At 38.6% G+C, this 72,089-nt stretch overlaps 1 protein-coding gene across 1 annotated transcript; it reads right to left on the bottom strand.

The window, feature by feature from the left end:
• Positions 1-36,052: 36,052 nt before the first annotated feature.
• OTOL1 (otolin 1) lies at positions 36,053-56,595 on the bottom strand. Its single transcript, XM_033412255.2, has 4 exons — positions 52,901-56,595; positions 49,702-49,791; positions 37,937-38,008; positions 36,053-37,280 (listed from the first exon to the last, which is right to left on the bottom strand). Exons 1-4 carry the CDS (start codon positions 53,262-53,264, stop codon positions 36,382-36,384), a joined length of 1,425 nt encoding a protein of 474 aa, XP_033268146.1. The 5' UTR covers positions 53,265-56,595; the 3' UTR covers positions 36,053-36,381.
• Between the last annotated feature and the right edge of the window lie 15,494 nt (positions 56,596-72,089).

Here is a 72,089-nt window from a genome sequence, read left to right as displayed (position 1 = left end):
CTACATTGGATAAAATTGACAAACACCAGCTCAGTGAAGTGATTAAAGTCAACATCACCAGCAAAGGAGCAAATAAAAATCATATTAACACCTGACTAGATGCAATGAAAAGAACACAGAATCATGTCTGTGATATTCTGACCAAAAACACATAAACTGAATTTTTTCAAAAAGAACCATCAGATAAATCCAAATGAGGGATATTCTCAAAAACAACCTGCCTATAATCTTGAAAAGTGTCAGGATCAGGGGGATTACTGAGGATTACAGATGAAAGTAGATTAAAGGAACATGACAATTCAGTGCAATGTATGATGCTGAACTAGATCCTTTTGTTATAAAGGACACTATTAGGACAACTGGTGAAAATTTGAAGGGGGTCAGACAATTAGATGACAGTAATATATCAATGTCCATTTCCAGATTTTGACCACTGTGTTGTGGTTATATAGAAGAGTATTTTTTTTGTTGGGATTACAAACTAAAGTATTTTAGGATTGTGAAGCATCATGTCAGCAACTTACTCTGAAAAGGGTTGAAGGAAAAAAGTTTCTTGATGATTGTTGTTTTTCTCTAAGTTTGAATTTTTTTTTTTTTTTTTTTTTTTTTGCGGTATGCGGGCCTCTCACTGTTGTGGCCTCTCCCGTTGCGGAGCATAGGCTCCGGACGCGCAGGCTCGGTGGCCATGGCTCAGGGGACCAGCCGCTCCGCGGTATGTGGGATCCTCCTAGACCGGGGCACGAACCCATGTCCCCTGCATCGGCAGGTGGACTCTCAACCACTGCGCCACCAGGGAAGCCCTTGAAATTATTTTAAAATATATTTTTAACTAAAAAAAGAGAAAAATAAGAATATATATAATTAAGAAAAATATCCTGTGCATAGGAGGAGAAAGAACTAGAATTGACCTATAGCAAGTACAAAAAAGGTAAATACTGTGAGATCCCACTTATATGTGTAATTGAAAATAGTCAGACTCATAGAGGAAAGTGGAATGGTGGATATCCAGAGCAGCAGGGAGGGGGAGTGGGAAGGTGCTGGTTAAAGGGTATAAAGTTTCAATCATATAAGATAAATAATTTTCAGAGATCTGCTATGCAGCACAGTGCCTAAAGCTAATAATACTGTATTGTATACTGAAAATTTTCTAAGAGGGTACATCTTATGTTAAGTATTCTTACCACAAATAATAAAATAATGGGGGCAGGAGGAAATTTTAGGAAGTGATGATTATGTCCGTGGCCTTGAGGGTGGCAATGGTTTCAAGGGTGTATACTTATCCCCAAACTCACTGAGCTCTATACATTAAATATGGACAGCTTTTCACTGTCAGACGTCAGTAAAGTAGTTTAAAAAAAAAAAAAAGAACTAGAACTGACCCACAGTTGCTGCCAAGCACATGAATGTGATGATTCATCTGTCCCTTTGCTCTGTCAGGATAGAAAGAGCCTCTTGGGCTTGTTGTCTGATCCAACCACATGTTAAAACAAGGGGAAAGAAAAGAATTAGACCTAGAGAATTAAGGACCGAAGAAAGTAAGTGATTAATAATACTTAGAGGATACACCACTGTATTATTTTAAATAGTTCTAATGGACTTATCCAGAATTGTGCATTAGAAATACAAAGCATGGAGATGTATCTTTAAATCTGGAATATTAAAATGTGGTCTAATAATGGCTCACGTCATTATCACTGTTAGCTCTCAACCAGAAACAAAATCAATTAAAAATGATTTTTATATCTCTCATTTCTTTAGCCAAATAAAAGCATCAAAATTAGTCATAATGGAGTTAATTACCTTTTCATCAAAGTACTGGTAGTGGCAATCTGACTTCTACTTCCTTGTAAAACCCCTGTGTCTGAAAGATTCCTTAATTACACATGTAGCTTATGCAAAGCAAAACCCAACCCAATTCTTACATCTATTACTACAGAAAGAACTTCAAATTACTTTCTATGGCTGAATAGAGAAACTGCCTGAAAAATGCTGACCCAAACTTTCTCTTTCCTCATGGTAAAGAAATTGAAACAGATCCAGTAGAGTTGTCAAGGAGACCAGAAAATAAATTAACAAAGTGTAGCGTAGTGGTTAAGAGCACAAAGACTAGAACCAGACTTCCTACCTATAAATCCTGGCTCTACGACTATAGAGCTGTGTGATCTTGGGGAAGTTACTCAACCTCTCTGTGCTCCAGGATTCTCATCTGTAAAATGAAGATGATAATAGTATCTACTGCATAAAGCTGTTGCAGAATTTAATGGATAGTTTGATGCAAAGCACTTTAAACAGTAACTGGCGCATGATAAGTAATCAGTAGGTATCAGGCATTACTTAAATTGCTATTATTTATCACTTTCTTATATGGCAGAAGCATTGATCTCAAAATAAAGTCCTCAGAGTTATTCAGATTATTTCATATTTCATGGTCAAGTATCCCAGTAGATACAATAAAACTATATGATACTCAAAGCAGGTCACTTTAAATGCCTTAACTGATTTGACTAGTGTCAAAGCAAAGAAACCAAGTTGGTCTAGCAAAAACTTACACCAGTCATTAGACTGAACTATTCAAATCATGATGTGTGTTTCCAGATAATCTGACTGATATCTGACTAGTTTGACCAATAAAGCCAGTAAAACACACTATTCCATTTGTACACAAAGAAAGATAGCAAGAGTCTAAGTTTCCCAGAGCACTTTAACACTGATCTCAGATACTGGTGGGAACAACTTTTTTTTTAATTGAAGTGTAGTTAATTTACAATATTGTGTTCATTTCAGATGTACAGCAAAGTGATTCAGTTATATTTGTTTTCAGATTATTTTCCATTTTAGGTTATTACAAGATATTGAATATAGCTCCCTGTGCTATACAGTAAATCCTTATTGATTATCCATTTTATGTGTAGTAGTTTGTATCTGTTAATCCCATACTCCTATATTTAACCCTCCCCTTTGGTAACCGTAAGTTTGTTTTCTATGTGTGTGAGTCTATTTCTATTTTATTTATAGAATCATTTGTATTATTTTTTAGATTCCACATATAAGTGATATCATATAATATTTGTCAAGTATATATAATAGTAATATATAGTAGTAGCTCTACTAGTAGCTACTAGTAGTAGTAGCTACTAGTAGCTCTATAGTAGGTCCTTGTTGTTTATCTATTTTGTATATAGTAGCATGTATCTTCTAATCCCAAACTCCTGATTTATCCCCGCCATCCCCTTTGGCAACCATAAATTTGTTTCCTATGTCTGTGAGTCTGTTTCTGTTTTGTAAATAAGTTCATTTGTATCATATTTTAGGTTCCACATGTGAGTGATATCATATTATCATATAATATTTGTCTTTCTCTGACTTACTTCACGTAGTATGATAATCTCTAGGTCCATCCATGTTGCTGAAAATGGCATTATTTCATTCTTTTTTATGGCTGAGTAGTATTCCATTGTGTATACTTACACCACATCTTCTTTATCTAGTCATCTATCAATGGACACTCAGGTTGCTTCCACGTCTTGACTATTGTAAATAGTACTGCTATGATCATTGGGGTACATGTAACTTTTCTAATTAGAATTTTCTCTGGATATATTCCCCAGCGTGGGATTGCTGGATCATATGGCAACTCTATTTTTTTTTTTTGAGGAACCTCCATACTGCTTTTCATTGTGGCTGCACCAGTTTACATTCCCACCAACACTGTAGGAAGGTTCCCTTTTCTCCACACCCTCTCCAGCATTTATTATTTGTAGACTTTTTGATGATGGCTATTCTGACCCGTGTGAGGTGATACCTCATTATAGTTTTGATTTGCATTTCTCTGATAATTAGCAATGTTGAGCATCTTTTCATGTGCCTGTTAGCCATCTGTATATCTTCTTTGGAGAAATGTTTCTTTTCACATTAGAGTTTTCGTCTTTTCTAGATATATGCTTAGCAGTGGGATTGCTAGATTATATGGTAGTTCTATTTTTAGTTTTTAAAGGAAGCTCCATACTGTTTTCCAGAACAATCATTTTAAATTCATTATCATATATGCTCTCCCAAACTACAAAACCTGAATAAGGTTTTGATAGAGACTGAAAATAATGACAGAAGCTTTCCTCTTCATATTAACACAATACTTCTCTAATAGCAAGGTTGTCATCATTTATTTAAAACTAAGAATGATCCTTAAGGTAAATGAGCCTCTTTTCTACATCAAAATAAAAATGAGAGGAAACCAAGAAATTAAAGGAAAAATAAGCATTTCTGATTATATAAGAATTTAAATAATTTTCTCGGTGAAAAACATCAAAACTAGCATTAAAAAAGGGGAAATAAACAGAAAAAATATTTACAACCCATAGAATAGGTTAAGGGTCAACTACAGAGTGCAAAGAGTTCCTACCAATTTATAGCAAAAGGATAATTTAGTCTTTAAAAAATGCACAGAAGTTGTGAATAGTCACATAGAGCAAATTCAAATGACCCATAAATATGGGAAAATGTATTCAGTTTCACTAGTGATCAAGAAATGCAAACTAAAGCTAAACTGAAACACTATTTTTCAGTTATAAGACCAAAAAAATTAAGAAAATATTAATATCTAGTGCCAACGTAATACATCTCAGTGGAAGTATGAATTGCTATACCAATTTTGGAAAGTGATTTGGAAATATTAATTAAAATTATAAATATATACCTCCTACGTTCCAGAAATCTCACCTCTATAGAAAAAATAAAAAAGTAACAATGAATAAATATATGTATATGGTATTACTATACATATATATATATATATATATATATACACACACTATATATATATATGGTATTCATTTTCTATTGCTGTTACAACTTATCAAAAACTTAGTGGCTTAGAATACAAACTTACTAGAACAACTCAGTTACAACTCTGGAGGTCAGGAATCCTAAAATCAAGGTGTCAGCCAGGCTGCATTCCTTCTGGAAGCTCCCTTTCCAGCTTCTAGAGTCCATTTCCTTGCCTTTTCCAGCTTCCGGAGGCTACCTCCATACCTTGGGTCATGGCCTGTTCCTGGCATCAATCTGACCTCTGCTTCTATCATCACAACTTTTCTGATTCTGATCCTTCTGCCTCCCTCTTATGAGGACCCTTATGATTACTGTGAGCCCACCTGGATAACCCAAGATAATCTCCCATATCAAGATCCTTAATTTAACCATGTCTGCACAGTCCCTTTTGCCTTGTAAGATAACATATTCACAAGTTCTAGGGATTAGGACTTGAATATCTTTTGGAGGTCATTATTCTGCCCACTACATTTATACACACACACACATACACAAACATACAAACACACACACATTTGCTATTCAAAAGTTATATTGTAGCAAAAATCTCCATGAGAGAGAAATTAAAGCTAGATTGCTATCATGCACCATAACCAAAAATGAATTCTGAAGAACCTGAATACAGGAATGCAGAAAATAAAATTCTAAATCTATTAGGAAAGGGATGGGGGAATAAAAATTTGTTTAGAGAAATGATCCTTAATGCAGTCACAAAATGACCCTGCATTTGCATTTCTGAGAATATATCCCAGAGGAATTCTGACACATGTGTACAAGGAGACATGTACCATTATTTTTACTGCAGCAAGATTTGTAGTAACCAAAAATTATAAATGACCTAAATATCCATTAATAGGGTGATGGATGAATCAAATGTGAAACATCACATGATGAAATATTCAGCAGTAATTAATTTTTTTAAAAGCTTCATATGACTAGTTCTTCAAAACAATGTTGAATGAAAAAAATTATTTCATTCTTCTGTTCAAAACCCAGACATACCTCCTTGTTTCCCTCAAAACAGCTAAAGACTCTACAATGGCCTATAAGGCCTTATACGACCCGGTACTCCTATAACGTCTCTGACCATACTTCCCATGCAGTTGGCTCCAGCCACACAGGCCTCCTGGTCACCCCCAGGCACATTCCCACCTTGGAGTTTTTGCACTGGATGTTCCCTCTGCCTGGAACTCTCTTCCCCTCTAATTCCGTCATCCTCAAATTTTTGGTCAAATTCCTTCTAATCAATGAGACCTGTCCTAATCACTCAAATTATAATTGTAACTCACAAATTAGAACACTCCCTAACACCATACATGAAAATAAATTCAAAATGGATTAAAGACCTAATGTAAGGCCGGATACTATAAAACTCTCAGAGGAAAACATAGGCAGAACATTCTCTGACATAAATTGCAACAAGATCTTTTTTGATCTCCTAGAGTAATGAAAATAAAAGCAAAAATAAACAAATGGGATCTAATTAAACTTAAAAGCTTTTGCACACAAAGGACACCATAAAAAAACAAAAAGACAACCCTCAGAATGGGAGAAAATATTTGCAAATGAAGCCACCAATAAGGGATTAATCTCCAAAATATACAAACAGCTCATGAAGCTCAATATCAAAAAAGCAAACAACCCAATCAAAAAATGGATGGAAGGTCTAAACAGTCATTTCTCCAAAGAAGATATACAGATGGCCAAAAAGCACGAGAAGATGCTCAACATCACTAATAATTAGAGAAGTGTAAATCAAAACTACAATGAGGTATCACCTCACACCAGTCAGAATGGCCATCATCAAAATATCTACAAACAATAAATGCTGGAGAGGGTGTGGAGAAAAGGGAACCCTCTTGCACTGTTGGTGGGAATGTAAACTGATGCAGCCACTATGGAGAAGAGTATGAGGTTCCTTTAAAAAAATAAAAATTGGGCTTCCCTGGTGGCGCAGTGGTTGAGAGTCCGCCTGCCAATGCAGGGGACACGGGTTCGTGCCCCGTTCCGGGAAGATCCCACATGCCGCGGAGCAGCTGGGCCCGTGAGCCATGGCCGCTGAGCCTGCGCGTCCGGAGCCTGTGCTCCGCAACGGGAGAGGCCACAACAGTGAGAGGCCCGCGTACCGCAAAAAAAAAAAAAAAAAAGGAAAAATTGAGCTACCATATGATCCAGCAATCCCACTCTGGGGCATATATCCAGAGAAAATCACAATTTGAAAAGATACATGCACCCCAGTGTTCATTGCAGCACTATTTACAATAGCCAGGACATGGAAGCAACCTTAATGTCCATTGACAGAGGAATGGATAAAGATGTGGTACATATATACAAGGGAACCATAAAAAAGAACAAAACAATGCCATTTGCAGCAACATGGTTGGACCTAGAGATTGTCATACTGAGTGAAGTAAGTCAGACACAGAAAGACAAATATCATATGATATCGTCTACATGTGGAATCTTAAAAAATGGTACAAATGAACTTATTTACAAAACAGAAATAGAGTTACAGATGTAGAAAACAAACTTATGGTTTCCAGGAGGGAAAAGGAGGGGAGGGATAAATTGGGAGATTGGGATTGACATACACACACTACTATACATAAAATAGATAACTAATAAGGACCTACTGTATAGCACAGGGAACTCTACCTAATACTCTGGCATGGCCTATATGGGAAAAGAATCTAAAAAAGAGTGGATATATGTATATGTATAACTCACCCCCGATACTCCCAAACCCCTTTCCCTGTTCTACTTTATCTTTTTTCCATAACACATCACTTTCTAACACACCCTATAATCCAATTTTTATTGTGTTTATTATCTACTGACTGTCTCCCTGGCTCAAACATAGCTCCATGAGGGCTGGGATATTGTTTTGTCCACAGGCATTTCCTAGGAGCTAGAACAATGCCTGACACATAGCAGATGCTCAATAAATATCTACTAAATAAATAAATACATGAATATTTATTGGAGCATTTTTGTAGGGGCAAAAAAAAAACCAAAAAAATCTTGAGAAACACTGAATGCCAACAGTAGGGAAATAATAGAATAAATTTCTTATCATGGAATGTCATGAAGCTATTCAAAAAACACGAATTAGATCCATTATCTGCTGATTTCAAAGAGGTTCATGATGGAGAAGGGATAGCATGGTATGTACCAGACTTGGTACATTGGTTACCTTGAGGAAGAGAAGAGAAAAAAATTTAAATAATAATAAAAGATTAATAAAATGGAAAAAAACCTTCTGATGTAACATTAAGTAAAAGTATAGACTACAGAGCCCTATCTATATTATTACTGCAGTGTGTAAAAATTTTAAACAGATATGATCAATGATTATGAAATAACTTGGCCACATAAAAGTGTTGACTAGGTTTCAATGGGCAATTTTTGTCTCAGATTTCTTGTTATTTTAATAACTTTCATAATGAAGTAACATTTTTAAAAGAGAATATAAAGAAATCTTGACCTATTATATTTTCATTAAAAAAAACCTGAAAAGAAGCATTTTCACTTATTTTTGAAGTAGGAAAGACTTCCTGGTTAATTAATCTTTTTCCACATGCAAACACATTCCGTCCTGGAACATATCACATTCACTTTTTCCCTAGCATTATTAAAGACATGAATATTTCCCAAAATAAACCTCTAATGTGCAATAAAAATCTGCCACTTAAACCTATTTAGCATTGGCAACAGTAAAAGTAAATTGACTGTTTTCCTCTCAATAATATTATTATGCTATTTTACACAAGCAGTATACTTTATAATTACTTTTCAAATTGCTTTCAAGTAGTTTTTTCTTATGATCCTTTTTTTAAAAAATGTTATAAGAAACTGGTAGAGAAGATATTCTTAGCCTGATCTCATAGATGAAAAGGAGAAAGTTTGAATGACTACCCAAGGTCACTCAGCTAGTTAAGTAGGAACAGTGCCCAGTTACCCTGCCTTCTACTTCACTGTTTTTCCATTTTTGTCAGTAAAAATCTGACAGTCACATTCTTACAGCAGCTTTTTAAAGTACAAATGAAATATTTTATCAAGACTCTCCTGTCTTCCACTGAGGTGATCACTTACCAATTGCTTTTCCTTTGGGATAGAAGAAAAATTGGATTTTCTAACCACCAGATCATAGTCACCTCCCAAGAGTCACCAGTGCAAATAAAGATCAGATTATTTAGAATGGCATCAACATCCCTGTTTCTAATTCATAACCACCAAACGAAAGAAAGTTTATGGAAAACTAAATAAAGTCGATAACAAAATATACATTCTGAATAACTGGGCCAAAATTAGTTCTTCTGATATTAAGTAAAAAAATTTTCACCAATGTATGTTATAGATATCCAACTGTTTTTTCATTTATTTTTCAGTTACAAGAATAAATATAAATGCAAACTTTTCCTTTCCCCCCCGCCCCCAAGAGAAAACAGAACAGATCAGGCTAGGAAAGGCTAGGAATAAAAAGAGAAGAAAACCCAAAAGGAAGGAACAAGAATTATTAGAAATAGTTTTCCCCTTTAGTGTTGTGTTGTCCTAATCCACCTAACGTAGCCCCTTTAGTTACTTTTCCCTTTAGAGGTGATTGACTTGTGCTGATTCTTTATGTTCTCATTTTCCACTGAAGAAGAGCCTGCATTTGCAGGATGGATGATCTGTCACAGAGTCACTCTCTGAGGCCAAGTAAAGAATGAGGATGCCTCCTCTTCCAGTGATAAAACCTTCATTGTCAACTGACTTCACTACTACTACATGCTCCTGTGCCCACAAACTAAGGAGAAGAGATGAAGTAAAGAAAGGAGGTAAAGAAGAGAAGAGAGGGCTTCCCTAGTGGCGCAGTGGTTGAGAGTCCGCCTGCCGATGCAGGGGACACGGGTTCGTGCCCCGGTCCGGAAAGATCCCACATGCCGCGGAGCGGCTGGGCCCGTGAGCTATGGCCACTGAGCCTGCGCGTCCGGAGCCTGTGCTCCACAACGGGAGAGGCCACAACAGTGAGAAGCCCGCGTACCGCCAAAACAGAAGAGAACCTTGGAGTACAGAAGGGTGGGTGCCAATGGTATCCAGAATTTCTCTCGCAGTCTTCTACTGAGACCAAATAGAAATGCAGGACATTTCCTAGTGGACATAGCTGACTCCTTACACTTCTGACAGCGCTGTCATTTCCATGGGTTACACAGCGCTCCACCCCACCCCACAAACCATCTGGGAAGTTAGATTAGCAGAGTTTGTGCTGAATCTATGGGGGGGGGGGGAGAAAAAGAGAAAGAGATGTGGAAACCAGAGTACTGAAGTTTCCAGCAGAATCAAGAACAATGTAGTGTCAGATTTTAGCCCCAAGAAAATGTCATAAAAAGAACTCCAACCAAACTTGGGCTTTTCAAAGTGGCTATAAAATTGCAGGGTCCTGCCCACTTATCAATTCCCCCTGCTCCTCTCCCCCCCCCCACACACACACACACACATTCTGAAGTGTGTGTAGCTGCCCAGGTGTGGTATTGGTGGAAGCGGTGATTGTTTTAGTGGGATTGGTTTATTCTGGTTTTGCTTTCATTTTATATCAAGAGTCGGAAATGTAAAACACCTTTAAGTTGCCCCTTACATTTTCACGGATAAGATATTTAGGTGGATATGTTACAAGTGTAATACAAATATATTGAGTGGCCGTGAAAAATAAAATGTATGGATTCTGGGGATATATTCTGACAGTAGTAAATGTTTTCACATCATATGATTTTATGGTATGGTCAAAAATTCCCCTAAAAGTAATTAGCTGAATAAAATGTGACATCATGTAAAGGTAGCCCCTATTAGCAATTGTTCTGACAATCAGTATGAATAAAGCCAAAATAAAAACTTTATCAGATCAAGAGGATAAGATTACATTTCTGGAAGATGGCACGCATGAAACTACATGTGCTGAGACTGGGGAGACAGAGGACACCATCCCAGCCCAGGTTCCCTCTGCCTGGCTCCCCTCCACAATGCTGTCCTGGATGAAGGCTGGTGTCTTCAATTGTACAATGACAGAGCAACCCAGTACAATTCCTGGGACTGTCATAGGTTAAAAATAAAATAGTTTGGTAAGAAAGTATATAGAAATCTAGAAAATTATGTGTCACTATTTATTATGCATTAATATAATTATCAAAGATAAAACCATTCTTAAGATATGCGGGTAATTAAATACTGGGTGAGAAACTGAAATAAAGGAGCAAAGACTTATTAGAGGCTACATTTTTGTCATATTATCATTTACAAAAAACTAGGACAATGCACTCTGTTTAGTAGAATGTTTCAGGAAAGACAGTAATAACAACAGCAACAATAATAATAATAAGCTTTGCATCTGTATGCTAAACAACTAAAACCTCACTTCACCTTCCCAATGTGGATATTATTCCTGTTTGATAATCAAGAAAAACATTTAGCCACCTGCCCAAGGTAGCTCAGCTCTAAACTGCAAAGCCAAGACTGAAATCCAGTCTCCTGACATGTCCTCATATGCTCTTTCCAAAAAGTGCTATTTAACAAGCAAATTTGTTAATGAAGCTAGATGCTGCTATTAAATGACCAAAGTCAAGTAAAAAGTTTTTAAGAACAAATAACACAGAAAATAACAAGTGTTAGTGAGGATGAGGAAACTGGAATCCTTGTGCACTGCTGGTGCAAATATAATATGGTACAGCCACTACAGAAAACAGAATGGAGTTTCCTCAAAAAATTAAACATAGAATTACCATACAATCCAGCAATTCCACTTCGGGGTTGAAAAGTCCACTTCTGAATTGAAAGCAGGGTGCAAAAAGATCATTGCAACCCATATTCATAGTAGCATTATTCACAATAGCCAAAAGGTGGAAGCAATCCAAGTGTCCATCCACAGATGAATGGATAAACAAAATGTGGCATACAATTATAATTCAGCCTTAAAAAGAAGGAAATTATGACACATACTACAACATGAGTGAACCTTGAAGACATCTGGCTCAGTGAAACAAGCCAGTCACAAAAGACGAAATGTTGTATGATTCAACTTATGAGCTGCCTAGAGTGGTCCAATTCATGAAGACAGACAGTAGGATAGTGATAACCAGAGACTGCAGGGGAGGAGAACTAGGGAGTTATTGTTCAATGAATACAATTTCAGTTTTGCAAGATGAAAAGAGTCCTGGAGACCGTTGATGGTGACAGTTGTGCAACAGTGTGAAATACTTATGTGAACATACTTATGTCACTGAACTATCCATTTAAAACTGGTTAAAATGGCAAATATATTTTCCATAATTTTTAAATAAATAAATTATACTAATAAAAAAGCATCCCTTCAATGAAAAGTATCTGTGATGGTTAATTGTATCCATCAATTTGGCTAGACTATGGTGGCTAGACTAGTTTGGTCAAATACTATCTAGATATTAATGTAAAGGTATTTTTTAGATGTGATTAACATTTACAATCAGTTGACTTTCAGTAAGGCAGATTACCCTCTGTAATGTGGGTGGGCCTCATCCAATCATTTAAAAGCCTTAAGAGCAAAACGGAGGTGTCCCAAGGAGAAAATTCTGCCTCCATACTGCAACATAGAAATTCTACCTGAGTTTCCAGGCTTCAGACTCAAGACTACAACATCAGTTCTTACCTGAATCTGCAACCTGCAGATTGTCCTATAGATTTTACACTTGCCAGCCCCACACTTGCATAGCCAATTCCTTCAAGTAAACTAAATGCCTCTCTCCCTCTCTCTCATATTCTACTGATTCTGTTCCTCTGCAAATCCTTGATTAATATAGTATCTAAAAATCTTAAAGAGAAAAAAAATCTTAAAAAAAAAAAAAGAAACTCATGTGTTTAACACTAGTAGCCAGCAGAAATGCAAATTAAAACCACAGTAAGATATCATTACAGACCTATCAGAATAGCTAACATGAAAAATGTCAAATGCTGGCAGGGATGCAGAGAAACTGGATCACTCACACATTACTGGTGAATGTAAAATGGCACAGCCACTCTGAGAAATAGTTTGGCAGTTCCTTTCCCAACTGAAAACGGAATTATTATATGATACAGTGATTGTACTATTGATCATTTATCCCAGAGAAATACACATTTATTTTCACAGAAGAACTTACATATAAATATTCATAGCAGATTCATTTATCTGAGCCAAAAACTACAAACTACCCAGATGCCTTTCAAAGGATGAATGGTTCAACAAACTGGTATATCCATGCCATGGCATACTACTCAGCCACAAAAACCAATGATCTACTACATGCAACCACCCAAATGAACCTCCGAAAATAAATGATGCTGAGTGAATAAAGTAAATCTCAAAAGGATTCGTACTGCAAGATTCTGTTTCTGTAACAATCATGAAATGACATAATTATAGAAATGGAGAACAGATTAACGGTTGCCAGAGGGTAGGAAAAGGGGAGGAGATGGGAATGCTATAAGGGGGGAACACAAAGGAGCTTTGTGGTGATGGTACAGTTGAGTATCTTTATTGTGGTGGTGGTTACCGAAGTTACACATGTGACAAAATTGCATAGAGCTACATACATACACACACACAACTTGTGCATATATAACTGATGAGGTTGGAGTAATCTGTATGGATTGTGCCAATGTCATATTCTTGGCTGTGATATTATCCTGTAGTTGTGTAGGATATTGGCATTGGATGTTTAGAAGGGATACGTGGGACTTCCCTGTACATTTCTTTGTAACCTCCTATGAATCTATAATTACTTCAAATTAAAAGTTAAATAAACTAATAAAACACCTGTTTTTTTAATATTCATGTAAACTTTCTCTCTTTAGGAAATTAGAGCTTATTCTAAATAAATTCTTCGTTCTAGAGTTTCTTTAATAAACATGCATTTTTCCTGATCCACTCTAAGACCAATTTTTTTGTCCATTTAATCAGCCAGCAATTTATTTCCCAAACAATAACTGCCTATGTAATAAAATAAAATTACCAGGAGGCAAACTTACATCTATTAGGACTGTTTACAGGTTTGTGAAATGTAACTACACAAAAGATATCAAGCGCAATGAACAAAAGAGTAATTCTACTTATGCAAATAATGTGATTCTATTATTTTAATAGTTTATGACCCCCTTTAAGACAAATAAGCTTCAAGATTAGGAATGCCACAGACCATTCCACCACTAGACATTTCTATTGACTGGGTTAGTTCCCTTTCAATACCAAATTAATGAGCAATCATGGCAAACAATCTTAGTAAGGTAGTTTGCATATTTATGAAGACCCAGTAGCTTAATAAACTGTTATAGGGCAATGAAAGTTTATGGAGATCACTAGAAATGTCAGACTAGTACTCTAAAGATACAATAAAATTTAGTAATCCTTATTTAAATCCCAACCTATCTAAAATAGAAACCAGTAGGGGATTTTTTTTTATTAGCCTTGTCTAACTCATAACAGAATCTAATTTTCTTATGTAGTGTTCTGTTTACTAATATTTAGTTGACCGTATGGAAGGGCTGCCATGAGCTAGATTGTATATAATAAATTTAAGGGATTTAGGTTTAATTTTATGAAAGATGATTTCTACTCTCTTTAGCTGTACATATAAAAGTTGATGGATAGTTAGAGAGAAGGGGTATGGTAGCTAAGATTATAAATAAAACACCGTACCAATAAAACTACAACAACACTACCCCTAAAGCTAAAATATTATGCTACCATGTCACAGTAGGGTTTGGAACTAGGTAATGAATCAGATCTTCCGGTTTTAAGCAGAGCATTTATCAGCTCAGAGTTTATCTCCACATTGATGACTGTCACTGCTCAAAGTAAAATCATTGTTAAGCTTTTATGTATTATGTAACAACTAAAAGCCACTGACAAGTGTATAATGATAATAGCCTTTAAAGGCAGGATTCTGTAAGTTACTTGTCAAGCTCTAGTTAGTGGCTGGCCCTTTTCCTCCCAGCTGCAGCATCTACCAATCTTCCCCACCCCTGAGTCTGTTAGTCTCCTCCCTCTGTGGGGGGTCAAACACTGGGACAATCTGGACCCATTTTCATGTCTGGCTGAGAAGGAAGGAAAATATTAGCATCTAAAACTATACTATATATCCCAGCCCATCACAGCATATAGGATTATTAAAGTGATCTCTGCAAAAATCAAAGAAGAAATGTTTCTGAAAACATTTCTTGTCATTTTAAGTAGCTCGCAGAGATTGCCCCTGAGAAAATCATAGTGGAATTAAAATCTCTGACTCAATAAGGATGGATACGTTTTTTTAATTAACTTGCTAAATATTTTTTCAAAGGGGTGTCTCTTTATAAATCCAGCCAAAACTGTTTGTACTTAGAACCCAAATGCCTCAACAAATGTTTTCTACATATTCTACCAGCCAATGGATAATGTTTGCAACAGCTAAGAGTAGAGGGAAAAAAATCTGGATCTAAACCAAACCAGAGGGAAAAGAGGTACTAGATTTTGCATCCTTTATTTTACAGTCAAATTAAATAATTTTTGAGAAGACTTAGAGTTTAAATATTAGAGTGGAAGCTTTTCTCCTCCACATCAAGAGTTAATACCTTTAATTTTTGAAGAGCACGTTTAAATGTATAAGAAAACAATTTCTAAAAAGAAAAAGAATATAAATGGAAAAATTTCAGAAAAAAATTATTGAATAGCACATTGTATATGTTCAACTTCATTAGTGGTCAAAGCATGTTGGCCAGGTTGTGATGAAAGTATGGTAAAGGTGCTGCCAAAGGCACTGTGAACTGGAAAATCCATTTGAAAAGGACTATAAAAATATGTAGTAAGGAAGGTAAAAAAAAATTCATGGCACCTTGACCTGATCAGCCCACTCCTGGGACTGTATGTTAGATGTGGCAGACACTGCAGAATCACCGACTCATCGTTAACCCTTTCCTCTGTGCCATCTTCTGGCCAGGTGTGGCCATATATCACAGTTCTAGTTAAGGAAAGTGAGAGCATGTCTGCTGGGTGCACCTTTCTTTCTCCTTCCTCCTACTTTAAATGGGAAAGTGGTAGTTGAAGCTGTAGCAGCCATCTTCCGGACATAAAAGAAAGATCGTAGAAACACCAGCCCTGAAATCAGTGAACCACCGAATCAATGCCAACAACCAGCACATAACCTCCAAATTTGCTGTGTAGGAGAAATAAACCTTGGTTTGTTTGAGCCACTTAATTATATACAAAGGAATAAATTCAATAAGAGAATTGCTTAACATGCTTCTGACTAATTCAAGATTTTTCTATAGGAGTGAAAAAAGGAAAGCAACCAATTGCTTCCTAATTGGGAGATGTTTAGGAATAGTGATGCAAACAAATCAGATGATCAATCTGAAGATCATGTGTTTGGTGGATTGATTGTATTAATGACCCCAATTTTTTATCCTTTCCTAGATTCACACCTTTTCCCATGAGGCTTTTCAGTTACTCTCAAAAAAGAGACAAGATGACTCTCCTGCCCTTGATTCTGAGTTCAGTCAAGGCACTTGCCTTTGAACAATGGGATGTTAGCAACCATGGCAGAAGTTGTCTTGAAAAGTACTTCTGCAGCGTACTTGTCCTCACGCTAGCACCTCGGCCATCTTCATGAAAATCATTCCAGGCGAGCCTGCTGAAGGCCAAGACATGTGAGTAGTGCCAGGTCTCCCCAGTTGTCTGAGCTGAGGCCATTCTAAGCCATCTGGCAGCCAGGCAACTCTCAGACAAATAAGAGAGCCCAGCCAAGATCAGCAGAGCTGCCCTAGATGGCCCATGGCTGCCACATAAGGAAGCCCAGATGAGATCAACTGAGCCCACCCCAGACCAGCTGAACTCTATAGACTCATGGAATATTTACTGCTGCATGTCACAAGAGGTTTTGTGGTCATTACACAGTATTTACATGGCAATAGGTAATTGATATAATGCAAAAAACAAATTTTATTTAATATCTGATGCTCATCTACAATATACCAGGCCTTATGTTCAGCAAAAAAGAAACAGGATTGTATTATTCTGTGAGGACAAAGTTGTAAACTGTATGACATATATGGGAAAGGCTAGGAAGGATGCTAATGCCATATATTGTCTTTATTTTGTTTGTTTGTTTTGTCTTTCCTTTAAAATGGCTTTCACCTGCCAAGTTTGTAGGTCGGTGGCATGCAAAGGATGAAGGAGTAAATGTGAATTGAAAAAAATGGAGAGAATGAATGACAAGAATGGTGTAGAAGTGGGTAAGGAGACATTAGGATGACCAATAAGTCCTTTTTGGGACGGAGAATACAGAAACATGTTCATAAGCTCAAATGAAAGCACTGGAAAAGATGGAGCATTAGAAGAGATGAGAGACAGGAAAATTGATGTGTAAAGTCAGTGAGGAGAGGCAGGAAGACACAGGTTGCCCAGCACAAGTGAGGGCTGAGATGGAAGGAAAAGAAGCTACCTCTGTCTCTAAAACAGTGGAAAAGGATGGAAGAGTTTTATGTGCTTTTAACTGTAGAAGGTGATAAAGCTGCTACCTCAAGGGCTGTACTTTCTTAAGCCGCAATGCAGCAAAATTATGTACCAAGGGTGAAGAGAATGAGGTGGGAAGGGAGCAAAAAGTGTTTGAAAGAAATAGTGAAGGTTTGTGAAAGGAGGCTGAGTGTAGGTAACACCAAGGATTCCTGAATTGTGTTGCAACTTATTTCCTGTCTCAAAGAAGAAGTTATGTTTCAGAAGAATTTTTAAAAGCACTTTAAAGTGACAGCAGAGAAAAATCTATATAAAAATAATGCCTTCATTAATACCTTGCTTACTGGTATTGCTGAAGTTTCATTTTTAAAACGCCTTGATAGTTTATTTAGGGGTCAGCATAGATTCAATAAGATATGGAAATTTAGGTATAAGGTATAGTGAATTAAAATATAGACCAAAAATGCACAAATGAGAAAAAATTTTAAGTTATCTTCATGCACACCACTTACAATTATAATCTTAATTAGAACATCTCAACTGCTCCATTACTTGATGAGGATTTTCTTTTCCTAATTCTATTTTTGCTGCCTTAATAGTTTCTGCCCTTAACTGCGTTAAAAGATTCTATGGTTGTAAATTCCTTAGTAGCAGTTTGGGAATAAAATAACCAAAAAAAAAATGGATATTACCAAAAATACACATGTAAGAGATAATGGTGTTTAGTGTAAAAAGTAGGATTTAATTTCCCTTCCCTACTGCCACCATGTTACTTTTGTTTTAAAGCAAGGGGAAAGAGGCTGATATTAACAATTTTAAAACTAGTTTAACTTTGACAACCAGGGAATTAAAAGTCATAAGTTTTGAGGAAAAGAATGGAGTAGGGTCCAAAGTTACTGACATCCACAACCTCCTTGACTTCACTCAGTTACAGCATAACTTGAGTAAGCAGTCCAGTTATTCCTGTACTCCTGTATGGATATATCGACCCCCCAAAAAAGTACTTTATGTGCACAAACACTACCACATTTTTTCCCAGAGCTTTCTAACCTGTTTGGGGCCATAAACCCTCTAAAAATACACATTTGCACACATACATTGAAATTTTGCACATAGTTCCGGGAGGTTTATAGATCCCACAAAGCCCACCTAAGGGTCCTCCTTGAATCTCTTCTAGATCCTGTTTTCCAAGGTTCTACTAGATTAATGAATCTATGAAACTATTTTTGTTCTGTTCAGCACTGCATCAGCCTTACCTAGAGGGACAGTTGAGTGTTACCAAATTGATGTTTCACCTGAGGCACTGAGATGCAATAAATCAAAATGAAGAATTTACAGAGAAAATTATGAAAACTAGTCCCCTGACTCTTGGACCAGTCAACCAGGTTAAAGATTCTTTTTAAAGGGGGTCGAAGGAAGGATTTTTTTTTTTGGACCCAACAACAGTCTCAGCCTCCACTACCCCTCTCCTAACTGCACCCTCACCTAAAGCTTAGTAAGCAGGGGCAGGGGTCTTCAGTGGGACAGTCGGAAAGCCCATTACATGTGATGTATGTCTCCCTTACTCTGCAGCAGAGTGGACCGGGGGCTGACTCCTAACCTGGGAGATCCAGAGGGGCAGAGAAGTGACCAACTACTACAGAGGGGAATTGCTGTGCACCACTAAGAACCAGTGTGGGGTCAGTAGGTGAGGAAAGACTCAGCAACAGAAAGCTCAGGTAAAAGTCAGAAATCCTAGGGCTTACAGATGGAAGCTCAAACATCCACTGACATCAATTTGCATCCCCCCTCCTCCTTCCAAGGCAGCTGCAGGTGAGAAGTTCCTAGAGATGGGGATCACGGAGGGAGCTTTGAAAGAACCTCACAGAGAATGAACTTCAAGTCTGCCTGAGCCAGCTCACAGCAGCACCATTTCAGGTAAGAACTTTATTATAGTTTTTACACCCTTCACCTGCGAGTTGAGAGAAGAGGTGAAGAAGAAAGAAAAGAAGGACGATGACACTCTCTCACAGAGCAAGGGACCAGCTGAGGGAAAAGAGAAGATAGTTGACAGATCAATTATGAAATTTTGATTATTGTGGAGGACTGAAGACTCTAATTTCTGAACTGAGAATGTTTATGCCTTAAATCCATTGTGGGCAGGTCTTTTACTTACCAAAAGTCCTTTGAACCTGCCTACAGTTTTCAGTGGAAAAGTCTCTTCCATTAAATGCAATTTTAGAGAAATCAGGGGAGACCGAAACAAAATTGCATTTTGATTGTGTCTCTCAAATTATTTGTTCAGTCTATAGCATGAAACAGCATTTCAGAGGTTGCAAACTCCTGGCATGCATGCTTGATGAGTCTAGGAAATAAGTGTGTCTAGCTGCTGAAGTGATTTTTAATGATTTAATTTAACGTGAATGCCTTCAGGTGCCATTGGTACCCCCCAGTTCAGCCTCACGTCCCCTACCACCGACCGTTCACAGTCACTCATTTATGTCCCTGGCTAGTCGGTGAACGCACTTGAGTTTGAGGCGGGAAGGTCTCCACCTTAGAGTAACAGAGATGGATTTTATGTAGATTCAAGCAACTCTAAGTCAAAATCTTGGCTCAAGCATGTATTGGCTTATCCTGGACAAGATATTTAATGTTTCTGAAAGGTCTTGTCTATAAAATATGTTCAATACCTATCTCATCAGTTACTTAGAAGCTAAATAAGATACTGTGTGCAGTGCAAGTCACCTATCACAGAGTGATGGCCCGATGAATATTAGCTTCCTTCCTCCCCTTAATTTTTTATTGCTAAGTACATCAGATGAGAAAATAGGGTTGTATAAATAACTGTTCATTGCATATACTGCTAGCTTTTCATTTAGCTGTTTTGAAGTCTTTATAGCAAAATTACATTAAGAGAAAATTCCACCTAATTATAAATAATAACCAAAAATTGAGTTGGCCTCAATTAAAACAATTTCATCCAAGACTCTTCAAAACATTAAAGTTAAAATATGTGGCAACAATATAATTAAAAAGTCAAAAGTCTTGTAATTGCCTTGTTTTTGCAGTGAGTAAAGGTAAATGCATGAAATTTTTTAATTCTCTCCAAAGGACTGTTTACCTTTCACATGGCCTCATCAATTTTTATTTGTTTTTTGTCATATTAAGGTCCTTTTCAATTACTATTTCAATAACTATAGCTTCAGGGTGATTAAGCTTTGTCTTTGAATGAATAGTTTTAACTGCTGGCTTTTCTGAGGAATTACACATTCTTGACTGGCATTGACAACTCACCAAGTGAAGAGTTACAGTGGCCTGTTGATAGATCAAATTCTAAATGAAGGTCATATTTATGTTGACATGACTAGGAATTAAGACATAATCAAAGCAGCTCACATAAAAGCAGTTACCTAGTCTAACCATGCATTCTGTGTGTGAATCTCTCAATTATATCGCTGATAAATGATTGTCCCCCCGCTGCTTGGAAACCTCCAATAAAACAACTCACCACGACCATGAGCATCTGATTAAATTTTAAAACATGTGTAAGTTTTAGAGACTGTTTCCTTATATCTAACTAAACCAACTGGCTCATTAGCAGAGATCCCTCCAGTCACTGCCACCTGATACCTATATACACAGCCATTCCAATTTTATCTGCCCAGAGACCTCAGCTAAAATGTCATCTAAGATGAATGCTGCCCAGATGGTGGCATGCTATAGTTAAGCCAGTTGATAATTGTTGCCAATGGCATCAAAATTGATCCCTTTTAAAGTTGCCTGTGTGCTTTAAAACTTTAAAAGTGCATGTGTGTGGGTGCGTGTGTGTGTGTGTGTGTGTGTTTAATTTCTTTATGAGTAAAACCTGGGATAAAGAACATTCTTGATCAGCATTGCTGAGAGATGGTATCTAAAAAAATGATGTCCTCAACTTATGAGAAAAAATAAAATCCCTTTTCCTGTGTCACCTCTACATTCTTCAAAATGAAGACACTGCTGGAAAAGAAGCTGGGGACGCATGTGACCAGCAGTGACTTTTGTGATGTCAGCTCTGCTTTGTAACAGACCCTGAGCTAAATACCTTATTCTCATTTAAACCTCCAGTCACCCACATGGTAGGTGCTATCATCATTGCTCTTGAGTGAAGAAACTGAGACAGAGAAAGATAAAGCAATTGTCCAAAGTCACACAACTAGTCAGTGAAGGAGGCAAAATTTTTACACCATGAGTTGGAACTCAGAGCCCAATCTCTTCACCTCTGTGCAATTAGTGTCTTAACCCATCATTGTAATCCCATCCCTCTTGCCAGTGATTGGTTCAGCAACCTAGGTTTAAGCCAATTAAAACACTCCATAGGTTCCCTTGGAGACAATTTCTGCCCCAAGGATGAGCTGGTGATCTAAAGTGATTCACAAAACCTGGAGAGTGAACTTTTCTCAGAAAACTTAAACCTAACTCACAAAAACTTGAAGTAAAACCGATAGTTTATTATTCTTTAATGTAAAATTCAAGCTGATAAGGTAGCTCTCCTCCACAAAACTGTCAGATGTCCCAGCTACTTCTACCTTACTGCTCTGCCCTTTTCCATAACAGACCATCTCAAGGACTAAGCCCACCAACAAACCCTCATTCCATCATGTATGTGTGTGTGTGTATATATATATATACACACACACACACACGGACAGAGACAAGGAGAGAGAGAGATTGGAAGAGAAATGTTATTATAGGAATTGACTCACGTGATTATGGAAGCCACGAAGTCCCACAGGCTGGAGAACAGGAAAGCCAATGGCTTAATTCAGTCCAAGTCCAAAGGCTTCAGAACCAGGGGAGTCAATGGTGTAAGTCCCGTTAGGAGTCCCAAAGCCCAAGGTAGGGATGTGGCCCAACTTTGTAAGTCCTGGTCCAAGTTTTAAAGCCCAAGAACCAGGAACACTGACGTCTGAGGGCGTTCAGCTCAACACAGTGAGCAAATTCACCCTCTCTCTCCCTTTTTGTTCTATTGAGGCCCTCAGCAGATGGAATGATGCCCACCTGCATGGGTGAGGATTATTTGCTTTGCTCAGTCTACTGATTCAAATGCTAATCCCTTCTAATGTGTGTTTCTAGAAGACACATTTTACCAGATATCTGAGCATCCCTTAGCCTTGTCAAGTTGACACATAAAATTAGCCATCACAAGGAAGAATAGATATTGGGTTATAACTAAGGTGTCTGACATATTCAAGAAGACATATTTTCTTCTGGACATGACCAAGGAAGCATGCTTCCTTGGATGTTGCTGGCAAGCATGTTAACACAATGGGAGAAGCCAGCCTGAGAATAAAGACAAGGCAGAGAAGAGGGAAGAGCCAACAGAACAACAGAGAAACAGAGCAAGCATCCTGATTTCCTCATGCCTGAGGTCCATGCTACCTGTTAACCACCTGTTAGGTGAGATAATAAATTTCTTTATTGGTTGAATTAGGTTGCCCATTAATTGCAGCTGAAAGGAATCTAACTACTACAATGGCCAAAAGACAAACAAGAGCAGGGAAGGAGAGAAGCAGCTGGATCCCAGTGACCTCATAATAATTAATGAGGGCTTTCATTTCTCTTTAGGTATAAGAACAAACTTCTCTACTGCTTTTTACTTTATCCTCTCAGTAAATTCTTAGTTTTCTACAGGAATGTTGTACATCATCTGTATTTGAAAACAGAACTAATTTGATACCCCTGACAGGATGGGCTGCCTTGTGCTGAATTGCAGGTCTCTCTAAGTGTGGTACACAGTGATACATCTTAATTAGAGAGGGTCATTGTAATCTCTAAGTCAATTAAAATTGCTCAGTGGCTTAGTTGTAAGTAGTGTTCAGTGAAGCTGCAGAATTGTGAATAACAATCTAAAATCATCATCATTGCACATTAAGAACAACACCTAATATCAGCATAAAGCATAAAAGTACAAGAAGGAATGAAAATGCAATGTTTTCATCATGCTATGTAATGCCCTGCAATTACTTAAATATCCACACAGCATACACTGCAGTTAAGCTGTTCTAAGTTTTAACCCCTAATTCTATAACCAAGTTTAACTCATAAGTTCATACCTCAGCCAGAGCCATATTTACAGTCCCATTACAAGGACTAACTTATGCTTTTGCCACACACCAGGAAAATGACTATTTCTGTCACTCGTTAAAACAGAAATCATACAATATACCACCTGGTTTTGCAGGGGAAATCAGTTGTAAGGCAAACAAAACATAAAGACTGTATCAGTAACATTGCCGTTATATGTAGCTTAGTCTACACTGTAAAATATTCACCATATCCCTCAGTCCACCCCAACCGTCCCCCTAAAAAAATGTGTTCCTATGTTTAAAGACCTGTGGATCACTCTAATCCTGGCTGGATGATTAGTATTATTACATCAGTTCTAAATTAATGAATAACTGCTCAGATATTTCTCACACATGGATACCTCCAAATTATTACAGTCTAAATTTTAACTTTTCCCCCATAGCAATCTTACCCCAAGTCAAGCATTTCAGATCATGACAATGCATATTCTTCTAATATCAACTCATCTAATATAGCATGAAAGAAAATCTTAGAACATTTCCTTTGCACTGTAGTATTTTCTAATAACTTCTGATCACAACACTTCTGAAAGCGATTTCAGTTTATCTGTAGAAGTTATTTTATTTAAAAAAGTACATAAATACATATATACTTACATCATGGTAGCTTGTATTTCAGCAAACATTCACGCTACCTACTCCCACCCTTGCTCTGTGGGAAGAGTATACTTCTCAGCCCAGTTATGGGTTTGGTCAGAAGACTTTCTTTGCAAATGGAATTTGAGTGAATATGACTTATGTCCAAGCAGAAACTTTTAGTACCAGTTTCTATCACTCATTGAGCTCCAGCCCTCCACCATGAAGAAAACTTTCCCTACATAATGGCTGCTCATTCCACTTAGGTCCCCAGAATGAAAGAATATATGAAACAGACTTGAACCCAGTCCACAGCCTGGAGCGCAGTCCAGAGCAGCCAAGCAGAGCTGAGCAAAACTACAACCAACCTGTAAACACATGAGTGAGAAATAAATATTATAAACCATGGAAATTTGGTGGTTGTTTGTTACTGCAGGAGAAGCTCACTAATATATACCCAATGCTTCTGAAGGGCATTTAAGAGGATATATAATAAATGTAACCCTAAATTAACCCCTTTGAATCAGATACTTAAAAGTTATTTGACCAGAACATAGTCAACTGGAATACCAAAGGGCCATTTTCTTCTTCTCACTTTAATAGGCTTATTTTTTGTCTGCTCTGACACCTCTCAGTAGAGACAAATAGCCCAAAACTGCTATACAAGTCTTTGAACACTTGAGGGTAAAGGATGGGAAATCCCTATGAAAGAGTTTAAAATTCTATCTTGATTAGGATAGAATGGAGCCAGGTCAAACCCTGAATCTAGCTCCTTCCATTTTCATCTACCTCTCAGCTACTCTCACCTTCATGTCACTGGGATATGACATTCCTACATTCTAAGAACTTTTAAGGATAAGATAGGGACCCTGTCATATTCATTGCTGTATGAATTCCCCCAGTGTTTATTAGTGCCATCCATAGAGTAGGCCTTACATAGATAGGATGATAAACAGAGAGACAGCTAGATGCATCTAGCTATCCCAGCCTCTGGTAGATTTAACTGCAACATTACTAGAAGCATCTACTTCACTGGATTCTCATCGCATGCATTCCACATGACGTCAGCCCACATCCCCCTGTTTGCAGTTCTGCAAATTCACCAATCTCTTTCCAAACTGTAATTCTATCCAGGAGCCCCTTACAGGAATGGCTTTCCTCCCTTTTCACCAAAAAAATACTTCAAGACACGGTTTAAAGTCATCTCCTCTGTCTTTCCCACTAAAGTGCCAGCTCCATGAAAACAGACTCATCTTTCTTATTCAAAGCTGTATCTTCAGCATCTATCTTGATGCTGGTATGAGGTAGATGCTCAATGAATACTTCTTGAATGGGGAAGTAAATTAATGCAAAAGCTCCCCTAATCCTCACAGACTGCTTTGAACCTCTCTTCTGGTCTCCTATTATAGTTAATAAATACTTTAATTAAGGAATTGACAAAACTGTATGATGACTATCTATCACAGTACCCAACTGTTAATGACCAATAAATATTTGAGGAGTGAAATATTTATGGCAGAAACAGACTAAGATTCTCAAATCTGTGCCTGTGGGGGGTTTTTTTTTAGCACACATAACTGAGAACTGGTTTTATAGTGAGAGATTAAATAATACAGTTTGCTTAGGTTGGTCATCTCCAAACCCTGTTTTCTTTTCTAGCAAACTCTCAGCTTGAGGATGACCAGAGACTGCTTTGGGTCTGGCTAGGCACACACACATACCTCTATTTTAATTTTTTTCACTATTTTTGGTCCTCTTTGTCATCACTAAAATTGCCTTCAATGATATTTCTTATTTTTTTCTGAGTTTTGCTTCCACTTTCAAATTATCTTAAATCATTTTCCTGCCTATAAGGTGTTAGACTCCACTTCCCAATGTAACACGGCTCATTAACTTAATAAGCATGCTTTGTTATCTCCTAACAAGTCATTATATATTGCAACATGAAGCCTAGTTTCTAGGACAACAAGCCTCCCTGGAACATCACACCATAAGGTTCCCAGGTTGGTGTTAACCACTGATGCCCAATCTTTGAAAATAGTCCTGAAACCAGTGATCGAGGTTTAGCCCTATATTCCTTAATCCTTTCTTTTTTTTTAATGAAGCAATCATTTGTTGATGAATAAGTGTCTTTTTCCTTTGTCCAACATTTAATTGGCCCACATTCAAAGAAAAGTTTAAGAAATGACAGCAATGTTGGATTTCAGAGATATAAAAAATACCTCTTGTTGGTCATTCTTGCCCCCCAATTTCCCTCAAAAAATTCTCCATCAGCTTCCCAGTTTCTGAAATTCCACCATCAGTATTCTGCTGATTTGTTTTGTTTCCTTTCAAAAGATAAATATCTAGGGGTTAAAGTAACAAAGAATTTTCATTAATATCTAAGCATTAATTCACTTATATCTAAGCATGAATTCACTTTGGGGAGCAATTTTAGTCCCACAAAAATAGAGAACCACTAGGGGAGCTTACATTTGAGAGTTCTGGAAATCTAAGAGGAATGAATGAAAAGGAGGAGTGGGCTCAGGAAACAAACTGACCCACTTGTAGAAAAAGTGAAGTGGATTAAAACTCAAGAGTCTTGCATGCAGACAGTCTAAAGAACTCCTATAAATCAAAATGAAAAAGACAACCCACTAAAATTTGGCCAAAAAATTGAACAGGCACTTCACAAAAGAGGATATTCAAGTGGTCAATCAGTATACGAAAAGATGTCCAACACTTTAAGTACTACTGATACACGCAACACCATAGATGATATTCCAGACAGATGTTGAGGAAAGAAGACAGATATGAAAAACTCTAAACTGCATGATTCCATTTATATGAAGTTCAATAACATGCAAAATGAATCTATGGTAATAGACATTAGAGTCATGGTCATGTTTGTGGGATGGGGTGATTTGACTGGAAGTGGGCACAAGGAAGCCTTCCAAGTACTGGAAATTTTCCATATCATGACATGGTGGTGATTTCATGGGTATCACCGTCTGTTTAAAGCCACCAAGCTATACATTCAACACAGCTAAACTTTTCTGAAGGTATATAATATACCAATATTTTTTTTTCTTTTTCAAATCAGAAGCCTTTGGTTGCAATGTGAATGCTGCAATATTTGGGTCCTTGGGTCACACATCTTGAGTTACAGAATCCCGGCTTTGGACTCTCTTCCCTCATGAGGAGTTGGTAAGGTGACTATAGAGATCCTTTCCAGGCCTGGGTGAAAGCTTCTGCCTCCTTTGGTTCTGGACTTTGCCAGGTCAACTTCTGATTTCCCCACAGAGTCTTTAGCCCTCTCCTGCTTGTCAGTCCAGGATCTTAGAAACAAGACTTAGGGTCCCAGATGGTAATACCCAAATGTGAAAATGTCGTTCTTGGATTTTTGTTTAACATGTTTTTCCTACTGAGACTGAACTTTTGAAATAAATTGCTTATCTAGTACTCCATGGGGTAGTTAAATAAGAACATCAATCAACCAACTTGCTGGATTAAGTGTTTTCTCCAGTTCTCTTATAATAGCTATGGCATTTAGGTTCTTGGTCATCCCTGAGACAAAAGGATGGAACAACCCTTGTCTTTACTTAGTCACCTCTTCCATTCGACTGTGACTTCCTTGAAGACAAGAAATTATCTCATTCTTCTTTGTATCCCTGGCATCAAGCCCAGTGCCTGGTACATAGTAGGTGCTTATTAATTTTTCTTGAATTAAAATGAATGAGTAAGACCTTCACAAAACCTTTTGTCAGAGGCAATTTTAACTTGCATTCAACATCCAAGGAGAGTGGGCGTGCTGCTTTGGCTCTGACATTGAATAATCTGGATGTTCCAAATTTCTTCTTGCTCATTTATCCTCAGGAAAAAAAGGGAAGCAGGGGAAGATCATGTTTGTGGGCCTGGCAGACACATCTCAGACTCATCACCCTGTGTGACAGATCAGATGAAGCAGGAGCAAGACCAAGGCCACCTGCCCTGCTGTCTTCTGACTGCTGGTGTTGCCTTAATCACCGAGCCAATGCAATTTCCTGCTGCTAACCCTCGCTATGGTCCACTGGGAGGTCCCATTTGTCACTGTCATTACCTTTCAGATCAGCAAAACATCCGTCTTTAGTTGGGCCTTCCTTCAATGCCTTGTTCAGGTATATAGGAAGCTCATGGTCAGCAATGGCAATCCAGGACAGTGGTCCTCAGTGCCTCAATATGAAGGTGGATTCATGCACTTTGATATACTAACTCTATCAACAGTAAGTTTGAGGAGAGGGTGAACCTCAGTCTCATTTAAAAGGAGTAACACTTTATTTTTATATATCCTTTATAGAACATATTTTTTGTATTTTTTTAATAACTCACATATTCTATGGAAAGACCTTGATTTAATGTATAGCTCCAGGACTTCCCTGGTGGCGCAGTGGTTGAGAGTCCGCCTGCTGATGCAAGGGACACGGGTTCGTGCCCCGGTCTGGGAAGATCCCATATGACGCGGAGCAGCTGCGCCTGTGAGCCATGGCCGCTGGGCCTACGCGTCCAGAGCCTGTGCTCCGCAACGGGAGAAGCCGCGACAGTGAGAGGCCCGCGTACCACAAAAAAAAAAAAAAAAAAAAAAAAAAATGTATAGCTCCAATTCCACCAACGCTCTCACCTCTGTTACTACCCTGAACCCAAATCAGTCCTCTTCCCCCTCCACTCAGCTGAAAACCTGAAACATACCTGACCCCAAAAAGGAATCTGAACCATATGCAAAATGCACCTTCTCACATTTGACTTGAATAGAACTGGCTTTCTTATCTGACAAACATCTGTCTAGCATTCACTATGTGCCAGACACAGTTCTAAGAGTTTTGCAAACATAAACTCATTTATAACACCAGAATCTCATTTTATGGATGAGGAAATGGAGGCACAGATAGACTAAGCATCTTGCCCAAGGTCACATGGCTAGTAAATGAAACTCTAACCCAGTGCATCCCATTCCTGAGTCCATGCACTTAATCAATCACTACAGTCAGACAATAGGAGGTCTTTGGACCTAAAGGCCAGGCCCAAAGCTTCCAGTAGTGTTCTGACAACATTACTTAATTACCTAATCAATTCTTTCAGCCCTGGCTCAGAACAAAGGAGAGGGGTATGTGTAGGTGTGGGTGTGGGTATGTGGGGGTGTGTGCACATGTGTGAGTGCACAGTGAACAAATAGTCCACAAAACTGTACCTCTACCACTGTCTCTCACATTTTCCATCTCATGGTCACCAGTTGGGTCTCCAGAAGCAAATGTTCAGAGAGAATCTGAGGCACAAGATGTTTATCAACCCCTGTGAAGGGAAGGGAAAGGAGGCAGAACTGAGCAGGGAAGAGCCCAACTGTAAGGAAGGCCCAGCAAAGCCTCAGTCAGGCAGCAGAGAGTCTGGAGCATATATGGGTCATCCAGGTAACCACCAAGGGCTGAGGCAGCTGGGCCTTTGTTCACCCACCTTGCTCGGTTATCAGTCTGGGGCTGCCCCACGAAGGGCAGCCTCAAAAGAGGCAGCTCTGCGGCCAAGGCAGACCTTGAAGGAGCACAGTCCCTCAGGAGGGCATCTAGACTTTCCTTGAAGGAGGTCTGGGTGGCGCAACTCCACATGTACCAAACCAAAATCCTACACAATCTGTGACCCTATTGCCTCTCTGACCTCATCCCCCGCTTCCTGCAGTCTCACTGGTCTTCTTGCCAAGCAAGCCCCTACCTGAGGGATTTTGTCCTTGTGTTCCCGCTGCTTGCTCTCATGTCCACATGATTCGCTCTTTTGGCTTCTTCATATCTTAGCTCAAATATTACATCTCAGTGAAGCGTTTTCTGAACACTATTTTAAATCTCTCTCACCACCCCCCAACCCTACTCTGATACTCCCAATCCTTCTTCCGGCCATATTTCTCTCCATACCATTTATCATCTTCTGACATAATATATAGTTGGTGGCTTACATATTTTTAATTCTTTCTCTTCATAAGCACTATGAAGACAGAGGATGTTTTCCCCTGTTGTGCTCACTGATTTATCCTCAGTACCAAGAACAGTGCCTGGCACACAGTAACACTAAGGCAATGAATGACTACACAGAGAGTAAAAGAAGGAAGCTTCTGTCTCCTCGGCGCCCTCCACAAGCTCAGGACAAGAGAGATGCCTTCCATGCATTTCCTACCTTAGAGGCAAGGAACCCTGAACATGCAAATCTCTCATGTCATCTCTATTAGACACAAGGTAATTCTTATACTTCAAGCAACAATAAATATGCTTTAATTCTAGTTCCTAGAACAATCAAGCACTACTAAATTTTCCCACCAAACTCACATGGATTATTCACTAGGCTGATCAGAGCGCCCAACTACACACTCCATTATCAGTAAACCCCATCGGTTCCAACTGCAGTTTTGCATGAAACCCATTCTTGTATCCCCTGCTGAAATATCAGTGGATTCTTGTCCCCTTCTCATTCCCTTTCCCACTTGGGGTGATAGCATTGAGAAACTGAGCTACTACCATTCTTTTTCCCATTATATCAATACCAGGTCTTACCAGTTAAGCTTTTTAGTAAACACTGCTTTGCTCCATTGGTTAAGAGGGCGGGTTCATGATATCTACAAAACAGAAACACACACACAGACATAGAGAACAGATTTGTGGTTGCCAAGGGGGAGGGAGTGGGGGAGGGAAGGAGTGGGAGTTTGGCATTAGCAGATGCAAACTGTTATATATAGGGTGGATAAACAACAAGGTCCTACTGTATAGCACTGGGAACTATATTCGGTATCCTGTGATAAACCCTAATGGAAAAGAATATGTATATGTGTAAGTGAATCACTTTGCTGTACAGAAGAAATTAACACAACATTGTAAATCAACTCTACTTCAATAAAATTTTTTAAAAAGAGTGTGGGTTCCTGGCTCCCCCACCTACCAGAAGGGTGTCCTTTGGCACATTGCCTAATAACCCCATGCCTCATTCTCCTCACGTGATCTATCACTTAAGGCACTTTAGACACATAAAGCTCAGGGCCTGGCACATTGTTGGGACCTAGGAAATAGCAGTTTCTATGACTCCATAATTCTCTCTCTCCTGCCTGCCCCACCCCCATCTTTGTCACTGGTAACTGCGTTGCTCTCAATTCTTCCTTCTCCCTAAGTCCTTCTTCCAAGTTTTACAGCAGCCTTAAACCTTAAAGTCTTACAGTCTTCTTGCCTCATTTTAAAATCTTTTTGTAAGTGGCTTCACAGATATAGAATATAGTCATTCCCAGGACTCAGGATGACCCATCTGGGGCTGGGTTAAGTGATAAAAATGGATTAGACGCCCACTCAAAAGGAGCATCATCGCCAGCAACAGGAGACACGTTCCCCTTCCATACTTGTAAGTTCCTCATTGCAACCCCGTGGAACCGCCCAGTAGTCCCCTGTCCCCACAGGAAAAAAAAATTCTGTAGCTCTTTGAAACACATTGAAACATAAAACATGGCATTTCATGAAGCCAGTTTCTTAATTATGAAATCTAAGAAGTCACAGTTTTAGTTACTTTGCAACTAGACTAGTAGTTTGTCATTGTTGTTCTACATTAAGATGGAAACCAAAAGCAAGATAATCTGTGAGCATCACCTTGTAGAGAGATTTACAACCACCACAGCAGCTTGGACCCCATCAATCTTCATTCACTGAATTAATGTGCTGGTGCTGGGGCAAGGGCAATAAACAGATAAAAATCCTTGGAGTCCTGGAACTTACTTCCTAGTGGGAAGACAGAAAATAAAGATCAGTAAGGGAAATATATATTAGATGTGGTGAGTGCTGTGGAGAAAAAAGCAAGGATGAGAGGATGAGAGGCAGGACATGGGAATGCAATTTAAAATTTAAAATCAAGTAGTCAAAGACCTTACTGAAAAGGTGATATTTAAATAAAGGCTCTAGAGAGAGGAAGGGGCCAGTCATGCAGTTACCTGGGATAAGAGCCATTTAGGTAGAATGGCACGTGCAAAGCCCTAGCCCTAAGTGGAAATATGTGAGTGAATTTGAGAAATAGCATTGAGGGCAATGCCCAGAGTGAGCGTGGAGGAGATGGCAGAGTCAGAGGGAAAGCAGGGGCCCGATCACACAGGGGCCTTTCCGGTCATAGTAAGGATTCAGCTTCTACTCCCGATGAGATAGGAGCTTCAAGAGGCTTTGAGCAGAGGAGTAAGGTGATCTAACTTCCTTTTTAACAGGATTGCTTTGATTAAAGGAGTTGGAGACAGAAACAGGAGATACTGCCTTTAGACCCAAGCAAGAGGGGCCCCTGCCCTGGGCCCCACGTTGTATGGGGTCCTGCATAAAACAAACACACAACATGTACATTTATGATAGTACCCAGGGCATCCTTCTTAGTGATCAGGCTCAATTCCGGCACAGAACAGCCTGCAGTCGTAAATATGTATTCCCATGACTACCACATTTTAGACCCTTTTAGACTCTTCTCCACACCTCTTGCCACGTGTGCATCAAACAAAAGGTGACTGCCTCCAAATGCCATCAAAGCTGCAAACATGGGAGCTGGACACTGCTTAGGAACGTGGGGAGGATTTGAGAAATGGATGTGCCTAATTAAGAGAAGTACGACTTCACTTACTTACTTCCTCTTGGAGAGCAAAAGTGCCGTAGATAACAACATATTATGTCTCAGTTGTGCTGAGAGTCCATTTCCTTGCTTCTCTTTGTGTTCCAATCCAGCATTCTTGAGATATTCACGAATGGCCCAGGGTTTGCAATGGTTGCATACTTAATGGCTAGAAATATTAAACAATTCATCTCTCTCTAAATTTGTATTTATGCAGGTCCAAACAAAATTCATGCTGGAGCTAAATTCTAGAATATTGTTTCAAGAGATGATGCAAATGGCAATATAAGTGATCATAGTTTATAGGATGAAATTTAAATATTTTGAAATATTGTTTACAATAGTGGTAATGTATCATCTGCAACCCCAATTACAATACTTGAACATGATATGTAGAAGTTGTGGTTCTTATTGCTAGTTCAGATGAGCAAAGTTTCTCCAAACTGAATTGAAATTAATATGTTTAATTAATTTTTAAAATACAAGGACTCAACAAGAGTGGTCTAATTTGATAAAACTATCAATAGAACATCAATTACATGGAAATCTTGGTTATGTGGCATATATTTTACTGAAATTAAGTTTTAAAAATAACATCTACAGGATAGACATATAGTAATTCATAACTTAAACTCTTTCTATACTCATCCAAATATCACCTACTCATTAAGAGAACACCCAGACACACACAATAGTAATTCAGTCATCTGTTATGTTTTGCTTACTGTTGGTCATATAAAAATCGTTAATTGTTTCTTACTTTTTCAACATAAGAGTATACGTTAAAGTAGGAGGATAGAACATATTTTAAATAACTTTGTTAGATTGACTCATAAAGTTCGAATATTTAGATATTTATTATGTTGGGTCCCATTTGTATTTTGGCCCCTTGTATCTTAGGGAAATCCAATCTGGAGGTTACTGTAATAAAAAAATCCTGGCAATAAATGATGGTGGTCTCATCAGGGTATGGCAATGGAGATGTGAGAAGTCATCAAATTCTGAATACTTTCTGAAAGAAGCACCAGAAAGATTCCTGACAGACTGGATTTAAGTGTGAAAGGGAAGAATCAAATGACACAAGGTTTTCAGCCTGAGCATCTCCATAAAAAGTTGCCATTATATGAGCTAGGGCAGGATGTAGGAAGAGCAGCTTGGGGAGACTTTCAGAAGCTTGTTTTGTCATGTTAAGCCTGAGATGTATTTTAACTCTTAGCAGTGGTTTTTTTTTTAATACATTTATTTATTTACTTACTTACTTTTGGCTGCATTGGGTCTTCATTGCTGTGCACAGGCTTTCTCTAGTTGCGGCAAGCGGGGGCTACTCTTCGTTGCGGTGCGTGGACTTCTCTTGCAGTAGCTTCTCTTGTTGCAGAGCATGGGCTCTAGGTGCACGGGCTTCAGTAGTTGTGGCACGCGGGCTGAGTAGTTGTGGCTCACGGGCTCTAGAGCGCAGGCTCAGTAGTTGTGGCGCACAAGTTTAGTTGCTCCGCGGCATGTGGGATCTTCCCGGACCAGGGATCGAACCCATGTCCCCTGTTTTGGCAGGCGGATTCTTAACTACTGTACCACCAGGGAAGTCCTCTCACAGTTTAATACTCTGGGGAGGCATTCAGGGGAGAGGTCAGGATATGCAACAGTCATTAGGGTAGGAGCAGGATATGGGTTGCATTCAAATCCTTGGGATGCAAGACATCCACTCTTTTTTTTCGGGCTTTCAACGAGATGGAAGACATGGTATAGTTGAAAGAAGGGACATTGTTGTGCCACTTCACCCTTGTAGCAGAGAGTGGCGTACAGAACCCAGAAGTCACCTCCCAAAGCCATCCCAAAGGCTAAGAACTTCCTTAGTCGGGATGCCCTGAGGAAAATTCATAACTAACCACCAACACTGGATCCTAACCCTAAACTCTTAAGTTCAGACTTCCTATAAAATGTTTACCACAAACACACATGTAAGACACCGCTGGATATCATAAATCCTCCATGTGAATTGTTCCTCTCTTACTGGCCCTCTGCCCAGCTGCCTTTTGCATCACATCCTTTGATGTGGTTTCTCTTCCATCTTCCTAGGTTAGTTGGTCTCAGCCTCCCAAATCCCTCCAACCCAAAGATGGAGAAGGCATAAAGAAAGAAATATATCTATAAGAAAATACAGAGAGACAAAACTCTAAGTTCCTGGAATCTCTTCACTATCCCGTCCTCAAACTGGAAAAGAAAAGTCTAAGTGCAAATATCGCTGTCTTAATCATTTGTGAATTCTTACTCTCCCTGTGACAAATACAAGCAAAGCCACAATTAAAGCAATATTGCAATCTAAATAGAGAAGAGTTGCTGAAGCAAGGGCTAAATGTCAAGAGTAAACTTTATCCCAGCCTGCTGGGTAATCTTTGGATGAGAAACTAATGCAACATTTCCAAAATTGGCATCTTACAGAACGCTGTTCCATGGGATGCTGCTTGATGAGTTCTATACTCAAAATAAATATAGTATCACTGGACAAAACAAAATTAAACAAATTTCTTTTCTGTGGGAATATCAGGTACTACACTAACATGCTCTATGAATCTTTAAAAGGGAGATAGAATATAGCATTTCCAACATTTGTTTGACACAGAACCCACTCTTTGCAGTAGCTCATAATAACAACTTCCAGTAATGGTTTTCCTCTGAACACAGTTTGAGAAGTACTATTCTAATATATATATACATATATATGAAGATCAAAAATAAATTATGTTTTTCAGGGTTTGTTTATCTGGCAGAGCAAGGCCAAAATGTTTCCCATCACTCACTCCCTGATTTGACTCACCAAGATTTGCAAATCTGCATAACTATATGCCTTCATTAAACCAAATTCAATTTAGAGTCAACAAATTCACTTCTTAATAAATGAGGCTGTTGAGTTATTATATATTCACAGCTTTAAATATTCACATTGCAAGTGAATTCCCAAATACCCACCTGTTACAGCAATGTTATCACTGAATAACTAGAATTAATTATTTTAGAGATGATGATAATGAAGCCAAAGAATTTATCCAAATTAAGTGTTCTTCCATGAAGAAAGGGCTGAAACTTTAGATCAATAATGATTTAATTTTACTATGAAATCTTTGGGGGACATTCAGTTCTTCTAAGCACAATAATTAGATGAATCGCTGGATCTTTGCTATGATGAAGCAATATCTATATCAACTTTCTTTTTACCTTTTACCCAACACACAAGTCCATATAATACAGGTTTTTTATGAGCAAACCCTTACACACTGATTGATCTTAAAAATACTTTAGCTAGTCTTTACTATTCTTTCTGTGTATTCTCCCTGAATTAAACTAACATGGGAATAGTTCTATTTTGTGGGAATTAGAAACTTTTGAGAAATACCTACCCATCATATGTCAGCTGTTAGCCTCACATTCACACTGAAAAGAGTTACACACATTTTTATGAGACAGAAAATATTTAGTAAGAATATATTTATTTATTACAAATTTCATTCATATTTTTGTATACAAATATTATTTAAAGGGCTTGAGAAATGCCATTATAATGCTAAATGAAAAAAGCTAGCTACAAAATTAATAGACACATGCTCTCAAATACATATAAATATTTTTTAAAGGTGATGTTCTAAAATAGGAATTATTGACTCTAGGTGATATAATTTTTTCTTAATTTTTCTGTATTATTTTTATAATCATGAAAAAAAATGAAGCTTACTTTTTTCAATAGCACTACCCAATGTTACCTGACTTATTCCACTAAACCCAAACTACAGTGTTGAAGATACAAGTTTATGGTGAAATGCCAGGGTTTTCCTCTGGGTACAAAAGGAACCCAGTAAAAATGCTATCATCCTCAGCACTGACATACACCCCATTCCAATCTTTTGAAACTTCCAGCCAGACTTGGTCCCCTGCTTTTAATTTCAAGATGATGAGGAGAGAGGCCTGGTCTATTTCATGACCATAGAGCGTTTCTCTGGACTTGAACTGCTTCCTATTCCAGGCCACCAGGCTGATCTGAGCAGGTCGGCCCCTCACGGTGACGTGGTAGGAAAAAACATATGCCCCAGGAATACTACAGTTAAATTTCCCAGTGACAGGGCTGTAGTTCCCTTGGTCGTTATAGAGAACCTTGTCAAACTTGATAGGGGCATTTGGAGGGGGGAAAGGCTTGGATAAAGCAGCACTGAAAGCTGACTGTGGGACTCTGGCCACCTCCCCCTTGGAGCCCTTGAGGCCCCGAGAGCCCTTCTTCCCAATAGACCCTCGGACCCCTTTGCTCCCAAGTTCACCCTTTGGCCCTGCAGGTCCCACAAGACCAGGAGGACCCAACTCTCCCTTTTCTCCTTTAACTCCTGGATCACCTTGGGGCCCAGGCAGCCCGTCTGAACCACTTTTCCCTTCCATTCCAATATCTCCTTTGCTACCTTTTTCTCCTTTCATGCCCTCCTCGCCTTTTTCTCCTTTTCCCCCCCTCTCCCCAGAATCTCCACAGTAGCCCTTATCCCCCATCTCCCCCTTGTCTCCCTTGGCCCCAGGCTCTCCATTCAAGCCTGGTGCACCCACAGCCCCTCGGTCTCCTTTATCTCCTTTGGTACCATTGGCACACGTGTCCCCCTTCGAGCCTTTTTGTCCTTTCACTCCTGCCAGGCCAATATTTCCTCTATCCCCCTTAGGACCAAGTCCACCTGAAATGGAAAAATTAAAATAATGGTTAAGGCTCCCATATGGTATGACCATTATGCTATTATCAGAGAGCTCACAAAATGAAACAAAACCTCTTAACTGGAGCTGGAAACCTGCTTCTTGCCTGAGCAATGGCCATGCAGAGGAGATTCTTACACTGAGCCATTCAAATCAAGCGACTCCCTCATAAAGGAAAGATTTAATGCTACTGAGAAGCAACAGCTTATATTTAGATCTTATATATCTAGTTTGTCTGTTTGTTTGACTTTTAAGATGATGAAGAATATTAGAACTATAGTTGCCCGTTGTGTTCCATTATACTTTGCATTTTGGCCCAACCCAGCTATTCTCCTAAATCTCCATATTGTCCATCCAAACCCAAAATCTTACAGGCAAAACACCTGCAACCCAGAAAGATTTAGAGATCTTTTTCCCAAGGACAGCGAGAAAGAGGTGCAGAGTTCAGATACTTTTACCACTTCCAGACTCCTACACTAGTGCTGATAACACTCCATCCAATCAGTACACTAAATTATTAGAAGATTATTACTAATTGATATTTCCATCTTACCTCCCTGATAACTTTAAATACAAACAGGAAGAAAAAGGGCCATACTGCACACGTGACTACACACAGTAGATATACTTTATACACTACCTGGTACTCCAGGTTTTCCTGGGTATCCTGGAACTCCATTTGTTCCTTGCTCCCCACGTTCTCCCTTAAGTCCTAAAATGATACCAAGATTAACTTTTTTCTAACTATATTAGCTATGATATAACAAACACCCATTTCACAACTGTGTCACATTCTAATGCTTCCTTTACCAAAATGTGTAAAGGTAAAACAATATGGAAAAAGAATTTATTGAGCAACATTAGGAATATTTTATTCCAATTGATGGTGAACCATTTAAAGTATATTTGGAGGTAGTGCCAAATCTCTTCAAACAGATTTCAGCTTTTCCCTCAGCATTCTTGTAGCTCTTCAAATCTCTTACAAAACCTATGACATTCTGCCTTACATTATGTATATCTGTGTTTGTGCTCTTCTTATACCGAATTCTGAACGACAGTTAAAAGGTCCTCTTTTTTTATATCCCTCACAATGTGTGAGAGATCGTACCGTGCACCATATAAGCTAAAACACAGAGCACAACACTCTGCAGTCAGCTAAAACTATTCATGATAAAAACCCACACAGGGGGCTTCCCTGGTGGCGCAGTGGTTGAGAGTCCGCCTGCCGATGCAGGGGACACGGGTTCGTGCCCCGGTCCAGGAGGATCCCACATGCCGCGGAGCAGCTGGGCCCATGAGCCATGGCTGCTGAGCCTGCGCTCCACAACAGGAGAGGCCGCAGCAGTGGAAGGCCCGTGTACCGCAAAAAAAAAAAAAAAAAAAAACTCACACAGGATAAAAAATATTGTCCTTGATATACATAAAGCACCAAGGAAAAGCTAATTTTCATTTTGTTTGGAAATTTTTTCATATACTCTTTGGGCAATTATAAAGCTGTGAAAATTCATGTTTGAAAAAATAAAAATATCTGGGCTTTTAGATATTTGCCATATTACCACAAAATGGACTTTTATACTGGGCCTGGCCAAAGGCCCATCCTGTTACAGTACAGCCACTCTAGATTTATTTTAATTGTAACTAATAATAGCAAAAATAACAGGAACAATAATACCTAACTCTCATTGAGCACTTACTTTGCACCAGGTAATGTTCCAAGCTCTTAACATGAATTTTTAAATTTCAAGCTTTTAGTTTAATATTAATTTTTATTTGATAATAAAACAGCCTCTCATATAACAGGGAGGCTCACATAACAGAGCACATTTCATCAATTGGAATATTTTTCATTTACAAAAGTTTGTAGCATCTCCCATCAAGAAAGGTAGAGCACATATTTTTGTCACCACTTTCATCACAAAAGAAACTGAGGTATGAAAAAGTTTAGCAATCTGTACAGAGTCAAACATAACTGTATATAATATTGGTTGGCATCAACTTACCAGCCATATTATTTATGATATAACCAACATATTTTGTTTCACTTTTTCCAGGGAAAAGGAAACCCTAAGTCAACTTAAAAGTCATGAGAGGAGGGGGCTTTTCAAGATGGCGGAGGAGTAGGAGGACATGGAGTTCATCTCTCTCCACAAATGCATCAAGAATACATCCACAGGGCTTCCCTGATGGCGCAGTGGTTGAGAGTCCGCCTGCCGATGCAGGGGACGCGGGTTCATGCCCCGGTCCGGGAAGATCCCACATGCTGCAGAGCAGCTGGGCCCATGAGCCATGGCCGCTGAGCCTGCACGTCCGGAGCCTGTGCTCCACAGCGGGAGAGGCCACAACAGTGAGAGGCCTGCGTACCGTGAAAAAAAAAAAAAAAGAATACATCTACAGATGCAACAATTCTCACAGAATACGGGCTGAACACTAGTAGAAGACCTTGGACACCAGAAAGGACAATAAAGATGCCTGCATAACCAGGCAGGATGAAAGAAAGGGAGAAAGAAGAGGAGAGGAAATGGGATGGAACCTGCTCCCCAGTTGGGGAGCTGAAGCAGAAGAGAGGTTCCCACATCTGGGGAAGCCCCCTCACCAACAGAGAAATTGGTTGGGACAGAAGGGAAGCACCTGAGGCTGTCAGAGGAGGGTGGAACGGCCAGTCTGTGGCAGAGAGCACAGAGTGAGACCTACACAGACAGTCCATGCAACAGCACTGCATGCCCCACACTGGGACATGCGTCCACTGGTGCGCACGGCAGTGGGAGCTGGAGCATGGGGATTGGAGTACAAACCCAGGAGGAGTACTATTGTTGGCTGCAAGGAGACAGCCGATGGGGATGGGAGGGAGGAAATATGCAACTGGGAATGCCTGTAGAGGAAACCTGGACTGCCATGGAAGCAAGGCACCACTGTTGAGTGACATGCAGGGGATGCAGCCACCGCTGCAGCCTCTCTCCCCACGCACCAGCCCCTGCCCATCCCCGCAGGTGCTAGGAGAGGGCCCTGACAGGGCTGGCCCTCGCGCACCTGCCACTGGGCACTAGAAAACGCTCACACTAGGCCAGATATCTTGTGCCTGTGGCTGCCACTTCCCTGCACATCTGTCGCCACTGGAGCTCCTGCGACCCAGGCAGCCATGCCACCTCCACGCCCTGTCCTCACTGGGGCAGGCCCAAGTGCTCCAGGGCAGCCTAGGGAGCAGAATCCTGTGGGTGGCCCACATGCAGAAGTGGGGCTAAAATCACAGTTGAGCCCCAGGGGCAGGGTGACTAAGGAAGAGGAACAAAAATCTTTCCATCAGTTGCACAAGCTACACATTAAGGCCCTGTGATCAGCTTCGTAGACCCTGCATCTATGGATCTGAATGGACAATGAGTGTTCCCACAAATGAAACTGGTCTAGCTCTGGTAGCTGTGGACTTTGGGGGCAAGCACACGCATAAGCTGGGCCAGATCAGAGTCTGACCTGTCCTCACAGTGCCCACAGCAGGTCGAGAGACCAACCTAGAGGCACTGGAGGGCCTACTGGGGAGGTGGAGGTGGGCTGTGGCTCAGAGCAGGGGCTAGCACAATGACAGCTGAGACCCCAGGAAAATATTATTATTACTATTATTATTATTATGTTTTGATTTGTTCTGTTGCTGGCTTTGTTTTTTGTAATTATTATTTTTATTTAGTATTTTGGGGGGTTTTAGGTTTGTTTGGTTTTTCTCTGGTTTTTTTTCTTCCTTTTTATAATTTTGTTAATTTTTTTGTTTTTATTTTTAATTGTTCTGTTTTTTTCCTTTTCTTTGTTCTATTTTGTTTTTATCTTTTTTCCCTCTTTCTGTTTTTTCTTTTAATCCTTTTTTAATTGTTTTTGTGTGTCTGTTTTTGTTTGCTTTATTCTTCAGTTTGCATTCTGTTTTAGTTTTGTTTTTTGTTTTCTGTTTGTGTTAGTTTTGTTTTTAATTGTTTGATTTCATGTTGGGGTTCTGTTTGTCTGGTTGTTCTCTTGGATTTTGTTTTCTTTGGTTTTGTTTTTGTTTCTTTTTGTGTGTGCATGAGTTTGTTTTCATTTTTGTTTGGTTGGTTTTGCTTTTACCATTTGGAGTTTTGTTTGTTTTTTGGTTTTATTGCTGTTTTTGCTATTTGTTTCTGTATTTGCTATTTCTCTTGGGTTTTGTTTCTCTTTTTGTTTTCCTTTGTTTTCTCCCCCCACCACTTTTTTTCCCTTTATTGCTGTGATGTGTGGCTTGTGGGGTCTTGGTTCCCCAGCCGGGGGTCAGGCCGGAGCCTTGGGGAAGGGAGCACTGAGTCCAGGATGCTGGACTGCCAGAGAATTCCTGACCCCAAGGAATGTTAATTGATGAGACCTCTCCCAGAGGTCTGCATCTTGAATACAAGACATGGCTCTACCCAACTGCCTGCAGGCTCTAGTGCTGGATGCCTCACAGCAAACAACAAGCAAGACAGGAACACAAAACCACCTATCAGCAGACAGGCTGCCTAAAGTTGTGCTAAGCTCACAGACACCCCAAGACACACCACCTGACATGGCCCTGCTCATCAGAAGGAAAAGATCCAGCTCCACCCAGTAGAACACAGGCACCAGTCCCTCCCACCAGGAAGCCTACACAAGCCACTGGACCAACCTCACCCACCAAGGGCAGACACAAGAAGCAAGAGGAACTATGACACTTCAGCCTGTGGAAAGAAGACCTCAAACACAGTATGTTAGACAAAATGAGAAGACTGAGAAATATGTTGCAGAAGAAGGAGCAAGGTAAAAACCCACAAGACCAAATAAATGAAGAGGAAATAGGCAGTCTACCTGGAAAAGAATTCAGAGTAATAACAGTAAAGATGATCCAATTCTGTTAAACAGAAATGTTTAACAAGGGCCTAGAAGAACTAAAGAACAAACAAACTGTGATGAACAACACAATAACTGAAATTAAAAATAAACTCGAAGGAATCAATAGCAGAATTACTGAGGAAGAAGAACAGATAAGTGACCTGGAAGATACGATGGTGGAAATAACTGCCATGGAGCAAAATAAAGAAAAAAGAATGAAAAGAAATGAGGACAGTCTCAGAGACCTCTGGGACAACATTAAAGGCACCAATGTTCAAATTATAGGGATCCCAGAAGAAGTAGAGAAAGTGTCTGAGAAAAATATTTGAAGAGATTATAGTAAAAAACTTCTCTAACATGGGAAAGGAAATAGTCAATCAAGTCCAGGAAGCACAGACAGTCCCATACAGGATAAATCCAAGGAGAAACAGGCTGAGACACATATCAATCAAACTAACAAAAATTAAACACAAAGAAAAAATACTAAAAGCAGCAAGGGAAAAGCAACAAATAACATACAAGGGAATTCCCATAAGGTTATCAGCTGCTTTTTCAGCAGAAACTCTGCAGGCCCTAAGGGAGTGACAGGATATATTTAAAGTGATAAAAGGGTAAAATCTACAACCAAGATTACTCTACCTGGCAAGGATCTCATTCAGATTTGATGGAGAAATCAAAAGCTCTACAGAAAAGCAAAGCTAAGAGAATTCAGCACCACAAAACCAGCTTTACAACAAATGCTAAATGAACTTTTCTAGGCAGGAAGCACAAGAGAAGAAAAAGACTACAAAAACAAACCCCCAAAAATTAAGAAAATGGTAATAGGAACATACATACTGATAATTACCTTAAATGTAAATGGATTAAATGCTCCAACCAAAAGACACAGATTGGCTGAATGCATACAAAAATAAGACCCATGTATATGCTGTCTACAAGAGACCAACTTCAGACCTAGGGACACATACAGACTGAAAGTGAGAGGATGGAGAAAGATATTCCATGCAAATGGAAATCAAAAGAAAGCTGCAGTAGAAATATTCATATCAGAAAATATAGACTTTAAAATAAAGATTATTACAAGAGACAAAGAAGGACACTACATAATGATCAAGGGGTCAATCCAAGAAGAAGATATAACAAGAGTAAATATTTATGCACCCAACATAGAAGCACCTCTATACATAAGGCAAATGCTAACAGCCATAAAAGAGGAAATTGACAGTAACACAATAATAGTGGGGACTTTAACACTCCACTTATATCAATGGATAGATATCCAGACAAAAAATTAATAAGGTAACACAAGCTTTAAATGACACATTAGACCAGGTAGACTTAGTTGATATTTATAGGACATTCCATCCAAAAGCAGCAGAATACACTTTATTCTCAAGTGTACGTGGAACATTCTCCAGGATAGATCACATCTTGGATCACAAATCAAGCCTCGGTAAATTTAAGAAAATTGAAATCATATCAAGCATCTTTTCTGACCACAAGGCTATGAGATTAGAAATCAATTACAGGGAAAAAAACAGTAAAAAAACACAAACACTTGGAGGGAAAACAATATGCTACTAAACAACGAAGAGATCACAGAAGAAATCAAAGAAGAAATCAAAAAACACCAAGAGGGGGCTCCTGGTGGCACAGTGGTTAAGTATCCACCTGCCAATGCAGGGGACACAGGTTCAAGCCCTGGTCTGGGAAGATCTCACATGCCACAGAGCAACTAAGCCTGTGCACCACAACTACTGAGCCTGCACGCTACAGCCCACGAGCCACAACTACTGAGCCTGTGTGCCACAACAACTGAAGCCCATGCGCCTAGAGCCACAACAAGAGGAGCCACCACAATGAGAAGCCCGTGCACTGCAATGAAGAGTAGCCCCTGCTCGCCACAACTAGACAAAGCCTGCATGCAGCAGTGAAGACCCAACACAGCCAAAAATAAATAAATAAAAATTTAAAATACCTAGAAACAAATGACAATAAAAACACGATGAACCAAAACCTATGAGAGGCAGCAAAAGCAGTTCTAAGAGGGAAGTTTAAAGTAATAGAATCCTACCTCAAGAAACAAGAAAAATCTCAAATAAACAACCTAACCTTACACTTAAAGCAACTAGAGAAAGAAGAACAAAAAAAAAAAAGTTAGTAGAAGGAAACAAATGAAATAGAAACAAAGAAAACAACAGCAAAGATCAATGAAACTAAAAGATGGTTCTTTGAGAAGATAAACCAAATTGATAAAACTTTAGGCAGACTCATCAAGAAAAAAAGGGAGAGGACTCAAATCAATAAAATTAGAAATTGAAAAGGACGAGTTACAACTGACATTGCAGAAACACAAAGGATCATAAGAGATCCTTTGTAAGCAACTCTATGCCAATAAAATGGACAACTTGGAAGAAACGGACAAATTCTTAGAAAGGCATAACCTTCCAAGACTGAACCAGGAAGAAATAGAAAATATAAACAGACCAATCACAAGTAATGAAATTGAAACTGTGATTAAAAATCTTCCAACAAACAAAAGTCCAAGACCAGATGACTTCACAGGTGAATTCTATCAAATTTTAGAGAAGAGCTAACACCTATCCTTCTCAAACTCTTCCCAAAAATTGCAGAGGGAGGAACACTCCCAAACTCATTCTATGAGGCCACCACCACCATGATATCAAAACCAGACAAAGATATCCCACAAAAAAAGAAAATTACAGGCCAATATCACTGATGAACATAAACGCAAAAATCCTGAACAAAATACTAGCAAACCGAATCCAACAACACATTAAAAGGACCACATGCCATGATCAAGTAGGATTTATCCCAGGGATGCAAGGACTCTTAAATACATGCAAATCAATCAATGTGATACACCATATTAACAAATTGAAGGACAAAAACCACATGATCATCTCAAGAGATGTGCAAAGAGCTTTTGACAAAATTCAACACCCATTTAAGATAAAAAAAAACTCTCCAGAATGTGGGCATAGAGGGAACTTACCTCAACACAATAAAGGCCATATATGAAAAACCCACATCAAGCATTATTCTCAATGGTGAAAAACTGAAAGCATTTCCTCCAAGATCAGGAACAAGACAAGGGTGCCCACTCTCATCACTATTAGACAACATAGTTTTGGAAGTCCTAGCCACAGCAATCAGAGAAGAAAAAGAAATAAAAGGAATACAAACTGGAAAAGAATATGTAAAACTGTAACTCTTTGCAGATTACATGATAATATACATAGAGAATCCTAAAGATGCCACTAGAAAACTACTAGAGCTAATCAATGAATTTAGTAAAGTTGCACGATACAAAATTAATACACAGAAATCTCTTGCATTCCTATACACTAACAATGAAAGATCAGAAAGAGAAATTAAGGAAACAATTTCATTCACCATTGCAAAAAAAAGAATAAAATATCTAGGAATAAACCTACCTAAGGAGGCAAAAGACCTGTACTCAGAAAACTATAAGATACTGATGAAAGAAATAAAAAAAGACACAAACAGATGGAGAGATATACCATGTTCTTGAATTGGAAGAATGAATATTGTGAAAATGACTATAATACCCAAAGCAATCTACAGATTCAATGCAATCCCTATCAAATTACCAATGGCATTTTTCACAGAACTAGAACAAAAATTTTTTACAATTTGTATGGAAACACAAAAGACCCCAAAGCCAAAGCTATCTTGAGAAAGAAAAAAGGAGTTGGAGGAATCAGGCTCCCTGACTTCAGACTATACTACAAAGCTACAGTAATCAAGACAGTATGGTACTGGCACAAAAACAGAAATATAGATCAATGGAACAGGATAGAAAGCCCAAAGATAAACCCATGCACCTACAGTCACCTTATTTTTGATAAAGGAGGCAAGAATATACAGTGGAGAAAAGAGAGTCTCTTCAATAAGTGGTGCTGGGAAAACTGGACAACTACATGTAAAAGAATGAAATTAGAACACTCCCTAACACCATACACAAAAATAAACTCAAAATGGATCAAATATCTAAATGTAAGGCCAGACACTATAAAACTCTTAGATGAAAACATAGGCAAAACATTCAATGACATAAATCACAGAAAGATCCTTTTTGACCCACCTCTTAGAGAAATGGAGATAAAAACAAAAATAAACAAATGGGAAGGACCTAATGAAACTTCAAAGCTTTTACACAGCAAAGGAAACCATTAACAAGACCAAAAGACAACCCTCAGAATGGGAGAAAATATTTGCAAATGAAGCAACTGACAGAGGATTAACCTCCAAAATATACAAGCAACCCATGCAGCTCAATATGAAAAAAACAAACAACCCAATCCAAAAATGGGCAGAAGACCTAAACAGACATTTCTCCAAAGAAGACATACAGATTGCCAACAAACATATGAAAGGATGCTCAACATCAGTAATTATTAGAGAAATGCAAATCAAAACTACAATAAGGTATCACCTCACACCAGTCAGAATGGCCATCATCAAAAAATCTACAAACAATAAATGCTGGAGAGGATGTGGAGAAAAGGGAACCCTCTTGCACTGTTGATGGGAATGTAAATTGATAAAACCACTATGGAGAACAGTATGGAGGTTCCTTAAAAAACTAAAAATAGAACTGCCATATGACCCAGCAATCCCACTACTGGGCATATACTGAGAGAAACCATAATGCAAAAAGACACATGACATGCACCCCAATGTTCATTGCAGCACTATTTACAATAGGCAGGACATAGAAGCAACCTAAATGTCCATCAACAGAGGAATGGATAAAGAAGATGTGGTACATATATATAATGGAATATTACTCAGCCATAAAAAGGAATGAAACTGGGTCATTTGTAGAGACGTGGATGGACCTAGAGACTGTCATACAGAGTGAAGTAAGGCAGAAAGAGAAAAACAAATATCATATATTATCCCATATATGTGGATTCTTAAAAAATGGTATAGATTATCTTTGCAAAGCAGAAATAGAGACACAGACGTAGAGAACAAACGTATGGATACCAAAGGGGAAAAGGGTGTGGGTAGGATGAATTGTGAGATAGGGATTGACATATATACACTATTGATACTATATATAAAATAGATAACTAAGGAGAACGTACTGTAAAGCACAGGGAACTCTACTCAATGCTCTGCGGTGACCTAAATGGGAAGGAAATCCAAAAATGAGGGCATATATGTATATGTATAGCTGATTCACTTTACAGCAACTATACCCCAATAAAAATTTTTCAAAGAAGAAACCAAAATAATTTTTTTTAGTTTCTTAATCTCTTTTATTTTATTTTTTAATTGAAGTATAGTTGATTTACAATGTTGTGTAAGAAACCAGAATATTATCAGTGTCCCAGAAGACTCTATTGTGTCCCCTTTTTGTCACAGCCTAACCTTTGAGAGTAACTACAGTTGACTTTTAGCATCATAGACTTTGGGGGGTTTGTACTGACCACTATATAATTGAAATTGTATAGTATGTAATCTTTTGTGTCTGAATTCTTTTGCTCAACATTATATTTGTAAAATTGATTTATACTGTTGCATATAGTTGTTTGTTGGTTCTCATTACCATTGTATAAATATGCCAGTATTTAATAATCTACTATAAAGAATTTATTAATTTTACAATAAAAGCACAATGGCTGTAAATAAATAAATACATAAATAAAAGTCATGAAAAGCAATTCAGCCAAATTTCATAAGACTAGCTAGAGAAATCCCACCATAAGCTGCTCAACAGAGTTTTCTAAGTAGCTTGCTCCTCTTTATCATTCCATTTAAAATTTGGAAATTAGGGCTTCCCTGGTGGTGCGGCACAGTGGTTAAGAGTCCACCTGCCGATGGAGGAGACACGGGTTCGTGCCCTGGTCCGGGAAGATCCCACATGCCGCGGAGTGGCTAGGCCCGTGAGCCATGGCCGCTGAGCCTGCGCGTCCGGAGCCTGTGCTCCGCAACGGGAGAGGCCACAACAGTTAGAGGCCCGCGTACCGCAAAAAAAAAAAAAAATTGGAAATTTACCCATAGACCATCAGGAGAACATCTGTATACCTTTGAAGAGAAAGAACATAACTATGAATGGAAGTGAAGGAATAATTCTATTACCAGTCCTTGTCAATATTCATATCCTGACCTTCACTGCAGTTATTCTGGTTCTCGAGTTCATTTAAAGAGTTTAACTGCTTATAATGAATTTACTCAATCAGATAATGATTGAGTAAAAAATACAGTCATTCTACTCATTTATTTTTTTAACTTTAAGTCTTAACTAAGAGTCCAAGTTAAGTGGAAGTAAAAGGAAAATACAGTTGTCACTTTATAGAGACTGGCTAAATGATTTTATACTTTTGGTCCTTCATCAAAGCATATTCTTAAGAACCTCATTTTATAATACTTCCCTGTTGTTTCCTTCTACTTCCAGAAGTCTAACTTTCAAAATGTATGAATCACTGAGGAGGTTCATCACTCATCTTTATTTCACAGGGCTTTCTGCTAACATAATTCAGCCACAAAAGGATTAAATGCTTCCAAGAATGAAAATTGCATAACTGACAAGTGCGAAGTGGCTCTCTCTTACCTTAGCATCTTTTTTGAGTAATTACTTCACTGAATGTTCTACCAGAAATGAGTTAGGCGGTTCCTGAGCCAAGCAGAGGGTGATGTATAGATGATATTATGTCTTTTGACACGTGACACTAAGGCTAAAACATTTAACTTGATGGATATATAGTATTTCTACAGGCTGGTGGTATTCCCTGAGGAATTTCTAAATGTCCCAGTGAATCTATAACCTTCCCTCAATACCTTGAAGCACTTATAGAACCAGGGATTTCCCAGAGCAGAGCAGCCTCTTTGCTGATACATCTATGGAATTACAGAATTTCTGAGCTGGAAAAGATCTAGGAAAGCCCCCATAATGACAAATCTTCTTTAAACAGGGTACAAATAAATATCTAGTCTAGTCCTCTCAATTTCCAGATGAGGTAAAGTGACGGGTCCAAGGTCACTGCAAATAGCTTGACTTCTTCCATTTTAATTCAGTTCTCTTCCCACCGTTGACACTGCCCCTGATTTGAGAGCAAGCCAAAGGATATGTCACACCCTCCTTAGTAGGTAGGCTATCCATCTATATGGAATATTCTAGAGGATTGCCTGCTCTGATTAGTTTTATGTAGTATGAAATTAATTTGCATCATAAAGAAGAACTCAAACAGGAGTATATAGGAAAGGACCCTTCCCCAGAGTCTATGCCCTGTGGCTCCCAGTCACTGAGTCAGCCAGGTGGACTACAAGGAACAGAAAAGGTATGTGTGTGGGTGGGGAGTATATTATCAGGCAAGTTTAAAATTTCTCAATTGGCTATTTATAAAGTTCACATTTTTATATCAAATATAACTCACAATATGCTTTACCAAGTTTTTACATTTTAAAAAATAGATCCACCTGCAAGAATCTGGTATTTACTTAACAAGCTGCTCTTCTTAAAAATGATGCAGAACATCTCTTGAGTTTTGACATGAAATGGATATAATTACCTACCCTTCTCTCCTTTCTGGCCTTTTGGACCTTGGGGTCCAGTGACTCCTGGTGGCCCTAGGATCCCCATACCACCAGCTTCTCCCTTAAAACCTGGAAATGAGATTTAAAAACCATCAGGGTAGAAATATTCTCTTTTGAAATTCATAACTTCCAAAAAAATCAGTCATTTTATTGAGGCCAATGACTGTCAGTATCCTAATGATAAAATCTGGGTGAGAATAAACTATTACAGAGTTCTAAGGACAATATTTTTGTCCGATTTGCAATTTTGCACTACCTGAATAGATAAATTGAGCCCATTAGTACTTGTCACTGAATTCATGGCAGTGATCAAATGATTCAGAGAAGCAGTACTATATCAAACAACAAGAAAAGATGATTATCTGACTCTTAACCTCATGTGGACCACACTTTCAAATTGGAAGTAAAACCACAATACCTAGCACTTTTGGTTTTCCCATTCCTTCACTTATATACTCATTCAGGAAAAATTGCTGAGTCCCCCTACACACCAAGCATCCTGATAAGTGTCAGGAATCAGCCATCAACATTCCAGCAGTCCCTTCCCTCATGGAGCTGAGAGTCCATGAAAGATAAACATGAACAAATAACCACACAAATAAATAGAAATGGCCACACTGTTGTTAGTTATGTAAAGAAAAGAGAAAGTTCCTATTGTAGATGGTGGTTTAAAAAAAAACTCATTTATGGGATCAGAGGATACCTCCTGGAAAAAAATGTCATTAAGCTAAGACCCAATGAACAAATTAGAAATTTTCAGACAAAGAAAAAAAAAAAAACATGGATGAGTATTTCAGGAAAAACAAGAGTAGAAAAGACCATGGTGTTTTTAAGAAACTGAAAGAAGAGCACCATGGGTGGAGCTAGCGATCAGGGTAAAAGAGGCTGAGGGGCAGGGGAGGGGCAGATGGTGCAGGACTCAGACCTCACTGGTGTCCTCACTCATCCCAGCAGCCCAGGTCCCTTCCACTTGCCTGGGCCACACAGACACCCAAGCCTAGGACAGTTATCGTTCCTGCAACCCCAGCCCTGTTCAAGCTTGATTGGAATAATTTATGGCCAGGTTCTTTGAAAGTTAACCATATAAATAAGTACACTCAATTAAATTGTAATCTTTCATCTTAATTATTATAATTAAGTTGATGGGATGGAGAAAATTATTTTCAATCTGTTGAATTTCCTCTTTGAAAGAACGCTGTATTTGTTTAGATGAAAAGCTTTAATAAATTGCATGCAATGGAGGTTAAGGCTGAAGGCAAGCTTAAGAAGCCAAAGTGGTGGTTAAGCTCTTCTGTCTAAAAAAGAAGGAAGAGCAGAGAGGAAAGGAATGGAGAACAAAGAGCAGGGGAGGCAGAAGCAAGCAAAATGATCAATTACAGTTCACTGTGCAGTGACCCCCCTTCCTCACGACCCCCAAATGCCCAATGTGGTTATGAGGGAAACGCACAGGGAGCACACAGCAACTGCCTGCAAGGGCACAAGGGGCAGGCAGGCTGCCCCTTCCATCTAGGCAGGGTGTACATCTTGGTTAGTTTAGTGTAAATATCGGAAGCCTGGACCTAATGGAAGAGCTGGGGCTGGAGGGTGCACACACCGAGTTTGACACCAGGTTCTATACTCTCAGGTGCTATAACCTCTAGAATTACCTGAAACTCTCTGAAACGCAATTAAATTATGCACTGAAATGTAATAATATTTTAATCATTTTCTACAAAGATGAGAAACAACATAAAGTGCTTAACAGTTATTGGCACATAGTAGGTAGCTATTATATAACTGAATTAATGAGAGAAGCTGGAGATAAAATTTCAAATGGAATTTTACCTTTACGAGCTATTAGATAGAGCTGAGCTGTATACTTCAAAACACTTTCATTCAGAAACTCTGTAAAATTAGGCTCATAACTTTTAAAGTCTACATTTATTATTCACATTACAGTAGATAACACAAATGTGATGTATGTACTATGTGTGTTAATTAATGTATGTAATAAGCTGAGCTCTAAGAACAGCGCAGCTAAATCCACCACTGGGTAAGACAAAAGCCCTGATGCTATGACTTATAAGACAGTTTAGCAACCAGCTGTGTTTACATGACCCCCTCCCGCTCCCCGCTAGCAGCTTGCCAGACATGATACTAAGAGAAATCCTGGTAAATATAAATTTCTTAGTCTAATTAGATCTCCAGTAATGTTTTGGCAAGCCTGAAATCTTGGTTCCCCAGACCCCTGCCCAGCTTCTTTCCCATTCAATACCACCTCCACATAAACACTGATCACATTTCCCAAAAGCTTCCTGAAATGGGATGAAATAAATGAAAAGCTTAATGAGGATGCAGAATTCCTGATTTTATAACTTTAAATTCTTCAGGCAAGACACAACAAATATTTATATGTAATTCTTTCAGGAAAGAGTGGATTTGAAATTGACATTCTGATCTCACTTTTTCCTTGAATTCTCTGCTGTAGGATATGTGAAAGCTGAACTGTATTACAATAAAAGTGAGAGTATATTCATACTGTATACATGAAAGACATCTGAAATTTTGAAATATTTAACCATGACGTTCAATGGAGAAAACTGCTGGGCAAGGAGACTGTGTTGCCTCAGAATTTCAATGAGAAGTGAACTGAATCCTGCCTTTATTCTCCACCTCACAGGCATTCCATTTCTAATCCTAACTACAAGTAGAACTCCAAAACCCCATCAGTCAGTATACATTCTTACCAGACCACAGAATTTTCACTTACCCTATTTACATCAGCCATTAATGAAAAGATTGTGTAACTGGAAGGACTACACACCAGTGCTAGGGTTGGTAGGCCAGTCTCTGCTCTAACCAGCACCATCCAGTAGAACTTTCTGCAATTATGGAAATGCTCTATATCTGTGCTGCCCACTGGCCACTCGTGGCTACTGAGCACTTCAAATGGAACCCGTGTGACTGAGGAATTGAATTTTTAATCTCATTTAATTTTAATATGAATAGCCATACATGGGACTCTGGCTACCCCACTGGGCAACAGAACCCATTGCATGTGTCACAGTGTTACACCTAGGCTTGTCCCATTCACATGACAATGTAGAAACCCTTGGGGCAATTCCACCACCAAACCACCACCTCTCAACTCTAAGGATGTACAAGTAAGAAATATAGGGCCTCGTATATTTTCAAATACCTGGTTTTCCAGTCTCTCCAGGTTCTCCTTTTTGCCCTGGTCCAGATGAACAACAATCACAGCAATTCAAGAAGAAATCAGCCGTGTCAAGAGTGAGGTTTTCAGAGGGGAAGAGGGTGGCAGCACCAAAGACAGAATTGAAAGCTGAGGGGTCAGGGGTTGGTTCTGCCATTTCAGCTGCTTCTGTGAAGGGAGTTTCTTCTTCTTCTGGAGGTTGGCCACTGGATGGCTTTGGACCCTTTGGCATCTCTTTTCCCTCAGACTTCTTCGTGAATTTGGTATATGGTGTGGTCTTTACTATTGTGTCCACACCAGCAACAGCCAAGATAATTAAAATGGCACAAAACCAAGAAAATATCCACATATTTGAGGCTGGAAGAAAGATATAATGGGAATATATACATATATTACAAACAAAAAGACAAAGTGATATAGATATATTCTTATATGAGAGGAATATATATACATATATGAACCATAAGAATGAACAGTATGCATAATACTAAATGATTTTTATACATTTCATATGTAAATGTATGCTTGATTCACAATGGAATATTTTATTTACTTAAAGTATTTATTGTAAGGAACATTTTGCTTCAATTCTCCTTTCTGGTTGTTTTCCCAGTGTTACATGTACTAAAATATTGTTCTCAATCGTTAAAATTATCTTGCCAAAAAGCAAACATGATCTATAATAAATGCAACATGACTTAATAGCTCATAAACCCTGTGGAAAACAAATATGAATAAAATCATGACTGACTTCACCCAGATTTATAGGAATCAAATACATCTGTATTAGAGGGAGATGAAAAATATTGAGCTGAATTGTTTATTTCAGCAAACTCAATTATTTCAAGAAAAAATACTGGTAAAAAAGTCCTTAAATCTACTCAGGATAATGGTCTTGTTATGAGAACAATCTTTTAGAATCTGTTGTAATAAATAGAGAGAGAGAATAAAAAATCATAAATTTAAATATGTGTTATGTCTTCAGATTCTTCACATGCCATTTAACTCTCCAATTCTTTGCTTTATACTTTAAGGGTTTTTTTGCAAACTCACATTTATCTTTGTATTATTTTAATGGGCCAAATAGTGGTTATTCTTATTAAGGCTTTTATCACTGTTCAAAGGGATATAAGGTTCCTGATGAAATGAAATTTTGAGAGTTCATAATATTCCATTCCCCAGAAACTCCCAGTAGTCCAGTGGCTGCTAACAGATAGCCAGGGTTGGAAATGCATGATTTCTGATTGGAAAAGGAAGGAGTGTTTAAGATAAACAGTAAGAGAGAAAAGAGAATGGAAATAAGGATAGTAACAACATCTACTATTTATAGAATCCCTACAAAGAGTAGGTGCCTTATATTCATCAATCCAATCTGTTCTCAAAACAGCTCTGCCAGGTAGACAACACTCTCACTCACCTTCACTGATGAGGAAAGAGGCACCAGGTGGTTACATACCTTGTTCAAGACCACACAACCCACAAGTTATTAAGTCAGAACTTAAATCCATGTCTGAATAATATCAAAGCCTCAACCATAGGACCTTCAAGATGGCAGGGAAGTAAGATGTGGAGATCAACTTCCTCCCCACAAATACATCAAAAATACATCTACATGTGGAACAACTCCTACAGAACACCTACTGAATGCTGTCAGAAGCCCTCAGACTTCCCAAAAGGCAAGAAAATCCCCATGTATCTGGCCGTGGGGCTGACAGGGTCTTGGTGCTCTGGCCGGGTGCCAAGCCTGTGCCTCTGAGGTGGGAGAGCCAAGTTCAGGACACTTTTCCACCAGAGACCTCCTGGCCCCACATAATATCAATTGGTAAGAGCTCTCCCAGAGATCTCCATCTCAACATTAACACCCAGTTCCACTCAACGATCAGCAAGCTCAAGTGCTGGAAACCCCACGCCAAACAACTAGCAACACAGGAACACAATCCCACCCATTAGCACAGAGGCTACCTAAAATCATACTAAGTTCACAGACACCCCAAAACACACAACTGGATGCAGTCCTGCCCACCAGAAAATTCCAGCCTCATCCACAAGAACACAGGCTTTAGTCCCCTCCACCAGGAAGCCTACACAACCCACTGAACCAACCTTACCCACTGGGGCAGACACGAAAAATCGTGGGAACTATGAACCTGCAGCCTACTAAAAGGAGGCCCCAAATGCAGTAACTTAAGCAAAATGAGAAGACAGAGAAATACACAACAGATAAAGGAGCAAGGTAAAAACCCACTAGACCAAAAAAAATGATGAGGAAATATGCAGTCTACCTGAAAAAGAATTCAGAGTAATGATAGTAAAGATGATCCAAAATCTTAGAAATAGAATGGAGAAAATACAGGAAACGTTTAACAAGGACCTAGAAGAACTAAAGAGCAAACAAACAATTATGAGCAACAAAATAAATGAAATTAAAAATTCTCCAGAAGAAATCAGTAGCAGAATAACTGAGCCAGAAGAACAGATAAGTGACCTGGAAAATAACATAGTGGAAATAACTACCACAGAGAAGGAAAAAGAATGAAAAGAATTGAGGACAGTCTCAGAGACCTCTGGGGCAACATTAAACTCACCAACATTCGAATTATAGGGGTCCCAGAGGAAGAAAAGGAAAAGAAATGGACTGAGAAAATATTTGAAGAAATTATAGTTGAAAACTTCCCTAATACGGGAAAGGAAATAGTAAATCAAGTCCAGGAAGTGCAGAGAGTCCCATACAGGATAAATCCAAGGAGAAACACACCAAGGCACATATTAATAAAACTATCAAAAATTAAATACAAAGAAAAAATACTAAAAGCAGCAACGGAAAAGCAACAAATAACATACAAAGGAATCCCCAAAAAGTTAACAGCTGATCTTTCAGCAGAAACTCTGTAAGCCAGAAGTGAGTGGCAGGATATACTTACAGTGATGAAAGGGAAAAACCTACAATGAAGATTACGCTACACAACAAGGATCTCATTCCGATTCGACAGAGAAATTAAAACCTTTATAAACAAGCAAAAGTTAAGAAAATTCATCACCACGAAACCAGCTTTACAACAAATGCTAAAGGAACTTCTGTAGGCAGGAAACACAAGAGAAGGAAAAGACCTACAATAACAAACACAAAAAAATTAAGAAAATGGAAATAGGAACATACATATCGATAATTACCTTAAATGTAAATGGATTAAATGCTCCAACCAAAAAACAGAGACTGGCTGAATGGATACAAAAACAACATCCATATAAATGGTGTCTACAAGAGACCCATTTCAGACCCACTTCAGACACATACAGACTGAAAGTGAGGGGATGGAAAAAGATATTCCATGAAAATGGAAATCAAAAGAAAGCTGGAGTAGCAATACTCGTATCAGACAAAATAGACTTTAAAATAAAGACTATTAGAAGAGACAAAGAAGGACACTACACAATGATCAAGGGATCAATCCAAGAAGATATAAAAATTGTAAATATTTACGCACCCAACATAGGAGCACCTCAATACATAAGGCAAATGCTAACAGCCATAAAAGGGGAAATTGACAGTAACACAATAATAGTAGGGGACTTTAACACCTACTTTCACCAATGGACAGAAAAGCCAAAATGCAAATAAATTAGTAAACAAAAGCTTTAAATGATACATTAAACAAGATGGACTTAATTGATATTTATAAGACATTCCAACCAAAAACAACAGATACACTTTCTTCTCAAGTGTTCATGGAACATTCTCCAGGATAGACCACATCTTGGGTCACAAATCAAGCCTTGGTAAATTTAAGAAAGTTGAAATCATATCAAGTATCTTTTCTGACCACAACGCTATGAGACTAGTTATCAATTACAGGAAAAAAACTGTAAAACATACAAACACATGGAGGCTAAAAAATACACTACTAAAAAACCAAGAGATCACTGAAGAAATCAAAGAGGAAATCAAAAAATACCAAGAAACAAATGACAGTGAAAACACAATGACCCAAAACCTATGCGATGCAGCAAAAGCAGTTCTAAGAGGGAAGTTTACAGCAATACAATCCTACCTCAAGAAACAAGAAACATCTCAAATAAACAACCTAACCTTACACCTAACAATTACAGAAAGAAGAACAAAAAAACCCCAAAGTTAGCAGAAGGAAAGAAATCATAAAGATCAGATGAGAAATAAATGAAAAAGAAATGAAGGAAATGATAGCCAAGATCAATAAAACTACAATCTGGTACTTTGAGAAGATAAACAAATTTGATAAACCATTAGCCAGACTCATCAAGAAAAACAGGGAGAAGACTCATATCAACAGGATTAGAAATGAAAAAGGAGAAGTAACAATTGACACTGAAGAAATACAAAGGATCATGAGAGATTACTACAAGCAACTATATGCCAATAAAATGGACAACCTGGAAGAAATGGACAAATTCTTAAAAAACACAACCTTCCGAGACTGAACCAGGAAGAAACAGAAAATATAAACAGACTAATCACAAGCACTAAAATTCCAACTGTTATTAAAAATCTTCGAACAGACAAAAGCCCAGGACCACATGGCTTCACAGATGAATTCTGGCAAACATTTAGACAAGAGCTAAAACCTATCCTTCTCAAACTCTTCCAAAATATAGCAGAGGGTAGAACACTCCCAAACTCATTCTATGACGCCACCATCACCCTGATACCAAAACCAGACAAAGATGTTTCAAAAAAAGAAAACTACAGGCCAATATCACGGTTGAACATAGATGCAAAAATCCTTACCAAAATACTAGAAAACAGAATCCTGAAGCACATGAGAAGGATCATACACCATGATCAACTGGGGTTTACCCCAGGAATTCAAGGATTCTTCAGTATAGGCAAATCAATCAATGTGATAAACCATATTAACAAACTGAAGGAGAAAAACCATATGATCATCTCAATAGATGTAGAAAAAGCTTTTGACAAAATTCAACACCCATTTATGATAAAAACTCTCCTGAATGTAGGCATAGATGGAACTTGCTACAACATAATAAAGGCCATATATGACAAACCCAAAGTCAACATCATTCTCAATGGTGAAAAACTGAAACCATTTCCACTAAGGTCAGGAACTAGACAAGGTTACCCAATCTCATCACTCTTATTCAACATAGTTTTGGAAGTTTTAGCCACAGCAATCAGAGAAGAGAAAGAAATAAAAGGAATCCAAATCGGAAAAGAAGAAGTAAAGCTGTCACTGTTTGCAGATGACATGATACTATACATACAGAATCCTAAAGATGTTACCAGAAAACTACTAGAGCTAATCAATGAATTTGGGAAAGTAGCAGGATACAAAATTAATGCACAGAAATCTCTCGCATTCCTATACACTAATGATGAAAAAACTGAAAGTGAAATCAAGAAAACACTCCCATTTACCATTGCAACAAGAAGAATAAAATATCTAGGAATAAACCTACCTAAGGAGACAAAAGACCTGTATGCAGAAAACTATAAGACACTGCTGAAAGAAATTAAAGATGATACAAACAGATGGAGAGACATACCATGTTCTTGGATTGGAAGGATCACCATTGTGAAAATGGCTATTCTACCCAAAGCAATCTACAGATTCAATGCAATCCCTATCAAACTACCAATGGCATTTTTCACAGAACAGGAACAAAAAATTTCACAATTTGTATGGAAACACAAAAGACTCCAAATAGCCAAAGCAATCTTGAGAAAGAAAAACGGAGCTGGAGGAATCAGGCTCCCTGACTTCAGACTATACTACAAAGCTACAGCAATCAAGACAGTATGGTATTGGCACAAAAACAGAAATATAGATCAATGGAACAGGATAGGAAGCCCAGAGATAAACCCATGCTCATATGGTCACCTTATCTTTGATAAAGGAGGCTAGAGTATACGATGGAGAAAGGACAGCCTCTTCAATAAGTGGTGTTGGGAAAACTGGATAGCTACATGTAAAAGAATGAAATAAGAACACTCCCTAACACCATACACAAAAATAAACTCAAAATTGATTAAAGATCTAAATGTAAGGCCAGACACTATAAAACTCTTAGAGGAAAACATAGGCAGAACACTCTATGACATATATCACAGTAAGATCCTTTCTGACCCACCTCCTAGATAAACGGAAATAAAAGCAAAAATATACAAATGGGACCTAATGAAACTTAAAAGCTTTTGTACAGCAAAGGAAACCATAAACAAGACAAAAAGACAACCTCAAAATGGGAGAAAATATGCGCAAACAAAGCAACTGACAAAGGATTAATCTCCAAAATATACAAGCAGCTCATGCAGCTCAATATCAAAAAAACAAACAACCCAATCCAAAAATGGGCAGAAGATCTAAATAGACATTTCTCCAAAGAAGATATACAGAATGCCAACAAACACATGAGAGGATGCTCAACATCATTAATCATTAGAGAAATGCAGATCAAAACTACAATGAGATATCACCTCACACCAGTCAGAATAGTCATCATCAAAAAATCTATAAGCAATAAATGCTGTAGAGGGTGCAGAGAAAAGGGAATCCCTTTGCACTGTTGGTGGGAATGTAAATTGATACAGCCACTATGGAGAACAGTATGGAGGTTCCTTAAAAAACCAAAAATAGAACTACCATATGACCCAGCAATCCCACTATTGGGCATATACCCTGAGAAAATCATAATTCAAAAAGAGTCATGTACCACAATGTTCATTGTAGCTCTATTTACAATAGCCACGACATGGAAGCAACCTGAGTGTCCATCGACAGAAGAATGGATAAAGAAGATGTGGCACATAAACACAATGGAATATTACTCAGTCATAAAAAGAAATGAAATTGAGCAATTTGTAGTGAGGTGGATGGACCTAGAGTCTGTCATACAGAGTGAAGTAAGTGAGAAAGAGAAAAACAAATACTGTATGATAACACATATATACGGAATCTAAAAAAAAAGTGGTTCTGAAGAACCTAGGGGCAGGACAGGAATAAAGACACAGATGTAGAGAATGGACAAGGGAAAGGGGAAGGGTAAGCTGGGACGAAGTGAGAGAGTGACATGTACATATATACACTACCAAATATAAAATAGATAGCTAGTGGGAAGCTGCTGCATAGCACAGGGAGATCAGCTCAGTGTTTTGTGACCATCTAGATGGGTGGGATAGGGAAGGTGGGAGGGAGACGCAAGAAGGTGGGGGGATATGGGGATATATGTATATGTATAGCTGATTCATTTTGTTACACAGCAGCAACTAACACAACAATGTAAAGCAATTATACTCCAATAAAGATGTCAAAAAAATAAATAATTAAGAAGGAAAAAAATTATAAAATAAACAGCCTCAACCTTTTCCCACAAATCATGTGACATTTATAAGGGTGAGATTAAAGAATAATAAATCCAAGTGTAGGATCAATGAAACAGCTATGGAGGAGACAGATATAAATCAAAGCAGATGAGAAGGGACAAAGGATGCTGCATTTCCAAAACACTATAAAGATCCAAAAGTGCTAATCTTCCTTCAAGCTGTCTTTGCTACCATATTCATCCATTCAACCAATATTAACTGAGTACTGACAGTATTACAAGCACTGAGAAATTATATGTGGTAACACAGTAATACAGAATAAGCCATGGCCTGTGCCCTCTGGGAGTTGACAATCTAGTAGGAAAGATGAGAAACAACAAAAGCAAAGAGGAAAGTGTGAAGGGCAGATGATAATAATGCATCTTTCCAAATACAGATCCCACAGCCCCACTCCCCCCATGTCTGCAACACTGAGCACATAAACAAGGTTACTGTGCATCGGTAAGCTAAATCCAGCCCCAGCCAAAACCAGACAACACAAATATTCAGTTTAGATATAAAATAATTCAACTTTCATTAGTTCATACAATTGCATTCAATGAAACATTCATTTGTTCAACAAACATTTACTTAAGCATCGAAGAAGTGTCAGGTCCTGTGCTGGGTCATACAATATAAAGACAAATAAATCGAGCCCCATCCCTAAGGATCTTGTCTGCAGTAAACATTCAAATATGGCAAATATCCAAAGTGCAAAATATGCAAAGTGAAATATTGGTAACTTTTAATTTTCTTACCACTTTGCTATAAAAATCATTTGAGCTTACAAAATGCTGAGTGTTAATGCTCTAAGGCATTGTTTATGTTCTCTTAAACAAAATGAGGTTATATGGGGAAAAAACAGCGTTTTTATTCCTTACTAAAACATATCTGTATTATTCTTCTAGGCACACAAAGTATTTTTGATCCCGAAAACGTGGTGTGATAGCCCCTTGGTAAACCAGTCATGAGGTGGCAAATAAGAGATAGCTATTGGGATGGGGAAGGGAAAGGAACTAACACTGAGATCATGACAGACATTTTCTAAGCACTTTGTAATTATTATTACAATTACCTCACACATGAACCATGCAAGGTAAGATTTACTATGCCCACATAATGGATTATAAAACTGAGGCACGGAGAGGTTAAGTAGCCTGCCCCAGATCACAGTATTAGTAAGCAGTGGAGCTGGAATTAAAACCTAAATCCATTTGACTCCAAAGTCAGCCCACGTGCTCCCCACTGTGCTGTGCTGCCTGGGGATTAATGAGTGATCAGAGATGCTGCAGAACAAACTGAGTTAGGCCCTTCAAGGAGCTCAGCCTGAGGCCCTTCAGTGGAAGAAAGTGGGACAAGAAACGGGAACCTAATGGGAGACATGAGGAAGAGGAAAGACAAGAAGTCTGGCTCTGACCGTGGAACATATTAGTGTGGGGCAAAGTTACAGAGGGGAACACAGCCCATCTGACAAGAGGCTAAAGGACCACAGAAAGGAATGAGCAGAACCAACCAATATTATGAAGGTGCTCAGTGTCCCTATTGGAGGGTGTGACTTGTCCTCATAAATGTCTTCCTTGCATTGTAGCTTCCTGCTTCCCAATTTAAATACAGATATTAAAGGATAATGTAGTCAGTACCTTAAGACTATGATGAAGCTCCCCAAGAACTTGGAGATGAAGCCCTTTTTAAAACAGTAGAGCAAGAGTTGATAGCAACCTGATTGATGGTGCATATATATTATTTCTTTTCATTTGGATTTTTTCATGTTTGTGTAAAAACACAAAAACTTAGCCAAACAAAACCTCCACAATGAGTCAAGCAAGTAAGGGCTTTTGACCAAATTTTAAGTCACTAAAACAATAAGACATGACTCAAATGCTAACTCTGAAGTTTAACACAGGTATAAATCTTAACAGAGGGGTTAGAAGTAAAGATCTAAAAGGAGATTGAGGTCCCCAATAAACCTAAATACGGTAAAAGCCCTTTTACTCCTCCTGAAGTTCGCCTGGACTGTAGGCATTTCAAGAGCAGAAAGTTAGGTCTCTTTTGTTTCTGTGTTCCCAGTGTCTAGCATAATATGTATCTCATAAATGTTTGCTAAAATGAAATGAAGTAAATGTAGTAGATTGCATTATTGTCTCCAATTTTCCACCCTTCCCTGTACTCACACTCTTTGATGTGTGAGTTTTGCACTGTCTCCCACAAAAGAAATGATGTCTATACTCCAGCCCCTTGACTTTGAGTTCAGCCATGTGACTTTGGCCAGTAGAATGAGGTGGAAGTGACAGGATACCACTTCCAAGCCTGAGTCTCAAGAGGCCTTATGTGCTTCCACTTGCTCTTGCACTTTGGCCACTGCCATGAGATGGATATGCATGGCCAACCTTGCATGTCACAGAACGAGGATGAGAGGCACATGGAGCAGAGCTTCCCCAGGTAAGCTGCCCCAGCCCAACTCAATCTAGATGAAAGTCCACAACTGATCCACAGATGTGAGTGAGCCCAGGTGAGACCAGTTGAGGCCAATCTAGATCAGATGACCCTCACTGATCCCACAGACATGTTCCAGTCATCCATTGCTATGTAACAAAGTACCTCAAACTCACTGACTTAAAATAACCATTTTACCATAGCTCATAATGTCATGGGTCAGGAATTTGGGTCTAGATTATTCAGGTTGATTCTTCTGTTCCAGGAGGCATCAACTAAGGTCACTCAGCAGTATTCAGCTGGTGCATGGGCTAGTCTGGAGAGACTTCACTACAAATCCAATGCCTTGATAAAAATGGGGGAAAAAAAGCTGAGCTCGTCAATCACAATCATCTCCCTAGCACGTTAGTCTCAGGACTGTCAAATTTCTTCAATCAGACCTCAGAGTTCCCAAAGAGAGTGTTCTAAGAACATGGAAGCTACCAGTCTACTTAGGCTGTACCTGAGAAGTGGCACAGCAACACTTTTATTGAATTCTATTAGTTACAGAAGTCACAGAGGCCAGCCAGACTCTAAGGGAAGGGCCATAGACCCCATCTCTTAATGGAAGAAGAGACAAGTAATCTTTGGCCATCTTGAATCCACCGCCGACACTCAAACTATAATTTGTAAGCCATCGAGGGAGTTTGGGAAAGTTTAGGCAGCAAAAGATATTACCAATAGTTCCAGCCTCTAGCCTAACACTATATTTGCTACCATTGAGACAAAAATGACTAAGCAGCCTCCAGGCAGCACCATCTTTCCCTTTCCCAGAAGCAGGTATCCTATGTACTCCTCCCCCTTGTCAATCAGCCCCCATAGTCTTGGACATTGCCCCCATTGAAAGTTCTTAAGCAGAAGCTGGGCCATGTTTTGTTGAGATGCTACTATAAAGAATCTTGAAGACTCTTCAACCTTGAATGCCCTGTCTAACCTTAAATTCTATGATGTGGTTTTATAACAGTACACATGTTATCAATATATGAAAATGAGTTCATACCATAAAATTGCATTCTAAATACAGGAGACATTACATTCCTTCTAATGGTGTACTCTTTCTTCTCTCTCATTAAGTTAGTGCCCATGCTTGGGAGGATGTTCTTTAAAGATTCATTAGTTTTTTTCCCCAGAATAAGTGAGGTATTTACACCAACTTAATAATGTATATTTGTAAGATGACTGGAAAATTTTATGTTGAGGCTAAGGCCATGGATTATAAATAAATTTAATAACTGACTAGCAAGTAATATAGTAAAAGGACTAAAAGCCATTGGCTTTGTAGACAAGTTTGAGTCCTGAGTACAAGATTCAGATCTTCTATTTACGAGTTGTTTGACTGGGAGCAAGATATTGTACCTCTCAAAGTCTTAGCTCTTTTTTTTTTTTTTTTTGCGGTACGCGGGCCTCTCACCGTTGTGGCCTCTCCCGTTGCGGAGCACAGGCTCCGGATGCGCAGGCTCAGCGGCCGTGGCTCACGGGCCCAGCTGCTCCGTGGCATGTGGGATCTTCCCGGACCGGGGCACGAACCCGTGTCCCCTGCATCGGCAGGTGGACTCTCAACCACTGCGCCACCAGGGAAGCCCTAGTTCCTTATTTTTTTAATAGAGATAATAATAGTAGAGACATATTTTACGGTTGTGAAACTTAATGATGTAATGCATGTAAAGCTCTTAACACAGTGCACCTGGTTGTTACTGTTGGCTATTATTTTTAGTGAGGATTAGAGCTAATGAAATTAGCCAGAAATAGTATTTTAAAGCAGTGACAAGTATTTCCTATTCTCATATTGTACCAGATTGGCATTTGGCCCCATTTCCATCCCTTTATATGCTCTCTCCTTTATCTCAGGAACTCAAAGCCTGAGAACTACTTGTCCCAGAATCTCTTGCCATCAGGGCTCCAGTTTAGTTTCTGCCAGTGAGAAACAGTTGCATGGGATGTGGAAGACAGAAAGGAAGCAGAAGCCATTATACTTCTGCCGGCAGCAGCTAGTGACCGTATGGACTTTGGCAGAATCGAAGTTTTGCAGTGTTCTCTGGTACAACAACATGATTTCTTGCCCTGGTTGTGTAGCTGGCTGTGACCATCACTAGCAAAGTCTTAATTCTCTGAAGGCGGGTGACAAACCTGACAGCTAGTGGCAGCCCTTCCTGCCCTGTGCTCCTTCCCCTTCAATGACTGCATGAACACCTAATTACCTGTATCAAATCCCTTTCTGCCTTACACAGCTACAGGGGTCCCAGACTAAATCCTACTACAGTCTTCTTCTTCTCCCTTTACTTTTACTTCCACTTCTCTTATTATAAACTCCCAGCCTGCCTGCCTTAGCCTGTCTTATATCCAATCCTACATTCTCTTTTTTCTTAACCCAGTCACTCCTCATCCATCCACAACATCTTAATCTCTTAGAAATTAGCTGGATCCAATTATATCCCAAAAAATTTTGTCAAAAGGTCCTCCCACAATGTTCTGAGCCTGCAAATACATCATCCACACCAGTGATGCATCCCAGTTGCATTCCTGAATGCTGACTCCAGTATAATTATAAAGACTTTTGAAATAATTTTAGGCACACAGATAGGTATGGATATGTTGTTGGGTTGTAACAGTGATGGCCTTTTTCGACCTTTTGTAGAGAATTCTTCCCTTCTGACACTTGTATCATTATATAAGATTATAAGATGGACTTTTATGTATATAGCATTCCTTTCCTATGTGAACAGTTACTTTTAATTTCTCACAACACTTCATTATGAACAATATTCCATGCTGTGTTCCTTCTCATACCCATGTTTCACATTCATTCATTCTTTCAGTCAACAAATGTTTATTAAACACCTATTTTGTGTAGACACATTATATGCAGGAGTCATAGAACAAAATATCTGCTCTCATAGAACTTACATTCCAATGAAAGTAATAAATATCTGATGGTAAAAAAAATACAATATTTCAGACTGTAATAGTGCTATGGAAGAAATAAATAGGGGTATTTGATAAAGAGTGACAAGGAAAGATTGTTTCAGACAAGTGGCTAGAGAAAGCGTATCTAAGGAAGTGATACTTAAGTTAGGAAGGCCTGAGGAAGGAGCATTGATGAATCAGAGCAGCCAGTCTCAGGAAGAGCAAGGAGAAGAACTTTCCAAGCAGCAGGAACCAGGTGTGCCCTTGGTACTGGAGGCCTGACCATATGGAGTGAGGAAGAGAGATTACTGTCATGGTCACCCGGGATGCACTTTGTAGGGTGCTGTAGACCATCATTAGGATTTGGAGTTTCTTCTACAAGCTCTAAGAAGTCACTGAAAATTAAAGCATGAGCGAGACCCTGGCTTCTGTGTAGAGGATGGTTGCAGGTGGATCAAAACAACAAGCAGTAAAAGCACATGGGAGCTGCTGCAGTCCAGGCAATAGGAGATGAGGGTGGCTTACAACAGTTTGTTGATGTTAATTCACAACTAATAGGTCAACCCATTCTGGAAAACAAGTGTTACTTTAATTTTTATCTGAAAAGTGCATCTTTCCCCAATGTTCATCACAGTGCTGTTTACAATAGCCAAGACATGGAAGCAACCTAAATGTCCATCAACAGATGAATGGATAAAGAAGATGTGGTACATATATACAGTGGAATATTACTCAGCCATAATAAAGAATGAAATAATGCCATTTGCAGCAACATGGATGGACCTAGAGATGATCATACTAAGTGAAGTAAGTCAGATAGAGAAAAACAAATATCATATGACATCAGTTATATGTAGAATCCCCAAAAATGATACAAATGAACTTATTTACAAAACAGAAACAGACTCACAGACATAGAAAACAAATTTATGGTTACCAAAGGGGAAATGTGGGAGAAAGGGATAACTTAAGAGGTTGGGATTAAGGTATACACACTACTATATATAAAAAAGGTAATCAACAAGAACCTACCATAGCACAAGGAACTATACTCAATACTCTGTAACAACCTATATGGGAAAAGAAGGTTATGAGGAAAAGAGGAAGTTTTATTAGAGTGCTGAGCCCCAGTCAAGAAATGGGATGACTTCAGGGCTTGTTCTTAGGATGTCGGCAGCCCCCTGTGACCTTTCCGCCTAAACAAGTAACCAAAAGTGGAGTTGAGAGTCAAGAGCCGCAGACAAGTGAGATCATTAACATCACACTCATTTCAGGCATGTTTACCCCAAGGAAGAAGGTCCCACAACAGAGCATATTATATAAGGATGTCAGGAAGAGGAAAACAGGGAGGGCCAGCTGCTGCCACTACTTCCTTCTCCTTCCCTGAGAGCCACATCCATCGAATAATCTCCTCTTTTCCTTTTTAAGGTGCCTGCTGTTGAGCTCTCAATGCTATGCAGCCATAAGGATAAATTAGGGAGAATTTCTGAGAAGCTGTTTTCTCTTGCCTGGATGCTTCCAGCAAACTCAGACAGGCCTCCTTGAGCTCAGAGTTTGAGTTCACAAATAAAACACCATCAAAAGGAAGGAAGAGAAACTCTGCAACTAGAGATTCCTATTTCCCACTTTATTTTTTAAGGGCAACTCCAGAGTGACTGTGATCAGCTCTAATAAGGCTTGCTCATCCCTTTGTGTCAAGAGATGCAGCAAAAGCATCATAATTTCCGTTATCCAGTGGGAGACTATTTCTCCCAGGGTGTCAAAATAAGTGAATCCATTACAATTTTATTAAGCACATTGAATATAACATTACCTTCTACCCAGTTAAATGCTTCTTATATTTAACAAGTATGCAGTAAAATAAAAACATATTCTCATCATTTTTCAGTTAGATAAAAGGGATTAGCTTTGGTTCAGAGTCTAACACCATTTAAAAAAAAAAAAAAAAAAGTCCGGCAGCAAATGTGGATGCTTTTTTCCTTCTGTGCATGCCACCGCTTTTTCAGTTAGACTCTTTTCCTTCTCCTCCCACTTTGTGTTAAATCCAGGTAGTATGACAGGAAGCAAAATGTTCTAAGTGGCAGGCGAGGCCCATGGCACAGAATTGGGTGCAGAGAAGGAATCGCATTCAGGAGAGCTGGGAGCAGTCAAGCTAAGGCAGGAGGAAATAATCATTCAGGTGACCGGCTGGTGGAAAAGCCAACTCGACCCACACGGATGAGTAGACAGGTTATAAATGTACTTTAATTTAGGCATGAAAATAAGCCCTGGCCCCAGATCTCCAAAAACCAAAAGAAACCTTTAAGAATGGAATTAGGCAAAGGCAAGAATGAAATTCTTACTACTCTGGTTCATCTTTGTTTATTTCCCTCACAGGGATTCTGAGTGTGTCTGCTGTAGTGGTTTTCCTATTTTATGGAGATAGAGAAAGGAGGTGAGAAAAGGGACAGTGTGACTGGGTGGGTAGACAGTGAGCCACTGATTGTAAAAGGCAGTGGATAACTGTGTGTGAGGGGTGGGGGGATGGGCACATGGGACTCTCTGTACTTTCTGCTCAATTTTCTGTAAACTTGAAACTGCTCTAAAAGATAAAGTCCACTGATTAATAAAAAGAAAAAAGCAATGGGGCCCAAACATGATTGATTTGTTCCCTTACTGTTTATTAGTTGGTCCTGGTGGCAGTTAATAATCTATCGAAGTTGCTGCTAAAAAACTGAATTTAAAATTTACCTATGCCCATGATATATTTTTGTTAAGTTTTGGCATGTTAACAAAAATCTATGGTGGAGCCAAACTGGCTTCCATGTTAGAAACTTTCTTCACGAAGCAGAGATTTCACTGAAATTTTTCAGCTTCCTTGACATAAATTATTTAGACACCCATTTAAATAAGTATAACCAAACCTAAGCAAACCACTTCACGTTTCTGTCAACCAAGCAGAAGGTCCGTCGTGGGTGTTCCTCAGTAGGGAATTATTATGGAAAGGAGTGGAAGCCAGCTCACTCGTGCTCCATCAGGTCCACCAGAAAATTAGCCAGAGGTACCCTGATGGGGAGGTTCTGGACAACCTTGAGGATACAGAATCTAGCAGATTGGAGGGTTTAAAGAAAAGAAGTTTGTAATAACCTGTACTGGAAAAGGATCTAAAAAGTATATAGATGTATATATGTATATGTAACTAAATCACTTTGCTGTATACCTGAAACATCATAAATCAACTATACTTCAATTAAAAAATAAAAATAAAAAAGCAAGGACAAGGAGTTTGTCTTTGAAGCAAAAGGTATTTTTCAGATAACATGATGGATGAAAATTTTCATCACTAGTAGCTTACCTTCTGCTGGTAGCCTTGCTTCTCAGTGTTGAAAGGTTAGTGTTGAACCTTTTATCAGCTTACTCACATGCTCATATGTAGGGAACTCAAATATGAAATAAATCTACTAAAGATATGGCATGAAATAAATGCTTTATTATACAAAGATATTTCCAATTACCAAACTTCTATTTGTCTTCCATTTCTGCAGTGTTTAAGATCTCCCTTTTTCTAAAATCCAGTGTTCCAAACTTATTCCAGTGCTCTGAATGTCTTATAAACAAACATTAGGAAAGTAAAACGTTTGAGGATGCCAACAGACATTACATATATCCCCAAAGATATCAGTTCCTATCCTGCCCACTGGAATCCGAACTAGTAACAGCTGTTTAGCATCTTAGATCAAGGCAAGAGCAGGCCCCATAGAAACATTTTAATCATAAGTTACTAAGAGAAATCAATCTAGGCCTATAGGTAATGGAGTTGGTCCTTACCCTGCCTCTAAAACATTTCCAAAAGTTTTTGAAAAACCGTTAATTACTTCCCACCACTCATAAGGTCATTGTCACTGACCCATACCATTGACCAAAAAAAGGCAGGAAACAAGGATATTGGCCACACTGCATTTTTCTGGGTCGTACAGACATGCTGATTCTAGCACTTTCCTGCTTTGCTCTAACTCCATAATTTGGCATTAATTTCCAAGACTTCATCATGGATATGGATTCTGTTAACTCCATAAAATGAAGCCAAGAACCTGGGTCACTAACAGCTGTGAGAGGCCTGGGGCAAGTCAGTTTACCATTAAAAACAATGAGTTTGGACTAGATGAGCCGGAATGATAAACCCTTTTCTAATTCTAAAGTATTAAGACTCTTTTCCCAACAAACCCTGGCTAATCATATCGCTCGAGAATTAAATATTGTTACATCCTCATTTTGTCACCTGGTCCAGGGCCTATTATTCCAGGACTTGAGAGGCACGTCATGGAAAGCTCTGCCTGTGGCAGTGGCTCTGGAAGACCCTTTAGAGGTCAAGGGCTCTCCTGGAGAAAGCTGAGAATCCCAGAATAACAGGGATCTCTGATGAGCATCAGGTTTGGTATCAGCCCAGAGAAGAACAGAAGGGAGTCTGTCCCTGAAAAAGCTACCAAGAGGTTAATGCTTCACAAGCAAACCAGTAGTCCATTTCCTCTTCCAGAACAGCCATGCTATTTAATACCCCAAAAGATCAAGGACAAAGAATAAGCACTGTAACTCAAGCAATTAGCCAGGTAATGGTCTATGGGGTTCATTATAGCAGAATGTCAATTAAAACACTTGGAAGGAGATTATACAAAGCCCTTAGATTTCAAATCTTATAAGCTACGCAGTAAGACTAAATTATAGTAAATGTCATATCACTACAGTAGGTATCACATAAATGAAATTAAGTTTCTTTTCTAGTATGGACCCTTGCTTAATATCTTATCAATTCCAGAAATTGAAAAAAGCAGCCAAGTGTCTAGTTTTCATTCAACAATAAAAGATAAGGGATAAAGGATGTGATGTTTCAATTGAATATCTTCTTTCCTACCTTTGGCCTTATTAAGCACTATTTTGTATATCTCTAGTTAATTGTTTTTTAAAGATTAAAAAGTAAAGCAATTAGTTTCATTTTAGATTTCTGCCAAAGAACTTAAGGAGGAAGAAAAGAAGAGGAAGGAATAAAATGCGAATTTCAGAAGGAAAATTATTTCTTAGAAAGATCTTTAGATAAGATTTCTTCTGTTTAATGATCTGCCTGACTTCATTCTCACAGAAGCATAGCATTTCCTTTTTTTTTTTAGTACAGATATGTTATTAGAAAAATTGGCTTCTTAAAAATAGAAAAATAAATGACAGAGTTCTTTATGAAATTTCAAAAATGCAAATAGCATTTAGGATCAAAAAGAGATGGCCACAATGATTTGCCTTAAACACTGGTAGAAAGAACATAATACATAAAAATTAGTTTCTGTCCTGAAAACCCTCAAGTCAAGTTTAAGTCAGCAGTTAATTTTTTTTATCACTTTTATTGGAGTATAATTGCTTTACAATGGTGGGTAGCTTCTGCTTTATAACAAAGTGAATCAGCTATACATATACATATATCCCCATATCCAGCAGTTAATTTTTATTCATGAATTATAAATCCTTTACAGAGGGGGTGAAAATAAAATGACCATTAGATCTAGAAATGTAATGCTCCACTAATTCTATCATAAGAAGCTAAATGCATATTAAATTTTTATTATTGTTCATAATTGTTCCCTAAAATACCACAGGCATAACATATTTTTGAAAGCAAACTATCTTTTCTCCTCACCAGATAATTATTATGATAGAAACCACATTTTTGATACAACTACCTACATCATCTTAACTGAAGATATACCACAGTATTGTAATCTAAACAAAACCTGATTTTTAAGATCTTCATCTCTGAAAGGGAGTTAAATATTGCATGGAACCAAAAATATGTAGTTTGACCTCAGTAATATCAATATATTATAATCTCCCTTTAGAATTTATTTATTCTACATGTCTCATGGATATTCACAAACTTAGAGACTTTAAAATTAAGAATGATTTTATACTCCATACCACAACCTTCCACATTTCAAAAATCAATACAAAAAATAGATTTAATACAACAGAGGAAAGACTGCCTTCTACCAATTGCATGCTTTTATCATGTCTATTCATATTCTTACTTCCTTGAGGCAAATTACATCAACACAACTTTTTTAAGCCTGGGATCTTATTGCAAAAGACCTGATAGAAGATAAAATAAATCCATGTTTGTAATCATCACCTACCTTATGGATGTTTCCTTATCAGTAATCCCTCTCCTGGATAGCACATTGGAAAATTCAATCTCATTCACCATCAGACAGGGGTCTGTTTTACTCCTTTCAAGATTTGCCCCTACCCAATGAGAGATGAGTACCCTATGATGAGGGGAGGGGTGACTTTTTTTGACTCTGAAGAAAGGCTCTGAAATCTGATGAAATGCAAATATCTTGGGAATATTAAAGCCTTAGCTCTTCACTGGCCTGAACTTCTCTGCCATTCCTCTTGGTTTACAGGATTATCTTTCATCCTAATACT

Source organism: Orcinus orca, chromosome 5, assembly GCF_937001465.1.
Source record: "Orcinus orca chromosome 5, mOrcOrc1.1, whole genome shotgun sequence".
In the NCBI taxonomy this organism is placed as follows: domain Eukaryota; kingdom Metazoa; phylum Chordata; class Mammalia; order Artiodactyla; family Delphinidae; genus Orcinus; species Orcinus orca.
This window is presented reverse-complemented; position numbering and strand designations above follow the sequence as displayed.

Coding starts and splice junctions, on each gene's coding strand:
- OTOL1 (XM_033412255.2), bottom strand. CDS start 53,264: ATGTGGATATTTTCTTGGTTTTGTGCCATTTTAATTATCTTGGCTGTT. Junction 38,009..49,701: donor AGGCCAGAAAGGAGAGAAGG/GTAGGTAATTAT, acceptor GTATCATTTTAG/GACTTAAGGGAGAACGTGGG. Junction 37,281..37,936: donor AGGAAAACCTGGAGTACCAG/GTAGTGTATAAA, acceptor TTTCCATTTCAG/GTGGACTTGGTCCTAAGGGG.